General features: G+C 33.1%; 4 protein-coding genes and 1 long non-coding RNA gene across 7 annotated transcripts; 2 read left to right on the plus strand and 3 right to left on the minus strand.

Moving 5' to 3' along the window:
* The first annotated feature begins 11,518 nt into the window (after positions 1-11,518).
* Positions 11,519-13,510, plus strand: LOC120283021. Its single transcript, XR_005543043.1, has 3 exons — positions 11,519-11,589; positions 12,683-13,203; positions 13,279-13,510. It is a non-coding gene; the product is annotated as an uncharacterized LOC120283021 (long non-coding RNA).
* An 8,393-nt stretch (positions 13,511-21,903) lies between these two features.
* LOC120282204 (glutamine synthetase cytosolic isozyme 1) lies at positions 21,904-25,426 on the plus strand. The gene is made up of 13 exons (XM_039288960.1): positions 21,904-22,058; positions 22,802-22,841; positions 22,964-23,067; positions 23,151-23,199; positions 23,289-23,395; positions 23,470-23,557; positions 24,005-24,133; positions 24,217-24,291; positions 24,370-24,423; positions 24,522-24,559; positions 24,652-24,811; positions 24,893-24,953; positions 25,044-25,426. The coding sequence occupies exons 1-13, from the start codon at positions 21,985-21,987 to the stop codon at positions 25,136-25,138; spliced, it is 1,074 nt and encodes a 357-aa protein (XP_039144894.1). The 5' UTR covers positions 21,904-21,984; the 3' UTR covers positions 25,139-25,426.
* Positions 25,427-26,004: 578 nt separating this feature from the next.
* LOC120281914 (protein FLOURY 1-like) lies at positions 26,005-27,941 on the minus strand. 3 transcript variants are annotated; one of them, XR_005542836.1, is made up of 3 exons: positions 27,864-27,941; positions 26,669-27,794; positions 26,005-26,119 (listed from the first exon to the last, which is right to left on the minus strand). XR_005542836.1 is itself a non-coding variant. In XM_039288609.1 (3 exons), the coding sequence occupies exon 3, from the start codon at positions 27,395-27,397 to the stop codon at positions 26,777-26,779; it is 621 nt and encodes a 206-aa protein (XP_039144543.1). In that variant the 5' UTR covers positions 27,398-27,459; positions 27,548-27,794; positions 27,864-27,941; the 3' UTR covers positions 26,540-26,776. The 3 variants fall into 3 exon arrangements, 2 of the variants coding, with proteins under 2 accessions (XP_039144543.1, XP_039144542.1); XM_039288609.1 differs by lacking the exon at positions 26,005-26,119 and having other exon boundaries at positions 26,540-27,459; positions 27,548-27,794; XM_039288608.1 differs by lacking the exon at positions 26,005-26,119 and having other exon boundaries at positions 26,540-27,475; positions 27,548-27,794.
* A 2,122-nt stretch (positions 27,942-30,063) lies between these two features.
* LOC120282532 (probable mannitol dehydrogenase) lies at positions 30,064-32,425 on the minus strand. Its single transcript, XM_039289357.1, has 5 exons — positions 32,270-32,425; positions 31,858-31,971; positions 30,984-31,497; positions 30,574-30,727; positions 30,064-30,474 (listed from the first exon to the last, which is right to left on the minus strand). Exons 1-5 carry the CDS (start codon positions 32,347-32,349, stop codon positions 30,272-30,274), a joined length of 1,065 nt encoding a protein of 354 aa, XP_039145291.1. The 5' UTR covers positions 32,350-32,425; the 3' UTR covers positions 30,064-30,271.
* Positions 32,426-62,608: 30,183 nt separating this feature from the next.
* Positions 62,609-64,427, minus strand: LOC120281858 (pectinesterase-like). The gene is made up of 2 exons (XM_039288552.1): positions 63,567-64,427; positions 62,609-63,487 (listed from the first exon to the last, which is right to left on the minus strand). Exons 1-2 carry the CDS (start codon positions 64,423-64,425, stop codon positions 62,796-62,798), a joined length of 1,551 nt encoding a protein of 516 aa, XP_039144486.1. The 5' UTR covers positions 64,426-64,427; the 3' UTR covers positions 62,609-62,795.
* Positions 64,428-72,089: the final 7,662 nt, after the last annotated feature.

Raw genomic sequence — 72,089 nt, forward strand, 5'->3', positions numbered from 1 at the left:
GAATTGATAGTCCGAATTGATATTCATTTCAGTTCTACATCATTATTTTTCTCTCTCTTTTATAAAAAAAAATTAATTTATGTTTTATCATTTAAACTTTAGTATAAATAATAATCTGGAAACCTCTTTCTAGACCCTAAATTGTAAAGTGTAAACCTACGGGAATTTGCGGTTTACTTTTAAGTGTTTAAGGCTTAGGATTTAGGGTTTATATTTTTTGAATTTTAGGTATAAGATTTTATAATATTTGGGTTTAAGATTTTTGAGTATTAAGATTTAGAGTTTAGTATAAATCCCTAAACTTAAAAAATTATAAAACATTAAAAGTTTAGATTATAAAAGCAAATTAAATCCTATTTCTCAAAAAAATAAAAAAATAAAAAATAAAAAGTGATGTGGATGCTGACATGGATGCCAACTTAGTATCTAAGTCCAATTTATTCGTCCTAAATAACATTACTCACACATATATATAGTTTAAGTCATATGTAGACATTCTTATAACTTCGTACTAATTTATACAAATGATCAAAGTAAGAGAAAGCATGACAGCAAAGAGAGCGCATAAGAATAGGTTGGGTGAGGCCAGGGGTGATTATAATATATATATATATATAGTTTAAAAGAAGAACCATTGGACGTTTAACCGTTGGATGTTAATCCAAACTATGCCGGGACGTCCATTGACACATTGTTAGCTAAAATCCCTAGAAGACGCAAGCTCGTGTGTGTGTGTATATATATATATATTCATATGGATTTTATAAGTTATCCCTTATCCGTTTCGCCACATGAAATAAAGAGTTATTAAACTAGGAGGGTGAGCTAACTCTTAAAATCTGTTTTTAGTTCGAATTACAGACTAAAACTTATCAGCATAAAGTAAAAATTATTAGTAATCCCTAATCAGCCATATGACTGTGAATTCATCTCTCGGTCTTGCACAAACAGTTTGTTACACTATAGGAGTTGATTATACTTGAAGTTTGTTACTTTAACCATAAGGAGGATGTCAAAGGTAGGGCTAGTGATTGTAATAAAATAATAATAATAATGTAACAATATTAGAAAAATGTGACTAAATCATTTTTTTTATAGAGAATTAAATATTTTGGTATAACACTTTATCGCACCCAAAATGAAGTGGGGTAAATCTTAGCTAAACTTTGATATAGAAGAAATGCATTAAGAATTATATTAAAAAAAAATTTGAGAAAAAAAAATAGATAATAAAAAAAATGCATTTCTTCAATCAATGTCACTTGTGTGGATATTAAGAGACCTAGCACAAAAAAGAAAAAATAATAATATTAATAATATTAATAATAAAACCATTAATTAATAGGGTGATAAATATCTAGTTGCCTTTGGGTTGTAGCTTTTGTACATATGAAGGCAAACAAAGTCTTACAAAAGAACAGGCGAGTGTGTAATAAAAAAAAAGATAAGTTGTCTAACTACCAAGTAAAATATGGACTTTTTTTTTTTAATTTATCAATATCCCTTTGAAATTATTTAATCACGTGCATCAGATATATATATATATATATAATTTGTCAACCCCTGAAAAAGCAATGAAAATACTCATCACCACCTCTTTTAATTTTAATTATTTTACTTGCAGTCCTTAGAATAATTTTTGCGGTCTTTAGAATAATTTTTGATGTTTTAACATGAAAAATAATTATTTATTCACTTATTTCATGGCTTATTTTAAAAAAATGTTTTTGTTTTTTTATAATGCTCATATTTAATCAAATATATTATAAAAAAAATTTCGTATAGACAAAGGATAAAAAAGTTATTTTTAACAAATTAAAAAAAATAACACATGAAATAAAATTAGAGAGGTGACAACTAATTTCTTAAAGAGTAAGAGGGTGGCAAATAATTTAGGCTGTGTTTAATTGGCAATATGGAAAATAGCTGGAAAAGAAAATTTTTCCACAGAATATTTTTCCATGGAAAAATTTTACATGGAAAATAAAAAAAAAGTCGTTTGATTGGCATTATTTTCTAGCTAGAAAATCAAAAAAATTTCATAGAAAATTTAGATTTTGTTGTTTGATTGATTTTATTTTTCACGGAAAATGAAACATTTTTCATGGAAAAAACTTCATTTGTTGTTTGATTACATCAATTTTCCTTGGAAAAAGTCACATTTTCCATGGAAATTTTTTAAAAAATTATTAAAATTATAAACAGCGCTACGTGGAATTGAATCTTACCATCAAAATGCCGCCGGATCTGTTCACTGATCTAGATAAATTTATTTAAAGTATTATCAAGTTATATAATTTATCTTTTTTTTAAAAAATTTAAAAGAAAAGAAAAAACTTTTCTTTAAAATTTTTAAAAGAAAAGTTATTTTAAGTAGAATTGAATTTTACCATCAAAACATCGCGGGATCTGTTCACTAATCTGGATAAATTTATTTAAAATATTATCAAATTATATAATTTATCTATTTTTTAAAAAAATTTGAAAGAAAAGAAAAAACTTTTCTTTTAAATTTTTTTTAAAAAAGTTATTTTAAATATTTCAATCCCACGTTATTTTTCACATAGCCCCTTACGTTTTCCCTAGAAAACTTTTCCCAGGGTGGAGGCAGGAAAAATTTTCTACTGATTTGAGGGAAAATAGGGTCACGTGACAAAGTTTGTGGAAAAATTTTTCACGGAAAATTTTGGCAAACAAACAGTCTATTTAGCTGGAACATGACTCGTAAAAAATTTTTCCAAGGAAAAAAAGGGCAATCAAAACATAGCCTTAGTATTTTTCATCGGTAAAAAATCTCCCTTTCATACATGAAAAAATAACATAACCTCTAATAAATAAAATGACAACTGTATTATTCTTCTATATATATATATATATATTAAATATAACTCCACAATGCTTTTAAAACCTACCCTAAAGCATAAATATAATTATAAATAATGCCATCCTAAATTTAATCAAGATTCATGCTCTTCGTTGAGACGTTAACTAAGAATTTTTTAAATTAATTGAGTTTTACTCTTAGAAAATTAACTATAGAGTAATATATATCAAGATTGTTGAAGGAGAAGTCTAGGGATAGGATAAAAAAAGATTTACACATGGTTTATATTGATTTTGAAAAATATACAATAAAATACATAGGGAAGTCCTTGAGTACGTTTATAAAAGAAGAAGATTATTACTAGGTACATGTATCTAATAGAGGGCATGTATGATATATAGCTTTCTCAAAGCATTAGAACGGTAAAGAAACAAACTGGAGTTCTCCATTATTATAAATCTACATTAAAATCCAGCATTAAATTTGCACCCGTTTGCTTTAGTCATAGAATAACTAATTAAGCATATTCAAGATCAAATCTTTTTAGTACATGTTTTTCGCCAATGAAGTAGTCTTAGTTGATGGTAGGAATGGGGGCGGGCGGGGCGGGGAATGGGATCCCCGTCCCCATCCCCTGCTCCACTGGGCGGAGATTCCCGGTTAAAAATTCCCCTGAGGAAAAAATCCTCCCCAGCTCACTCCCTGCGGGGATCCCTGCCCCATGGGAATCCTCACCAGCTAAAACATTAATATAAAAAAATTTTCTATAAATAACTATAATATTTCTAATGCGATTTATGTTACATGCTTAAAAGATGTTATATACTAATTGAAAAATAAAAAAATATAATGTATGATGAAAAAAATCTGCAGACAAATGGATATTTGAATAAAAAAATATAATGCTTATATGTAGCAATACCTGGATATTTGAATAAAAAAGATCTAGACAAATTACAATTACCTAATTATCCAATTCATTTAAATTAAATAAATAATTAGTTTTTTTATGAATATTAGAAATTTGAAAAATTAGAAGTTTGAATTTTAATTTTGTAGATATATTATATAATAATTTTATTAAAATAATTTAAGATTTTATTAAATAAATATGTTTTAATGAAATATATAAATTTAAATAGTTAATAAGTTGTATGAAATAATTGTGAGTTACATAATAATAACTAAAAATATTAACAAATAAATATTTATTGATTATATATATATATAATATTATGTTAATGTTGAAATAATCTTTAATAAATATATTAAAAATATATAATATATTCTTTTGGGGAATCCCCGCTGGGAGCGGGGCTGGGATCCCCGTGGGGCGGGGAGACCATTCTCCGCCCCCGCCCCACCCCGCTAGGCAGGGAGGAATTTTTCCCCGCTCCCCGCCCCGCGGGGGATGTTTCGCGGAATCCCCGCCCCGTCGGGGCGGGGTTCCGCGGGAAACGGGGATTCCCCGCCCCACCCCCATTCCTAGTTGATGGAGATGTGGACTAACACTTTAGAAACTAAGAGTTTCAAATTAAATAGAGTAAAAATGGAATTTCTGAAATGTAACTTCAATGCTAAGGTCAGGAGAAACAAGGGAGGGGATATGATCTATAATATTAAAACTGCTAAAAGTAGAGATTTTATTAAGTAGACTCTATAATCCAAATAACATGAAGCTTATAGAATATGTCACAAATATGATTAAGATAAGTTAGGCAAAATGGAATTAGGCTTTTGGAGTTTTAGTGATTGTAAAATAGTTCTTAGATTGAAAAGTTAGTTTATAGAATTGTTATTAAACCAGCTTTGATATATTAGCCAAATTATTAGGCTGTTAAGAAACAACATAATCAAATTTAGACCTTTTTTGCAGATTAAAAAAAGTAATGGCATTGTTGGGCGGTTAAGCTAGCTTCAAAAAGTATGTACTTGATTTTGCAGATAATTGTTTGAAACACGCTCAAAGCAAAGTTTAGGGTTTTTTTGGTGTTGAAATTTATTTTGAATACTTCGTTACTATGAAATCTCTCGGACTTTTAACATATCCTTATTTTTTGTATGTCATTTTCAAAATGTATTTTAAAATCTTCAAGGTATTGGTTTATCTTTGTGTGTCTCAGGGTTTGATGGATATACATATCATTTACTTCATGCTTGGCCCGAGGGTTGGGATGTGATGGGACTAACATCTTGTTATTGTTATTATTGAATAACATCTCAAATTTAACCTAACATCAATAAAAAAGGGGGAAATCATATTATATAAACAAAAATCATATACTGCATTAAACTTGAGCCCAGTTGGAAAGAACTTAATGGGCTGGTCCCAAATAGAATTATAGGATTATAATTTTCAAATGTTTTAAATTAATTTGAACTTACTAATAATGAAGGTTGCAGCTCAAATTGGCTAAAATTTAACTAAATTATGATTTATTTTTTTTCAAATTTAAAGGTTTTAATTATTATTATTATTAGACCGAATCGGGATGTTAATATATACTTTGTTGATTTGGAAAATGTAAGAAAATAAATAAATAAAGTCTTTTTCGGATTTTAAATTTAAAATCATTTGACTTTTTAATGTGATTTTTTCTGTTTTATTTTATTTATTATTTTTTTATTTCAAATACTTATGAAACTCTATGTAAATATAGATTATCAAAATTTTATGGTAAAATATCTTATCTCTTATTTGTTAGTTTTATGCAAATATAATGCATAAGGGTTAGAGTTGAGAGTAATAATATTGATGCTTTTTATTTATTATTCATTTATTTATTTATTTGATTATTTATAATTTCAACTTTAAGTAGCACTTAATTATTTTTTAGTCAAATTTTAGCAATAAAGCAGCTCACTAATTATAAAAATAATAAGTAATGAGTAATAGTTTACATATGAAAAATTTTAACGTCATTTATATATATGCCAAAATTTGTTAGCCCATGAAATGAAAAATATCACTAAGAGCATTTACACTTAAATTTGCAAACCATTGAAATCTGAATTAATATTGATGGTTTTATAATTCATATTTAGATTTTTAGGAATGTGAAAATCCATGATTGATCTTTGAACCATGTCAAATTTAAATATTTATATATTTTTTTGTCTTTAGACAAAGAATGCATAATTTTAATTTCGGAATTATACAGACATATATGCTAGTTTCTCACACACATTAAAAAAAAATGTTCACTTTTATTGATGAGAAAATATATTTATTTCAATTTTTTTATATTTCAATTAAATTATAAACTGAAATAATAAGAAATGAGAAATATTAAATATACTAAACAATGAAATAATAAATAATTTAGAAGCCAATGAGATTGAGTTGATTTATCTTAAAAATATTACATTTTGCAGAGGAATACAGAGAAAAACACATCCCTTAATATATAAAGGGTAAACTATATATTTAGTTACTAAACTATTCGTGTTTTCCTAATCTGGTCACTAAACCAAAAACAATTGGGTCACTAACATTAGCATTTTCTTCCAATCAAGTCATTCACCTCAACGACATTACCCTGATGCTGAGCTGGTGAGGCACCTCACTTGACACATGTCAAACTTTTTCTTGGGTTGCTGACGTGGCATTTCACTTCAGCAATGACCCAATTGAAATTTTTTTTTAGTTTAGTGACCAGATTAGGAAAATATAAATAGGTTAGTGACTAAATATGTAGTTTACCATTGTTCAAAAATTTACCAAAGAAATGGACACAGTTCTAAAAATTATAATATTGAATGAAGATGTTAATCTTCAACCTTTATCAGATGCTGATTTTTTCCTCTTAATTCATAGACCTTGTCCAACTAGGCCGAAAATGTCAAGCCAACAACCTATCAACACTGTTAGGTGTATGCCAACTGTAAGGACTTTTTAATTTAGGATTTTTTTTTTATGTTAAACTTAGAATTATTGGTCTTGTACAATATTCGAAACATTTATGGTATATTGTAGATTCTTGATTAGGCTATAAATCAAGGTGGTCTATCTTCTCAAAGTGAAAGGACACAACCGGATGTAAGGCAAGAGGTAATACCAACTAAACATGTGCATAGTATCAAGGATGCTTTTCAAATACAGTGCTGCATTGTTTGTAGGATGCTGCATTTTTTTTTTCTTTATGTGTTGTGTTGTGATTAATAATTATAATCTTGGTTTGCATCTTCTAAGCTAAATCTTGAATGAAAATGTTTATTAGAATCTTATTTTGCATGTTCTAACCTATAATCTTGAATGACAATGTTAATTATAATCAGCAATGGGTATAAGGCAAGAGTACTATAAGCTTTTTTTGTGCTTACTGATTTCTTTTGTGCAGGTTTCTTCTCAAGTGCTTATTAGCACACAACAATCTTGTATCAATACAACATTTTCTACAAATACACTAAGCCAACTACATAGACCACATGGAAGGCTAGTGGCATCAAGGTAAATGGGAGATTCAACAAAAAATGGAATGGCAGCCAAGCGGAAAAGACAAATATCAAGCCATGATGGAAATGCTTACAACATAAAGAGAAGATAACATCATAAAGGAGACATGTAAAGAAGGACTGTTATCGGAGAGGTTGTCCTAAATGTGTAAGAATCACCAAAGTTTTTTGTTCATTTGTTGTAGCTTAGAATGCCAAAATGGGTTGGCAATTTTTGTTGTGTTCAGCAATTGGAAACTAATGTATGTCGTTATGTTATGTTATGTTACTGGTGTTTTGGCAGAAAATACCGATGTTTTGGTATGTTACGAATAGATGTTACTTTTTGAACAATGTTTCATTAGTGAATGTGATTATGCACATGTTTTTCTCCAATAAATTTTAGAATTGTCTCCATTTCTCATATAAACGGTTTAAGAAATTATACTCAGTAGCAATAAGTAATGTTTACAATAAGTAATTTTTAGAATTTTGTCCATTTCTTTGGTAAATTTTTGAACAATGATAAACTACATATTTAGTCACTAAACTATTTGCGCTTTCTTAATCTGGTCCCTAAACTAAAAAAAATTTAATTGGGTTATTGCTGAAGTGGAATGCCACGTTAACAACCTAAGAAAAAGTCTGACATTTAGCAGAGGTGGCGTGCCAGCTCAGCATCAGGATAACGGCGTTGAGGTGAGTGATTTGATTGGAATGAAATGCTAACTTTGGTGACCCAATTGAATTTTTATTTATTTATTTTTTTGTTTAGTGACCCGATTAGGAAAACGCGAATAATTTAGTGACTATATAGTTTACCCTAAATGAAGTCCCCCGGTAGAGCATAGTTTGGTGTGTGTATTGCAAGCCCAAAAAAATTTCATGAAAATAGAAGAGAACCCCTTTATGCATTGCTAAAGATGTTTATTCTCGAAGGTTAGTGAGCGGGAGAATAAATCTCCAAAACTTCATATCTATGATAATTCTTTTGACTTTTTAACGAGTGCCTCCATGTGGTGTGTATGGTGATTGGTGACCCTAAAGCCACTTAATATTTATGTCCCTTTAGGACCAAGAGGGTGAAAACAAAGCAACATTAGAGAACCATTCCATATTCACTCCCATTTGCACTCAACAACCAAAGAAAACCATATCTAAAGAACATATAAAACAATTGGCTTGTTTTCAAGTGACTAGGATTTCAATTTTCGTACTTTTTGAAAGTTTGGCCACTAAAGAGATGAAGATGATGATAACGTGGGAAAGATACCACTCCTCTTGTTTATTATTATAAGAGTTTGGAATCGTGCATTTTGTCTATATTCCACTTTCATGTGCATTATTAATTTTTTGAGTTTATGTTCCTTTTTTAAAGTGAGAAAGTTATTAAAATTGTATCTATATTTATCCCACACTTCAGATATTTATGGTAGTTATTCAAAAATTGCTTTTTTTCCCCCTTTTTATCTATCGGGCTGCCAGCAAGGTGGGAAGAGATACTATATTTATTTATTTATTTATTTTGATAAAGAGATACTATATTTATGATAGTTACTTAAAAGAAATTTTTTTTTTCTTTTTATCAATTGACACACAAGGTGGGATAAGATATATGGTAGTTATTTAAAAAAAAATTTATCTGCTGACCATCAAAATAGAATGAGATATAGATAGGGGATAGACCTTTCCCAATTATGACGAAGCAATCTATTTAAGCGACCCAAATCTCTACCATTTAGACCAACCACTATATTAATAAAGATTACTTGATTATATATATATATAATCGATTAAAGTTAGCATATATTTTAAAAAAAAATTATAAGAATAAGATCCAAATATTTTAGTAACTAGTTTTCAATCCTACTCAATATAGAATTTAAGCCTATGATATTAATTATAATAAGATTTATGAACATAAAATCTTGTTGATTTGTAATTAAAATTCTTGTAAATATATATATATATATATTTATAAATAGATTTACTAAATAGGTTTTCAAATGACGTGATGCTTACCATCCACGTCATCATCACATCATTTTTTTATATATATAAACTTTAAATTTAAATTTTAAATTCCCTAAATTTTTAAAATTATAAAAAATTGTAAAACTATATTTAAATTTCTAAAACCTTAAACCTAAATGATATAGAATCTTATACCCAAAATTTTAAAAAATTAAACCTTAAAAATAATAAATATTAAACTCTAAAATCCGAATCCCTAAACCTTAAATCTTAAATCATACGTCCTAAACCTTAAACAAGAGATTTGAGATTTACAATTTCTTGTGATTTACTGTTTAGGGTATAGAGAGAGTTTTCGGTTTACAGTAAATTCAGTAAAAATATTATTACTCATGATCAAAAGACAGGAAAAAAATATTTCATTGAAAAATGGATTTTTGGCTTGCTCTAAAAATGGAAAAATCTATAACTATAAAACATTCATAATTCCTAATTATATTAAGAAAAAGAATTTAATGTCTATTTACATCAAATTTATATGAAAACAAAATTATATAAGACAAATTATTCTTGAAACATAATAATAAAATAGTTTTATTCTAATCCATCGTTTAAACATATAAAGTTCCTTTCGATTTTGTGAGTGAACTCCAAAAATTTCTTCAATTCTTGAATTGTAATAATTAATCCGTTCATGGATAACATGTGAGCAAGAAAAATAGAAATTTTAAGAATAAAAAAAAAATTGATGACTCTTCAAGTAAGGTATAAACTTTACTTTATGATTTGGCGCCACTTTGCACCGTTCTTAGTTCACTCATTAATAATAATAACAATAATATCATCCAAAACCATTCTAACCAACTCAACATTATATATAAATCAACTTTTGATACTTAAACTCAATTCTAGCTTTATTTTCATATTCAATATGTTCATGAGACACACATATACCTAGTCTCTAATGTGATAATATTCTTTTTTCATGGTAATATTTGCCTTGTCATTTTTAAAAATATATTTAATTAATATCACATGCTAGTTAATATGCTATATCTTCGTTATTATGTAATTATTTAACTAAAATTCTTTACAATAGCATGTATGGCATAAATGCTAATATAATATGCCACATTGGTATTTCTCATGCAAAAAAATATTGATAATGTCAACAAAAAAAAATAAACAAATAAATTCTCATGAATGTAATAATTTTTTCCCCCAATATAAGTAATTAATATTGTTTGAAACTTGTGGGAACGTGTGGGAAAAAATTAACACCAAGATAAATGTATCAAATATAAAAACTAAAAATGCAATTTACTCTTCAAACATAGTGTGTTTGGTTTGAAGTAGTCTACCGAAGTGGTGGAAGTATTGAAGTGCCACTTCGATTAAAGTGAAAGTTTCATTTGAAGTGTTTAGTTCTGTGTATTTGGTTCAAAAAAGAAGTGTTAAATCATTAATCATTTTTTTGTTTAGTTAGTGTAAATAAAAATTTAGAAAATAATAGAAATGAGGTTCTAATCAATGCTTAATAATGGGTGAGATTACCTCTTTGTAATAATTGGGTTGATCTAATAATTATTTTAAAAAACATTTTTTAAAAAATAATTTTTATAAACAATTAAAAAGAAAAAAGGATAAATAAATTTAAATGATTAAAAAAGAATCGATAAAAGATAAAAAAAAAATAAATGATAAAAAGATTAAAAAAATAAAAGATAAAAAAATAATAAATAAAAGAAATAATAAAACATAAATAAATAAATAAATAAATAAATAAATGTTATTTTAATCAACCAGATGAAACCACGTGGTCGAAGTAAGACATCGAAGTGGACTTTGGTCAAAATTTTCCCAAAGTCAAAAATCGAAGTAAAAATTTTTGGAAATGATCACTTCCGTACTTCTATTTCAGTGAATCAAACAAATGAAAGTATTACATCAACTCCCACTTCCGCCACTTCAGCCAACCAATCGCGCCTTAATTAATACAAATGACTTAAACCTGCAAGCATGCACTCGGGTATGTTTGGTTGTCAAGAGTGGAGTGGGAGTGAGGGAGGATTGGGTTTTAACCCTTGTTTGGGTATGCATTAGTGGGAGTGGGAGAGTAGTGTGGAGGGAGTGGGAAGGGAGTGTGTGAGGTATTGTCAATCACCACAAATTGGGCGGACTGGCCCAATCCGGGATGATGAAAAGACCAAAATAGCCTTGATCGCAATATTTTATTATTTTATGTTTTTAGTCTAGAATTGCTCCATTTAGGGCAAAGTATCATCTCTCGAATTGTCTGCTGGCGAAGGAAGAGCATCTGGAGACAATCCTCTTTCAAGAATTGCAAATAAGTCCAGGTTCATTGTTTAAATTCCTTTAAAATTTCCTCATTCTTTGTGTTTTTTCAGATTTTCTTTGTCTTATGGTTGAGTTTTTACTTTTGTTTAAATCCTGAGTCATGTTTCCTTCTCTCTTGCTTATTCTTGGGAGCCTCAAGAGTGTGCTCTTTATTTTATTTTATTTTATTTTAATTTTAATTTCTTTTTTCTCGATTTGTGTATATAGATCAAGAACACAAACAATGAGTTTTGAAATCCTGGTCTATATTTTACTGTTGACCTTTGTTTCTCATTCAATTCTTGCAATTTCAAGAGCTTAATCAATTAATATTAGTAAAAAAAAAAAAGGTATGAATTAAAAGTGGTTAATTGTTAATATATATTCTTAGAAATTACATTTGTTGTATCTTTACAAAATACTTTTATTTGTTAATATAACCTTATAAATGAAAAAATGACTTACAAAATTTATAAAAATATAAATTCAATTTGTAGTAGTTTATTTCTTTATTATTATTTTTTGGATGGGAATTTATAAACAAATTTCCATTTTTATTTAATGAAAAAGTTTTTTAAGATATATTGATTCATAGCTTAAATCCATTACTCTTAAGAAGAATTATATAATGATTTCATGGCAGAAGGATGGTTCTGCACACCATTACTCCTATGAACATACATGTTAAAAAACTTGTGGCATTGCAAATTATATTTCACTTCTTGGTAATGTTATGGTTTGAATTCATATCTACAATTAATTTGTCTTTTGTTTTTTAGCTCACTTAATATTTAATTTTTCTTGTTATTATCTATATGTATAAATACATTTCATTTTGATAATAAGCATCATCCATACATGTCTTTTCCAGTCATATAGTTGGTATATACTGTGATTGAGGATCCCACTACTTGAATGATTCATTTCGAGTATTATTGTTAGATCTATATTTGAATTAACTTTCTTAACACTTGTTCCATTGCTTGTCATGTTATTTTATATACATAACCAAATAACTTACTTGTCATGTTATTTTATATTTGCAATTAACACTTGTTCCATTGCTTGAAAATATATTTATTAACTTACACATACGCATTATTGTCAACTTAGATTTTGATAATATGACGAGGCTTAAACAACTTCGGGTATATTGTGCAATGATCGTATGTTACTTCTACATATTATGTGTTGGCCTCACCACGTGTGCAATGAAGCAAAATAATAATAGACGAAGAATGATTGAACATGAGATTTCATCAACATCTACTAGACGACGCAAACAACATGAGCATATTCACCGTTTAATTTTTGAAAGTGATATTAAGTGCATTGACATGTTACGCATGGATCGACATTGTTTCCATAATTTGTGTCAATTGTTAACTACAACCGGTGGACTACGAGGTACATTAAATGTTGGTGTCCACGAGATGATCGCAATATTTTTGAACATTTTAGCACATCATGTCAAGAATAGAGTGATTAAATTTCAATTCCTCCGATCGGGCGAGACTGTAAGCCGGCATTTCCATGTTGTGTTAAAGTCGGTTATTCTTTGTCACTTTGTTCTTTTGAAGAAACCAGAACCTGTAATGGAAAACTCAAATGACTTTAGGTGGAAGTGGTTTAAGGTAATGACCTAGGTTCTTATACTATGTTAGCCCCAGATATTATGTAACTAATTATTTATTTTTTATTTAATGTAGAATTGTCTTGGCGCATTAGATGGGACACATATACGTGTGAATGAAAATTTTCATTATTGTAGGTTTTGCCTAAAGATGATGACCAAATGAAAATTTTCTTCGGGTTACCAGACAATAAAAAGCTTCGGTTTTGTCGTGTATTGTCGTCGAGAATGTCATTTAGAGCACCAAATATGTAACCTCATGAGTTTGTTTTAATTTAATTGGGTGATGTTGTTTGTTTTAAAACTTAGTGTGGCAAGTTGAGTTTTTATAGATTGTATTACAAAACCAATGTATTTGTTTTAAAGTTTGTTTTTATGGATTATATTGAAGACCAATGTGTTTGTTTTAAAGTTTGTTTTTATGGATTGTATGCAAGACAGAGACTTTGTTGATGTTGGAGCAATATAACTAGCTTGTTGTTGTTGTTGATCATTGAATGCGACAATGAGAATATAATGTTCTTGTTTGGTCCTTTGTAAATAAAGCTTATATGTTGCCTTATTTATTTTTTATAATTAATTAGTTACATATTTTTCAATGTTCTTGAAAAAATGTAATTGCAAATAAGTAATTATATTTAACAACATTTATCATTAGCTAATTAATGATATTAATTAGCTAAATCCAAAAGTTAGAATGAACCTGTAGTATAATAAAATTAAATAATTATTAATAATATTCAATTACTTACCTTTTTTCCAATGTTTTTGAAAAATATAAATACACCATTATAGCTAGTTATCACCATTATAGCTAATCAATGATATTAATATTTAAATTCAAAAATAGAATGAAATTGTAGTATTATAAAATTAAATACTTATTATTATTAATAATTAATTAGTTACATTTTTGCCAATGTTTTTAAAAATACAAATACAAATAACTCATTCTATTTAACACCATTAATTAATAGCTAATTAATGATATTAATTTTTAAATTCAAAAATTAGAATGAAATTGTAGTATTATAAAATTAAATATTTATTTTTGGTAATTAATTAGTTACAATTTCTCAATGTTATTAAAAATTATAATTAAATATAAATCATTATATTTAACAACATTAATAAATAACTAATTAATGATATTAATATTTAAATCAAAAAATCATAAGGGCTATAATTGTCATTTTATCATACTTATTTTTTTTACTTTTCTCATTCCCAATAAATTACACTTTCCAATCCTTACCAACCAAACACATTCTTCATTCTCACTCCATAAGCATCATTCCCCATAAAGCATGGAATGATGCTTATGGAATGGTGCCACAAAACCAAACCTATTGCTCTTTTATATATATATATATATATTTGGCAGCTAGTGGCTCAAAATTTCTTGCCAACTTGCTTCAGGTTCCTTATATCTATGCATGGCAACCAATTTAGAGAGGGATTGGCATCATAAACTTGATGTTAATTGATGGTGTAGTATTTATGTGGTCCACTTTCACATGCATGGAATACAACAAGAGTTTTTTACAAACCATGCACACTTGATCGTCATTTTATATATGTTTATATATTTGTGTTAATTCACTTGTTTTGAACGAAAAAGTTATTGATAAATATGCCTGGTTCTCTGCTATTATTATTTTAGACTTTTAGTTGTTCAAGGAACCATGTGAGTTTAGTTAATTATATATATATATATTTGGTATGGTTGCTACTAGAGCCTAACTTTTTTTTTGTCGTGAGGTGCACTTGATAAACACGAAAAAATTAAATTAAAAATAGATTATATGTGTTTTTTTAATGATAATTTTGTTTCTACTGATTGATCTAATTAATGAGTATAAGCACCATAAAAATTCTGGATCTTCTTGTTTGAAGATTGCCTAGAAACAAAGAAAGTGATAGAAACTTACCTGCATTAGAATCCATTGATTAAAACGATGTGGTCCTTCTCACTTGATTGGGTCTTGTGGTTCATCACACGAAGAGAGGTGAGATGGGAACCCTAATTCAAAAACTCATAATTCTGAATCTCAAATCATTTTCAAGGACCACACCCTATTTATAAGAAAGCTTTATGGGGTTAATTATAAGTCTGCCCATCATAGACTTAACGATTTTACCCCCAAAAAATTCTACACATCATATGATTAATATGTAAATCCATCAATTTAAAATTAAATAATTAAAACTCTATTTAAACTTAAATTAGATCACAACAATTGGGTCCATTCAAAACTTAAATATAATAAGATATACACAATTATAAATATTAGTTGTGTACTTCTACACATGGGCGGAACCAAGGGGGGGCTAGCAGAGGCTGAAGCCCCCCTCGGGGACGGAGAGAATACTTTTAAGCAATATAAGATTTGATGGTTTCGATTTTTCTATACTTATATACAAATTTTAGTAATTTAAATTTTTTTTGAATTGATCATGAGGCCTAACATATATACATATATATTATAATGTACTATATATGCTAGAGTGAACAACAAAAGTTTTTTAATAAACAATAGTTTGGTTGTTTGTAGTGAGAGTGATCACTTTTACCATATTTAAAAAAATACAAACTTGAGATTTATTTTTATTAGTTGAATTATTGAAAATCTCATATATTTGCTATCGATAATAACAAAATTTTAAATTATACTTTATATTTTTTTAATATGTGCATTCAAATTTTTGTTATATTAGCACATTATTCTTTATTTAAAATAATTATTTTGTTAGATTATTTTTTTACTTTTTACTTTTTTATTTTTTGTTTTCGCTTTAGGCTTCAGCCCCTCCTACCATCAAGTCATGGTTCCGTCCCTACTTCTACACAACTTATGTTTTATATCCTTACATAATGTGTGGTTCACGACCCAACATTTACATCTTATTTTGCCATAAGCTAACTATATAAACTCTAAACAAAACTAGCGATCTAATTTTCTAAGGTTATGAAATTTTTAAAAAATGTAAACATATTTATCATTCCTTATTATTGCTACTATACTAAAAACAATTAATTTGATATATGAGATATAGGAAATCAGAGGTGGTAAACGTAAATAAAAAGAAGCGAAGAATTCATAGATACATACAATAAAATATGATCTTATTGTTTATTTTAAGAGGCTATATTTAATTTTCTCATTTGGAGTAATTTATTCCTTCTAATTAAAATCAACACAAAGACCAAGGCAAGGACAAGGCATTGTTTAAATTAAGAAGCTATATTTAATAGTCCCATTTGGAGTGATTAACTCATTCTAATCAATAAAGACAAAGACCAAGGCAAGGACAAGGCATTCTTTAAATTATGAGGATATATTTAATATTCCTATTTGGAGTGATTAACTCATTCTAATTAATCAAGACGTACCAAGGCAAGTGCAAGGCATTGTTTAATTTATTCATATCATGATAAAAAGTTATGTGATTACTACTAAGTGAGCACATTGCCTCAAATTGACAAGAACATGATTAAGTTATGCTTTTCAACTAATAACCTCTAAATTTCACGATTATAGATGTATATTCTTCTTGATATAAACTAGGTTTTTTTTATGTAGCTTTTGGTTGATGTGAGTTTATAATACTTTATCAAAATGTACTTACTATATGAGTATAATTTCATGTCACAATAAAATAATGTAATTTTTAGTCAATTTGAGTTTCTAATACTTTATTAAAATGTATTTATATGTGTATAATCTTCATAATATCATGATAAAGTAATGTGATTATTTAGTGAGCACATTGCATCACAGCTAATGAGAAAATGATTAAATTATGCTTATAATTGAAATACTCAAAACCATCGTAATTATCAATACAAATTAATTATTCTTGATATAAACTATTTTTTAATGAACGTATTCGTTGACGTGTGTTTCTAATATAATATTTTTTTTGTTTAATTAAATCCTTGTCTTCGGACACTAACATGCGTTTTCATATTTGGCTAGAATCTAGATACACTTGAATAATTTAAGTATTATAAATAAGTATGATTTATGTAATAAATAAAATATTAAGAAAATTTCGAAATCTTGGCTCAAATAAAATGAATTTTTTTTATTTGATGATGAAATATATATATATATAAGTTTATTTATGTTTCATAATCCATTTGTTTCTTTCCCTCCTAATTAAATGGGTTTTGGCGGGAGAAATGGGGGATCTTAACTAGGGTCATTAGAAGAAATATTTGACTTAAGAGAAACAAGACCATTTTTAATTCTAAATCTTTCTTTATGCATTTGATTATTGTCAAAATTGATCATATGATTCTATTTTAGTTATTTGTAATTTCAGATTAAAAGATATCAAAGTTTGAAAATTTTATTGTAATTGTTCGTCGTAGTCTTGAGTTCATGGGATTTCACTCTGAGACAGTCGGTACGTGCGATACTAGAGGTGAGGCTTTAGTGCAGGACACAGGCTCGCTAGCACTACACCATAAGCTTTTTCATCCATGATGTCCTCCAGGGTGCTATGCGGTTGTTTTTTTTCTTTTACTAATAATGTCTATGTCTCGTTTTTGTGTTTTGTGTTTATCCATATCTAATGGATCTATTTTATTATTTAGTCTTTTGTTATACTTATCTTTATGTTCTTGATCTCGTTGTTTCCATGCAAATAGTTTATCCATCTTTTTAAAAAGAAAAAATAATAAAAAAATTATTTATGTACAGTTCATTGGACTATTAAGTTTTTTTTACACAAATAAAAAGTTTGTAAAAATAATTATGAATCAAAGTAAATCAGTTAGTAAATTAGTTAGTAAATTTATTTGAAAGATTTATTTTGGTGCAAAGAAAAGAAATAAAAGAAAATCCAAGAAAATAAAGTTGTTGGGTGAGATGGAGGAGTAAGATTCATGAGTTCCGTTGGAATTATTAATTTATATAAAGATTCCTTGCATCTTCAAACAAGATTGAATAGCCTAATCAAATAAATAAATAAATTTAGTGAAAGAAAGGCCACCACGTCATCAATGTGGGACCCAGTGGCGATGTTTTCCTTGTTTAGATGGGCCCCACACTTAAGAGGATGAGACTCCAATGAAAAACCACGTGTCGGTGAAAACGAGGGCTACTTTGTCCTTGGCTACCGGCTTCATCGGTATATCCGTACCAATGTTTTTAAAACCGGACCGGATAGCGAACCGGTCTCATATTTGGGTCACGGGTCAGTCGGTTCGACCGGAATGACCCGTTCTGGTCGGACCGGATGACGTCATAAATAAATAATTATTTTAAATATTATATATATATAATATATATATATATTATATAATAACAAACTTTATTATATTTTTAATCATAATTATCTTAAATATTTATTTTAATATCATTATGATTTTATCAAAATGGTTGAAGATTCAAATAATTAATCTAGATAAAGCAACAAATACAACTCCCTAAACCTTTTATTTCTTAATGTATTAATAATGATTGATGATAACTACATAAATTAAATCACTAATTAAATTACTAATTATGTGAGGATGCATGAACAAAAAAAAAATCAAAATAAAACTAGAACTAAGTATGATTAATTTAATTCTCATATTTGATCATCATTACCATTAAAATAAAAGTACAAAATAAAATAAGTCCTAAATGATCTATACCTCTTAAACAATTTACAAGTTTTTTTTTTTATTTTCTCATACCTCTAAACTCCAAAGTTCCAAAAAAATCCAAACAATATTTTTGGACAAATCAAGACTCAAAGAGCATCATGAAATCAAGAAAAAAAGCCAATTCATGCCCTAAGTTCTTTTTACAAAAAAACAAAAACACATAAATAAAAAATAAAAAAAATAAAAAAAAATAAAAATTTGAAAACCGGGTTCCATCCGGTTTTGGTCCGACCGGCCGGTTCACCGGGTTTGGCCGGGTTTGACCGGTTCAAAATTTGGTCAACATTAATTCTAAAACCGGACCGGGCTATGGGCCGGTTCCCGGTTTTTCCGGTCCGACCGGCCGGTCCGGTCCGGTTTTCAAAACATTGATCCGTACTAAAAATTGGGAGGTATCTCTCGGCGAAAACCGGTATATCCGCCGATTCTAATGAAATATATATATTTATTTATTTACGGATTCTTTAAGGGAAAATAAATTATAACTCTTTGAATATTTTAAAATATCCAAGATGGACCATATGACATTTGAATTTATCAGACAGTCCTCTTGTTTTTGACAGTTTACTTTTCAATTCTGACAGTTTATTTTTCAATTAATGCAGCTCACTCTGTTAGTTTATTCTATTTTACGATATATATTTTCCGCTTAAAATATATAGTTTCCGTTTAACATTGCGTATTTTTGTTTAATCACGTAAGTTTTCACTTAATATATAGCACATTTGTGTTTAAAATTATGGGTTTCCGCTTAAAATTATTAGTTTCTGTTTAGCATTTGGTGTTTTCGCTTTAAAATTGAGAGCCAACCCAATTAACATCAGTTACCTTTATGTCAACATCAATCATTTTTATGGTAGAAGAATCTAAAAAATAACCTGTCAAAAAAAAAGGACATTTGAGAATACTTAAAGTCATGGAGTTTTTTGTGAATACCTTAAGTTCAGAGAGTGTATTTGTTCATTATTAAATTCTCTAATTGGTATTTATTTAATATTTTAATATTGAGAAAAATAATGCTTACAAGAATTAGTCAAACTGTCAAAGTCAAAAGGGTAGGTAACAAGTGTGACACATGATGGGTTTGGTTCATTATAATTTGCGCCAAATTAAAGCAAAATTTAATAAATGTATCACATGCGGTATTGTTTAGCTTTGGAAGAATTTTATGGAATCTTGTACTCAAAATTGAAAATATCATACTGGTTTGGTACGATTGGGAAAGTTTGGTAAGTTTACAATTTAAAATATTTAATAATAATAATAATACTAATAATTATTTGGGAAATGTACCTCAATATTTATTTAACATGAATAATTATATATCATTATTTAATGATTATAATGTAAAAAAAAGTAAGTGGACGAGAAAAACGGTAAATAGTTTTAAAAATACAGGGGAAAAAATCCCTTATTATCCATATTTTTTTTAAAAATAAATAAATAAAAAAACCAAAACTGTTCCTTAAATATAATTTTCAATAGTATTATGAGTTTAGATTTAAATATATATTTTTAAATATTTAATTTAATTTTAATTTATAAGATGCTTTTTTAAAATTTTCAGACACATGGACATGGACATGGACTAACTTCACCGAACTGATCATTACCTATTTATATTATATATATATATATTATAATACATACATATATATATATATATATTATTGTAATAATATTATAAAAACTATCTATAGCAAGACAGTATTAAAACCCCGAGATATCGCGATATTTTGAGCATTTCCCGACCTATTTCCCGTTCACCCGGTCAACGTTGGGTGGCAGAGGGTAAGTGGTTTATAGAAAACTGAACCCGGTTTATTTGACCATTAGAAAGACTTACCTACCATTACCTACCATTAATAATAATAATAATAATAATAATAATAATAATAATAATTGGAAAACCAAAAACTTCAATGTTTCAAATTTAAAAAAGAAGTTATTTGTGTAATATTGGAATAAATTGAGTGTGTGGTTTAATTGGTTGAATTTGTGCGGTGAAGTTGATGTTTTTTATTTGATTAATTTCAGTTAAATATATCCTGGGATCATATTACCATAAAAGCAAGATATTCTCGGTGCTTTGTAGAGAAATACTTTCCCCCTGAAATATTTTATTGCAAAGTTTTTTTTTTCTGTATTTGCTTTCCCTGTAAATAATAATATAGTGTTTGGTATGAACTTTGAATATTATAATTGAAATACATGCAAAATGAATTCCTTTTATTTGGTATGAATAAATTTTTCATGCAAAGTTATGATTATTCTCAATTTTATTTTTTAATAATAATAAAATAAAATAAAACATACTTTAAATACATGTTTAATTTTCACATTAATTAATGGTTTATATATAAATAAATAAAAAAAGTTGCTTATATACCCGGTAAAAGTAGGTATTTAACTTATGCTCTTCTTCTATTATGAGAAATTTGATTACCCGAATTGATAATTCACGAATTATACTTCCGCTTCCTATATAAATTTTTAAAAAGAAATACAAAAAATTATAGAACTTACCAATAGAGATTGTCTTGTTCTAGGGTTTTGAAAAAGAAGTAGTGGAGGAGTTTTTCGCTATAGCTAGGGTTCTAAGACATGACAAAAGAGAAGAATTTTTATTGTATAAATGGGTAACATTGGAATTTTAAATGTGTCATATTTCCCATAATGTAATCCGTTTCACACCCCTCTCCCTATGAATCTTTTTCTTTGGTGAAAGGGAAAGTAATTGTAAGTTGACCATTATTTTACATAGTTTTTTTTCAACCAAACACATGAAAATATTTCATAACCTTAATTTTCCGGGATACTTTCTTAGTACCAAACGGCCATAAGAATCATAAATATATATATATATATATTTATATATATACATTTATTATTATATTAATTAAATCCAAATAATATCTAATTTGGTTATATTCTTGAACTGTTTCAAGCCTGTTTTGCTAATTTTATAAACAAATAAATAACTTTTTTAAGAAATAAAAAAAAAACAAATTATTATTCAGTATTTTCGGAGTGTCTATATAAACCGCTTACCAACTCTTCCTTTCTTCTGTCTTGTGCCTTGTTTTTCTTTGATCTCTGTTTCTCTTTCTCGTGGCGGCCATGGCGCTCCTCAATGATCTCGTCAACCTCAACCTCAGCGACACCACGGAGAAGATCATCGCTGAGTACATCTGGTTCGTTGCGTCTTCTAAAGATCCTATTTTTTCTTGTTGTTTTATCAATTCATTTGTTGAGGGATCTATGGCTTGTGCGTCTTTTTTTGTGGTTCCTATGTTGTTGGAATCCTTGTTTTGATGTGATTTTTAGGGATTTTTGTTGTTGTTGTTGTTGTTGTTTTTTTTTTCCTTATTATTTGGATTTTTGTGATTCGAGAGTGTATGATGATCTCTGTTGGTCTTTCGGTTTTGATTTCTCTCTCTTTTTTTTTTTAAAAATTTTTTTTGTTTTTCTAGATTAAAAAAAAGACTTTTTTTTTTAATCACTGAAAGTGCGTGTTGTTTTAGATCTCTTTAAGAGGAGGGACGTACAATGATGCAAAGTGGAGGAATGGGTGGAAAGCACTTTTCTCTGGAATTTGAACTTTATTTTTTTCTTTCTGTTTTCCTTTAAATTTGATGAGTCTCTGAATGCCTTTTCATGCTGGATCCAGTAGTATTGCTAAAAAAAGAAAAAAATAATTGAAAATAGGAAAGCAAGGAAACCTCTCTATGTTTGTTTTGAAAAAGTCTTTATTTGCTTATTATGTCAAGTTAACACGTTAAACTTTATTGAGGAAATAATTAATGAAAATAAATAAATAAATTTGAGATCCATCTTTGTGCTGTATGATTCTGCTAAGCAATTTGTTTTTGTGTTAATCAATCCTTTTGTTTCTTGTGAGTTCTGTATATGAACTTGTTATGTGTGGTCAAAACAGGATTGGAGGATCTGGTATGGACATTAGGAGCAAAGCAAGGGTGAGTTTTTGACTTCATATCAAGCTTGGACTTTTCCTGTTGTGTGTTCCTTCTTCTTATTCTAACTTTTTGATTTGGTTTCTATGTTTTTCTTTTTTTATTTTTATTTTTGGATTGGATAGACACTCCCAGGCCCTGTCACTGATCCTAGCAAGCTTCCAAAGTGGAACTATGATGGTTCCAGCACAGGCCAAGCACCAGGAGAAGACAGTGAAGTAATTCTTTAGTAAGTGACCTTTCTCTTGTTTTTTTAATTAAAGTATAAACATGTTTTTATTTGAACTGATTGTTATGATGTCTTGTGTTCAGTCCTCAGGCCATTTTCAAGGATCCTTTCAGGAGGGGAAACAACATCCTTGTGAGCATTCAATTCAATTTTTATTTGTTTTTTTAATTGAAACTCCTTTTCTTGATTATATATAATTCATTGTTCATTTTAATGTTCAGGTCATGTGTGATTGCTACACTCCTGCAGGAGAGCCAATTCCTACTAACAAAAGATATAATGCTGCCAAGATATTTAGCCACCCTGATGTTGCTGCTGAAGTACCTTGGTATATATGTGGTTTAAAACTTCTCAGTCTATATGTTGTTAATACTTAATTTTGTTCTGTTTGTTTCTTTATAGGTATGGGATTGAACAAGAGTACACTCTTCTGCAGAAGGATGTCAAGTGGCCTCTTGGATGGCCTGTCGGAGGCTACCCTGGCCCTCAGGTATGAATTCTAATCAATCTTATGGCGGTTATTTCATTTTACTACTGTTTTACATTTATTAGATTCTTTGGCTAAGGACTTTTTTTTTCTCTTGCTTCTTGTGAAATATATACTTTGTTAGATTTACCAAAGCTGCAGTTCTTACCATCCTATCTGTTAATTTTCCTTTTGGGCTAGACAGCCTTTGGGTTAAGTAATTTTTAAGGAGCTTCAATAAAGAAACCAAAGACCCACCACCACCATTCATGATTTATGTATTTCTACTTTGTATATATATACCTTGATAGATTCATGCATTATTTTGCAAGTGACTCATCTCTATGAATGTAAAACCTCGTCCTTTTACAGCATTCTCATGAATGTGTGTTTCAACAAGTTGAATTCCCTGCTTTGTGTTTTTAATTTTCTATATCTTCATTACCTTTTGCTGATTTGGTTTTGGATTAGGGTCCATACTACTGCTCTACCGGTGCTGACAAATCCTTTGGTCGTGATATTGTTGATGCTCACTACAAGGCCTGTCTTTATGCTGGAATCAACATCTCAGGCATAAACGGTGAAGTTATGCCCGGTCAGGTAAGATTGAATTATATCTTTGATGTTGTTTTCTTTCTGCAAAGCTCCGAGCATTATGTTCAAACATTGTCATTTGTGTACAGTGGGAATTTCAAGTTGGCCCAGCTGTTGGTATCTCTGCTGGTGATGAAGTTTGGGTTGCTCGCTACATTCTTGAGGTAAACACAAATTCCAACACTGACCAAATCTTTGTGTCGATCAATTACTTATTTATTGATGTTTCTGTCTCTGTACAGCGAATTACTGAGATAGCTGGAGTGGTTCTCTCATTTGACCCCAAACCCATCCAGGTTTCATTGTGTTATTGCAATCTCTTATTGTTTTTCCTGTAAAATTGCCTATTTGTCCTGTCTTTTGTTAATTCAAGTTTGTTTCTGCATGCAACCAGGGTGACTGGAATGGTGCCGGTGCTCACACAAATTACAGGTAACTTAAATTGCTTCATTTGATATTTGCTGGTACAATCACAGAAGGAAAAGAGAACTCTTGGCTTCAATTATTTGGCTTTTATAATGCAGCACTAAATCCATGAGGGAGGATGGAGGCTTTGAGGTCATCAAAAAGGCCATTGAAAAGCTCGGATTAAGGCACAAGGAACACATTGCTGCCTACGGTGAAGGCAATGAGCGCCGCCTCACAGGACGCCACGAGACTGCTGATATCAACACCTTCAAATGGGTACTACTTCGTCTTGCAAACTCTTAACAAACCTAATCCTGGCTGCTTGAGCTTATTATCTCTTGTTCTTTGTTTCCACAGGGAGTTGCGAACCGCGGAGCATCCATTAGAGTTGGCCGTGAAACCGAGCAGAATGGCAAAGGCAAGTAATTCGTCTACATCTGTCACTATAGATAAATATCGTCGTCAATTAGAACATGATACTGAAACTTGAAACTCTTCATCTGTTCAGGTTACTTTGAGGACCGAAGGCCGGCTTCAAACATGGATCCATATGTGGTCACCTCCTTGATTGCAGAGACAACCATTCTCTTCAAGCCTACATAAGTGTCATATTTTCATGTTCTCTCCATCAGACTACTATTCTCTTAATAGTTTGCTTTTGTCTGTGTTGGTGTTGGTGTTGGAGATCTAGCAGGAGGTGAATTTTGCTAGAATTTATTAAGGACAGGGATATTGGTCGGTCATGATTTGATTGGTTTGAAAAAGCCTTTCTGGTTTCATTCTGTGTTTCCATGTAGCTTCATCAAAATAAGTATAGCATGGAACTGTGAACATCTATTGTTTTGAGTTTCATGAGATTGGCTATGAGATGATTGTCTCCTTGCTTTTCAATGTTTCCTCTATTCCTGTTTGCACTGCAATAACTTCACCATGGCAATACGAATGAAAATTCAGCTTTTTGTCTTTTCATTACGTAACGAAATTACCATGGTAATATGAGTGGGAATGTTATATATGTGGTAATATTACGGTAATTTAATATAATCATGTTTGGTTGGGAACTTTTATTACTTTGGTTTTCATGATAATCAATTTGTTAAAATATAAAAAGTTATAAAATTATCTAAGATAGACATCAAATGTGTTATGAGTTAACTTAATCTGGGGAAGTTATTTTTAATGTTCCCTTTCAAGTTCCAAATAATACATTGAACAGCATTGGATGGATGCTTTCAAGTTAAACGTACCACAAGCATGGAAAATTAAAGAAAACTAAAGCTTCTTGATTCCAAGAGAATGAGCTTTGCATCAAGATACTTTGAAGAGACAAAATGTTTATTAAATTTTCGCATGAATCATGATTTAGGTATATATATATATATATATACATGTTTATCTGTGTTGACATAAAGTTGCAAAACAAATTTACAAGACTTAGATTAAACTCTCAAAGTACAGATTCAATCTGCATAATTGTATATCTGCTGCAAACGTTAACAATGAGAAGAGTGATACAGTTGAAGCCATTTTAAGGATCTCAGATTCCATGGTTGATAAGATAGCTCTTTCTATTAGTTTTTGGGTCTATAAATAAAAGAAAAGAAAGAACATAAGTGAACTATCTCAAGCAATTCAAGTATCAATGTTCTGTATGATGTTCTGATATACTACAACAATAAAAAAGGCATCACCTGCTTGTGCATTCATTTTAACTATAAGAAATCCTCAGAAATATCACTTTCCATGATGGATAACAAATAACAATTTCATTGTCCTCAAACATTAAGTATTCGAGGATATAGTAAGCATATGTTCTAAGAAAATTTTCATAAAAAGGTCAGTCTTAAACTTTGTAGTAGCAATATGTAATTTAACTCGTAACTGAGCAAATTAAATATGTCTTGGTTCTTAAAATTAATAACCTACAAGAACAACTGTATTTAAGTTCAATCATGATCAAGGACCACAAGAATACCACATGAGCACAAATCGACAAATCAAATCTCACAAATCCAAGTAAAAATTTATTGTATAGCACCTATCAATGTTGCGCGAAAAAACTGCAGAACTATACAGTTGTTAATATACGACGATTCAGAATAGGAAATTCAACAACAACAACAGAATACTTACAAAGAGTTCGACCACATCGAACACAGACCGGTCCAGCGGTTCATTTATTCCATATAAAATCAAAAGAATCGCTGAAACCATTCCATCTTGAGAAATCTTTCTATGCATTTAGCTGTCCAAATGATTTGAATTGATATCCTCATTCATCCCTCTCATCTTCAAGTCTCCGTAAAGTGATTCGATAACATGCAGATATGATAACTGATTCAGCTCGGCTTTTATTCGTTCCTGATTAGCTTCCATCTCGGCCCACCATTTCTCACCCTGAAGTTTTGAAATCTTTGCCAATGCTTCATCAGCAGCCCATGAAGCTGCAGTCCTTTCTCTCTCAAGTTCTAATTCCAATGCATTACGAAGTTCTTTCTCCCTGGCAATCTCTTCCTTCAATTTCATCACAATGTCTTCCTCTGTTCCATCAAGAGCTTCTTCACTCTCACTTTTGTCCTCCTTTTTACAAGGATCACAAGATTGATTCATTGATTGACAGGATGAACAATGAACACAATGTGAGCAAACACCCTTGAGTTCTTCGCTTCGGTGAGGGCACCGCCGCCCTCTAAGGACCAAAAAGCCGACCAACACCATCAAAAACACAATGCAAACATCCTTCCAACATGAAGAAGCTAAAACCTCAACTCCCCAATACCTCAAAGAACCACAAAACAGAGCAAGAATTCCAACCTTCAAGGCCTTCTTGAAGGGAGAAAAGAAACAAATTTGGTACTGCATGCCTCTCTTAGCAAAGCAAAACAACCAATTCAATCAAGAAACTCAGTCTTTCATCTCTATCACTGCCAAAAGACCCACCTTTTCCATCAAAAACAGCTTCTTTTAGAACCAATTCAAAGGGGCAATTGAAAATGAGAGAAACAAGATTACCTTGAGATGAACAACGGCAATCGAGAGAAACAATCGATTAAATCAAAAAGTTCTCAATCCTTCAACACTATTACCGCTAAAAAAGCAAACTTTTACGGCTTCTCTCAGAACCAATGCTTAGAGGCAATGAAGACAAGGGCAAAAGGAGATTACCATGTGAAAGTAGGCAGCTTAGCAAATCAAAAACAACCAATTCCATCAATCAAGTAACTCACTCTTCCAACCGCATTACCGCTAAAAAAGCCATCTTTCCCATCAAAAACAGCTTCATGTTAGAACAAAAGCTCAAAGCCATAGAAGATAAAAAGGAGCTTACCTTGTGATCACCATTGGCATTGTAAATCCCAGGAGCAGAGAGAGAGAGAGAGAGAGAGAGAGAGAGAGAGTTGGGGGGTTTTGGGAGGAAGTGGGAGAGGTGTTGGGTTTTGAAGCGGTTGTGTAGAGCTAGGGGTGGCAAAAATTTGGGTCCGGACAAAACCGGGTCTGGACAACTACTAATATAAATAGAAAAAACTTAGTCCGGGATCCCGTCCGGTTTTTAAATTCGGACAAACTTAGTATGTCCAAAACCCGGTTTATTTTAAAACCGGGTTGTCCGGATGTCCAAATTTGTCCGAATTCTATAAGTTATTTTTAAGTTCACTCAAATATTAAATTATACAAAAAAATAATTTAATTCACATTAAATGCAAAAAAACATTAATAATCCAAAACTCAACTCAAATTATAGAAAAAAATCTAAGTCTTAATAGAAAAAAACAATATATGTTTAAAGTTTTTTTGAAGAATGAACTTTAAAAACAAATGGGCCTAGGGTTGTGGGATTTTTAAAGTTTTAGGGGTTAAAAGGGCCCGTTGTCCGAATTTCATGTCCGGACCCTGCCCGGATTTAAATCCGGACAACCAAGTCCCATGTCCGGACCCGACCCGATTTGCAAAACCCTTATGTCCAAACCCTTTTTATTCCGGGCCGGACAAAACCGGGCCGGCGGGTCCGGACAGATTATTGCCACCCCTATGTAGAGCTAAGGGGATGTTTAGATGCCAAGAGTGGATTGGGGGAGGAGTGGATTGGGAGTGACATGAGGGGTAATGGAGGAGGAGTGAGAATGAAGGATGTGTTTGGTTGGTAGGATTTGGAGAGTGTAATTTATTGGGAATGGAAAAAGTAATGAAAGTAGATATGGTAAAATGACACTTATGTCCCTCATCCATATAAATGATATTGTATATATAATAATGAGTTATTTTTTTAGTTATATATTTTTTTTAATTATCAAAAAAATAAATATTTAATTTTTATTATAATATAATTTCATTCTAATTTTTTTGGGATGAGATTTTTAATATCATTAATTAGCTATTAATTAATGGTGTTAAATATAATGAGTTGTTTTTAATTATAATTTTTAAAACATTGAAAAAATGTAACTAATTAATTATAAGAAATAATTATTTAATTTTATAATACTATAATTTTATTATAAGTATTATATTCAAATATTAATATTATTAATTAGCAAGTAATTAATGGTATTAACTATAATGAGTTATTTTTAATTATATTTGTGTAACACATAAAAAAAATTAACTAATTAATTATCAAAATAAATATGTGTAATAACATTGAAAATAATAATAATATGAAAATTTTTCCTTGCCATCTCTTTATTTTCTCTTGCCATATGTGGCAATGGAATAATCATGTTTCCAAGCAAAAAAAAGACACAAAGAAGGGCATATATGTCATTTCCCTGTCCAATCTTGGCCAATCCGCCCAATTCTTGGGGAGTGAGACTCACTCACATGGGTGAGTCTCACTCCTTCCACAATCCACCCTCAATCCCACTGATGTATGCCCAAACAAGGGCTTACAACCACTCCCCCCTCACTCCCACTCCAATTTTGGCATCCAAACACCCCCTAAGTGTAGTAGGTGGCTTGATGCTTGACACGTGTTACATTCAACGGTGATGTGTACAGCTCATCCTACTACTACCCAAGTTTGTACTCCAAGTATGCAATCTGTTTATAAATTATGATGATATAAAAAAGATGTGGGAGTTTGATAGGGGTTAGGATTAAGCTTCTAATAAGATCAAGATCTTTTAATTTTATTATTATTATTATTTGTTTAGATAATTGAAAAAAAATTATTTTGAATAGAGATTATGATTGTGATATTTGAATTAAATTTAAATAAATTTGATAAGTTTACCCCTCCCAACATGTGTTATTTATATAAGTATAAAAATTTAAATTTGAGCCAACTACCTCTTAATCTTTTAACATTGAGTTCTTTGTGTAAAGTGCTCATGTTTTACCTAGGAGGGGCACTCTGTGCACATTCTTAATACATAATTTCTTCATATTATATAAAAAAAATAAAAAAAAATTGAATTTGAAACAAATCGCTTAAGCCATCCAAAACTTTACTATTTGAACAAACCTCTCCCAGTAAATATATATCTTTATTATCATTGATAATATGTTTTCTAAAAAGTTTGATACAATCCTTAAAACAGTCCAAGCTTAAGTGCTCTTATTTATATCATATATCAAACAAATCCATAGTGCACACGAACAATCCACACAAGAGAAGAGCGAAAAAAAACTTTAAACAGTTAGTAGTTATAATGTGACTTCATCACACGAACTTTTTTATAAGATCACAAGCAAACCAAGCAAGCAAATATAAGCACAAGGTGATCGTAATTCAGCTTCCTAAGCAGCATCAATGGTGTTTGCCATATCGATGACGAATCGATATCTAACATCACCCTTTTTAAGCCTTTCCATGGCCGTATTAACGTAATCCATACCGACAACTTCAACATCGGCAGTCACATTGTGTTTTCCGGCAAAGTCTAACATCTCTTGTGTATCTTTCATTCCACCAACATTGCTTCCTGAGATGCTCCTTCCACCTATGAAAATCAAACAATTAGAACTCAAATGATGACAATTTAATGAATCAGAGATACGATGATCATAATGGAATTTTTGGATTAATAGTTAACAGTCACCTTGAATTAAAGAAATAACAGGTATCTCCATTGGTTTTAAGACAACACCAACCATTATGAGCTTTCCATGAGCTTTTAGCAGGGAAATTAGAGGCACAATTGGGTGTGATGCAGCAACAGTATCAATGATACCATCCATTGTTCCCATTGCAGACTATAACAGAAACAAATTCATTAAAAAGAATATATCAGAACAAACACCATATTCCTTATCGATATAAATATTATGCCGGTTCTTTGAATGGAATAAATACACTTTACGAAAAGATTGTTGTTCCAATTAACAGAAACAAATTCATCAAAAAGAATATATCAGAATGAACACTATCTTGTATATCTACATATATATTATGCCGGTATTCTCTTTGAATGGAATACTCTTTATGAAAAGATTGTTGTTCCAATTTTACCTTCATCTGGTCAGGATCACGGCTGACCAAGAATGCATCAGCTCCCAATTGTTCAATTGCCTCCTTTTCCTTGCTCGGAGATGTACTTATGACAGTAACTTTCATTCCATGTGCCTTGCCAAACTTCACTGCAACATGTCCAAGGCCACCAAGACCAACAACCCCCAAATGCTTCCCCGGCACATTGAGTCCATGGTATTTCATTGGAGTGTACACAGTGACCCCTGCACATAGTAATGGCACAATCTTCTCTAATGGCAAGTTGTTGGGAAGACGGACCACATATCGCTCATTAGCTACTAAGAGATTGGAAAATCCTCCATATGTTGGTTTACCATCACTACCAATGCCATTGGAGGTAGGAACAAATTTAGGACAGTAATTCTCAAAGTCTTGTTTGCAATTATCACAAGCAGTGCAGGAGCTGATAACATATCCAACTCCAACCTTGTCTCCAATTTTGAACCTATGCACATTACTCCCAACCTCAGTAACAACACCTACAATTTCATGTCTGCAGTAAACAAATGCACAAATCATTGATCATATATCAAGATGCATATTTCAAGCAGGAATTTTCCTACTTGAAACAAATTTATCATGTTTGAGACTTTAAAAAGACAAAATTTTATATAGTGTACAAGGATAACAAGAGTAATTGCAACAGAAAAATTTCAGCAGAAAGAAAAGAAAGAACAATCTCAAAATAATAAACAAAATTTGGTTTGGAAAATAAAAATAAAAAATACAATTCACATTACAATATATCGTGAGATAAGAGATAAGACAGATGCATAAGAGTCAAGATCTCAAGTAAAGAAACAATTCATATTTACATTATCAAACCAAAAAAGAATCAGTTAAATTTACATACCCAGGCACAACAGGGTACATCGCATTCCCGAACTCATTCTTGATGATTCCAAGATCTGTATGACAAATCCCACAGTACAATACTTTTAAGGTGACATCTTCATCTCCATTAGATCTGCAGAACAAATTGAAGCTCTGATCTCAATCTGTAATTTATATCACTCAGAAACACACAAATCTCTTAAAAATTAACATTTTCTCTACAATTTGATGTAAAAAGATAAGATTGTAACCATCAATCAGTGCTCCAAGAGTATAAACAAAAAAACACAACATTCAGAAATTAAGAAAAAAAGGATCAAATAGAACACACTTCTCAACTCTTAACAAACTTCAACAAGAAGTCCAAAGACTCCAAACCATTGTAGATGAACACTAATTGAACTCGAAATCACAAAAAAGAGATTCAATACCTTCTGGTGAAGTTGAAAGGAGAAAGTACACCAGAGGAGTCTCTTGCTGCCCATCCAAAAGCTGGTTTCTGCTCTTCCATCACCTCTCCTTTCTCTCGTTCGCTCTCTCTCTCTCTCTCTCTCTCTCTCAGGCTCAGTCACTCGCTAATACCCACTTGTAGACCGGACCGCGGTTCGGTTCAAACCGTAGATCCAAGCCGGAACCGTTACTATTGGAACCAAACCAGAATTGTAAAAATAGTTTCGATTCCAAACCGGAACCTTGAACCGGAACTTTAAAGTTCCGTTAAGGTTCTTATGAGTTGAAAACCGGAACATGAATCGAACCGGAACCGAACCGCTGGTCCCGGTTCTATTTTATTAATAAAATAGAAAATATATATAATATAATTTTTTTATATATTTTAATTAATTGGAATTAAATTATTTAGAACCGAACCAGAACCAGAATCGTATTGGAACTGAACTGAAAACCGAAACCTTATGACTATGGTTCGGTTCCAGTTCTATAGTTTATAAAACCGGAACTGGTGGTTTTAAACCGAAACCGAACCGAACCGTGGTCAGGTCTACCCACTTGTGTCATTGTCTCTCTCTCTCTCTCTCTCTCTCTCTCAGTCACTCGCTAATACCCACTTGTGTCATTGTCACTCGCTAATATGCACTAGTGTCATTGTCACTATAATGAGAATATCTTTGTTAACCACAAGGACATAATTTGGGATTTTATATGAACTAATTCAGTTATAAATGGTGAGTTTTGGGATTAGACGAACACACTCTGTATTTTTTTTTTTAATAACTCATTTGTGCCTCTTATTTTTATTTTGCTAAATGATAAAACAAGGCATTAATTTTTGGACTTGTGAAAAGTGCCTCTTTTTTTATAAATAATTTTTTTTAAATTGCTAAATCCAAATTACAAGAAACATGGGGTTTTCGGATTAATTTTTTACTGAAAGCCTTTATACTGTCATAAATAAATTATTATTATTGTGAAAAACATATTCTCTCCACAAACTTGTGATTGCCAAAATCTAATTTTCTGTTTGAAGTTTATATTCTTTGTCTCCTTTATATTTTTTATATGGTTTTTTTTTGTTGTTATTTCTACATTCATCCGGTGGATACATGTTATTTTTTTATAAATTTTTTTATTTATCATTGTATTTACTTATTAATTTATATGATTTATCTTTTTTAAAAAAAATTATTTTTTTAAAATACACTAAATACCCTCCCAACTCTTAAATAAATATTTTGTGATGAAAAAGCTACCATTGCAAAACTTTATTTTTTTATTTTTTTATTTTTATTTTTATTTTTATTTTTATTATTTTTTTGAAAAAGGTGGATAAATCAATATATTAGATAAGACCAAAAGTAAAAGAGTTCCAAAGTACAGACAAAATAGAAACAAACTCAACGCACCACAAGCGGTGATACAAGGGCTACAAAAGACCTAAAACAGTAGGAATAGACCACCCGAGGAAAGGAGCTTCCTCAACACATGACTACCAATCAAACAACTAACTCGTGACTGGTCCTGGTGCCTCCTCGGCAGTATGGTCCTCCCTAGGATCCTCCCTGTGCAGCTGACCCCTTTGACCAAGGAGCTCAAGGCTACGAAAGTAGCATACGATCAATATTCATGATAAGGCAATGGGCAGAAGCAAATTTATCATTAAAGATTTGATCATTCCTGGCAAGCCAAATGTTCCAAACTAACGCCTTAATCACTAAATCAGCATAGATCTTAGAGGCCTGTCTCACTGTCCCTCTCCAGTAGCCCCAAATATATCTTATAGAGCTAGGAGGCTCCAGAAGATTAAGAAGATTGATAAAGTACATCCACACTTCCTGAACGAATGGGTAGTGAATGAACAAATGGTCGACTGATTCAATCTCAGAATGACACATCACACAAGTCACCGTCGGAAGTTTGTTGCAACGTCTGAGCTCCATATTTTCCAAAGTCAGGATTTTGTGTTTTCCAGAACAGCCAATTGAAGATGTTTATCTTCTTTGGACAACTGTTTTTCAAAAAGAAGCCAGAAACACTACAACGCAGCCCCCCATCGTTAAAGAAATTATATAATGATTTAACCGAGAATAATCCATTTCCAGATAAAGCCCATCTTCTTATGTCTTTCGTATCCAGACATCGCCTCTGAATCCAGTCTTGCGCTTGAAGAATGTCACTGTCTTCAGACAAAGGAGTCTCCCCTAACTTGTAAACCAGCTCCTGGAAGATAACATCCTGCTGCCGGCTAACATGGAAAATCCCAGTCCACAAGTACATCGGCAATTTACCATATAGCCAACGGTCTTTCCAAAACAGCGTATGTATGCCTGCCGAAACAACGTGGGAAAAACATCTCAACGGCGGAAAACAACTTGACGCCCCTTTCCAAAAATAAGAAATCCTCCCTTTTGTTTTGGGAAAAGATTCCATCTCTACCCACCATAGTTAAAAAGAATCACATCACTCCCCCACCCCCACCCCAACCCAACCCCAAGTTAGGGTCAGTCATAAACTTTCACCACCATTTCCCCAGTAGTGCCTGGTTAAAATTAAACAGATCTAGATTCCCCCAGCCACCTTGATCTTGCGCTCGACAAATGCTCTTCCAGCTAACGAGTCTACGACCCGGGCTGTCCATATCAGGTCCCGACCATAGAAGTCCCTTCTAATATGATCAATGTCTTTAATGACTCATTTAGGCAGTTTATACATCGATATCCAGAAGGTAGGTATTGCCGATAGGACTGAGTTCACTAACGTGAGACGACCGCCCAACGAGAGGTGTCTCGTCTTCAACGAAGAAAAACCTTCTCTTGACTTTAGTAATAATCACCTCCCAGTCCTGTTTTCTCAGTCTTCTACCAAAAATTGGGAGACCTAAATATGTTACCGGGAGAAGCCTAGACACACAGTTCAAAGTTGCAGTCGCGGAGACCTCCGGTAAGATGACCCTATTAATCGAATACAAACATGTCATGTAAAAATTGGCACGCAGATCACTCATTCCTTCAAAGATAAATAAGATCAACTTCACAATTCTGAGATCCTACAACCCCCCTGAGGTCAGCACCAAAAGATCGTCCTCATAATGTAGATTACATCTACTCTGGAAAGACCCCAAAGGCATACCCACCCACCAGAATCCTGGAACGTAGGGCATGACTAAACATAAAGCATAACACATCCGAAACCAAAACAAATAGTAGTGGGGATAGTGGATCTCCTTGGCTCAACCTACTTTTATAAAGGATATAGCCATTAGGAGACCCGTTCACCAGAACATTAGCCTTAGATGAAAACAGAATATTTCCAATCCAAGCCAACCATCTGTCCCCTAAACCCCTAGCTTTCATGAGATCCAGAAGAAAATCCCAATCCACCAAATCGAAAGCTTTCTCAAAGTCCACTTTCAAGATATGGCCGGGCAATCTTTATTTGTGCATGCTAAAGATAAGCTCCTCCACAATAGCCACATTGTCCAGAATACATCGACCTTTCAGAAAAAGCTGATTGGGCCTTATCCACTAAAGCATCCATGACCTTACTTAAACGTGTTGCCAAAAGCTTGGAAATGATTTTTAAGGGCGAATTGATTAGGCTGATAGGCCTATAATGTCCAGCAAATTTAGGGGAATCAACCTTGGGGATGAGAGCAATGCTGGCCCAGTTAATCCTTTCCAAGTTAGCGCTGCCACTGTAGAAGTCATCACATAGTTTAAATATGCCCGCTTTAATTGTTTCCCAAAAATGTTTAAAAAAATGCATTGGAAATCCGTTAGGCCTACAATTTTTTGTTGTAAAAACACTTAATATTCTCACAAATATATCTTTTTGGTGAGGAAATATTATTTTTGAAGAACTTGATTTTTGCAGTTAATTTTTTACTAGACTTTGAATACTTTGTTAACTCTTTTTTTTCAACAAAATGACCCTCACAAATATGATCTAAAAAATATTATTATTTCAATTTGTGATGAAAATAATTTTTATTACAAATATTTAATGTTTTGTTAAAAAATATTCATTTGTATGGTTTTAGATGTGCTCTAAAAAAAACGTTTTTAGCGATGGATTTAGTATGTTTTATAAAATAATATATATTTATGATAACCAGATTAGTTATGCAAATACTATGTAAGTAAAATGATTAGACTTGTCCCCCAAATTCGAATATGATCACTCTGTCATGAGACTAGAGTCAGCCTCTCACATCTCCAGACCTCTTAAGTTCCAATTTGAGCTTGCGTGGTACTCAGCTAATGGTTTTCTCAAGCTACTTCGAGAGTGATGGCACAAAGTTTCTCACCAAGGTTGTGGGCATACATGATGTATGCAAGGTAGGGTAGTTGGGGGTTTAATTGAATGGAAGGTTATTGATCAACCCTTACTTGGATCCAAGATTGTATGCAAGGTAGGGTAGTTGGGGGTTAAATGGAGGGTTGAAAAACCTCTATTTAACTCCCTTTTTCAACCCTCCAAATTGGGGGTTTTGGAGGGTTGAACTTTTTCTATGATGAAAATACCCCTCTTGAAATTAAGTAATTACATGCATGCCTCATATAACAAATTAGATTTGATGTTTGTGAAAAATAAAATAAATAGTAATTTTTAAATAAAAATATTTAATTAATAAAAATAATATTGTTGTATAAAATTAACATAAAATACAATTTATAGCTTCAAGGGCATTTTAGTAATTTTCATATAATACCTTACCTTCTATTACCCTCAATCCAAACACTTCAAGGTTTGATAACCTCCATTTATCTTACCTTCAATCCAAACAAGGTATATCTTAAAGCCTCCTTTTACATTACTTTACCTTGTTTTACCCTACTTTACCTTACTTTACAAAACCTTTCTTCACCTCATCCAAGCAAACTTAAGGAGAGATTACAACCCTAGGCTAGGCATAGTTTTGGATCCATTAAGTTATGTAAATCGGCAATTTTATATACTTTAGAATCCTTGGAGGTTGTCAAGGAATCTAGGCTTTTGACCACGTATGAGTAGATGCAGGACAATGTACTTAGAACGGACCTAGGATCCGTGTTATAACATGAAGAAAATAACTAGAAGAAGCCTATATGTTTGATCTAAATTAAGGAAGAAGGTGAGAATAAGAGAATCTTTCATGCAGTAGCCAATCAACGTCGAAATTGAAATTTCATCCCCAACATTATGTTGGGGATAAATATCATCGAAGAGCATGACAGAATTGGAGAAATGTTCCGCTCCTAATTTTGCTCTCAATTTGGATTTAGGTGGCAGTTTCGCTTCAAATTTAATTGGACCAAATTGCTATAACACAAGGCTATAATTGAATTTTATATGCAAGAAGCCCCTTTTGACTTAGGAGAAAAATAAAAATAACTACTTTTAAGCGAGGTCCAGATAAGGCCCTTGGACCTGATGGCTTCTTGTTTCTATTTTTTTGGAAACACTATGACTTTGTTAGTGATGATGTCATCAAGCTTTTAGATGACTTCTTTTGGGGTTAAACAATTTTGGAGAGAATTAAATAGGTTAACATTGCCCATATTCCAAAGACAAGTACCCTTGAATGCGCCATGGATTTTTGCCCTATCAATTTAAAAATTTGTTCCTCAAGATAATCTCTAAAATCCTAGCTTTGTGACTCAGCAGGTTCCTGAGCTTCCTTGTGGACATTAGAAAATCAACCTTTACAAAAGGAGGAGCATTGGTGACAATATTGTCACAGCGAATGAGCTAATCTTAGCCTTCTATAAAGGAAGGTCCCCCAAAAAAATCATCAAATTAGACTTCTCTAAAGACTTGAATAGTGGATTGGGAGTTCATGACCTACTTATTGTATACGTTCAGCTTAGGATTTTACTGGGTGGGTCAGGTTATGACCACTATAAGCCTCCTAAGTAAGAATCTTAATTAATAGGTTTCGAGAAGTTATGTTAGGGAGATCATTTCTTTCCACTCCTTTTTGTGCTTGTCATGGATGTATTAGGTTCAATTGATAGGGACACAAGTGTACGTACTGATCATGTAATAAAGTGTGAGTAAGTGTAGAGTGTCGATCCACAGGATAGAAAGTGAGTACTAGTAATGACTCTAGATTTGAAAAATAGCCTAAATAATGAAGTGATTTATGTGTGAACAAGAGCAAATAAAAACAAGAAAGTAAGAAAAATAACATGAGAGAAATCAAGGAAGAAAGCGATGTCCAGGCATAGCATTCCTTTAAGGTTATGAAGCACAAGACAATGGTTGTCTAAACATGCAATCTTATTTAACCTGAAAGGTTTCTAGAAATATACAAAACCCCAATTTCTCAAGCGAAGTGTAACTGAATAGGTGCGGAGCTGATACAGACATCCACACAATCACATTAACACTCTATAAAATCTTATTGTTGACTAATAATAATCTCCCCCTGAAGAGAGACTATCCCTAATCTGAATACAGAATAGAAATGCGATTTCTCCTAAAATCAGCTCCATATTATTGCAAAGAGCTTAGAAATTATCATCAATTTATTCGGAAGAATTGTGGGAAATAAAGTCTCATTGATACCCTAACCAGAGGTGTACCCACTATCCTCTCAAATTGTAGCAAGTCTATGCTATGTGGGAATTTCTTCTCGTCATGTAGCAATACAAGGGATGATAGCTAGGGATTTCGCCTCGTTAGCAACTAAGCATTCATTCACACAATTAGACTCAAATAGATATGATTGCAAATAAGAAATCAATTAAGGCATTAAAGATCCAACAACCAAAGTTAAAAGAAATAAACCCTAGAGTTTAACTATGCCCAAACATCTACAAATTAGCGCTCCATTAATGGAAGGCTAGCATTCAAAATAGAAAGAATAGAGGAAAACATGAGATCCATGAAAGCCCCCTTTTTAGTCCATAGGATGAAGAGTCATCGAAGAAGTTCCACACACGCCATCAAGATAAACTCGACCGCTACGATCTTCAATTCCCTTGAATGTATGACCAAATCCCTCTCCAAATCACCCTTAAAGTGCTGGAGATTTGGTCTTTTTCTTCCTCAACCTCGTCTCCAAGAGTCGCCCCAAAAAATAAAAATAAAAAGATAGAATAGAGAATGCTCTAGAAATCCTCATAAGTTTTATTTATACCTGATTGCTTACGGGTGTAAGGACTAGGTCGTAAGGGAGCTGGAGAAAATTGTCATGAGCCTTATGGGATGATTTACGGTTGTAAGACCTGTCTGTAAGGTCTTCTGTTTGTGTTGCAGTTCAGCTTACGGCTGTAAGCACTGGACCGTAAGCTTCACTGTTCTGCTTCTTGCAACCGCCCTTACGGGTATATGTTGTGGTCGTAAGCTCCTCTAGATGATCCTTAAGGGTGTAAGCCTTGCCTGTAAGGTCCTCCGACTTGACTCTGAATCCCCCTTTACGGGTATAAGCATGCCTGTAAAGTCTTCTGGAATTGACTTACGGCAATAAAGACGATCGTAAGCTGCCCATAAACTACCCAGTTTGCCTTGTTCTTGTTCTAATGTTGCCGAGATAGCTCCAACTTCATTGTTTTAAGTCTCAAAATGCTTTCTTTGGCTCTCCCTCATCTTTAAGTACTGCCCTAATCCTTTTAATACAAAACACACAATATTTAACATCGAATTCCATATTATGGTTTAATACATGCCAATTTAGTGTACAAATTGATATAAAATATATAAACATTATACACTTATCATCAATGTTTGCTCATACTCTCTCGTATGACATCATATATTTAGTACTTCTTGGTGAGTACAACAAAATCTATTATCTATAGTATATTTAAAATATCATTGATAGAAATGCAAGTATATGTGCCGATCACATAATAGTAGTGTGCGTAAAGCAAAGTGTTGGTCTATAGGGAAAAGAGTGAATACTAGTAATAGCCTTAATTCCGAAAAGATGACCTAATTAAGAAAGTGATAAGTGTGTAAATCAGAGAAAAAAAAAGCAAGAAATACTATAAAAAGCAGGGGAGAAATCAGGGGAAGAAACGATGTTTGGGCATAGCATCCCTCTAGAGTTATGAAGTACATGACAAAAGTTGTCTATGTATGAAATCCTACTTTAACTGAGAGGCTTCCAGAATTATACTAAACCCCCATTTCGAGGGCGAGAGTAACTGAATCGGTGTAGAGCTGATAAAGACATTCACACAATCACATTAACACTATATAAAACCTCACCGTGAGCTAATGATGATCTCTTGAGCAGATAATCTCCCTTGGGAAGATAGATTACCCCTAATCTAAATACAGAATAAAAATGTTATTTCTCCTAAAATCTATTCCACATGATTGCAAAAAGCATGAAGTTACTCACTAACTTACTTGGGAGAATTGAGGAAGACGGTCTACAAAGTACCATATATCTAAGCTTACTCACAATTCCCTCTAATCACAGTATATCTATACTAAGTAGAAATTTTTTCTCGTCACAAAGCACAATAAGTATGATAATTAGGATTTTCGCCATAATAGAAATCAATCATTCAAACATGCAATTAGATTCAAATATAATGGATTGCAATAAAGAAAATAATTAAATCACATGAATCTAATAACCAATGCCAAAATATAAACCTTAGAGTTCAACTATGCCCAAGCATATAACAAATTATCCCTCCATTAATGGAGGGCAATTATCTAAGATATAATTCACAATGAGAATGAATAAAAGCATAGGAACCCCCTTCTCAATCATGCCGGAGATAGATCGCCAGAAAACTCCAAAAAACTCTCCACAAATACCACCAAGATAGGCTTGAAAACTATAATCAACTTCCCATTGAATGTGGATCCGAATCTCCTCCTTAAATAGCCTATAGAGCCCTGGAGATCCGTCTCCTTTCTTCCCTAATCTCGCCTAAAAAAGAGCTTTGAAAATAAGATAAAAGATGCCATAAAATCCTCATAAGGTCTATTTATACCTAGATGCTTACGGGCATAAGGACATAAGGAGCCGGAGAAGATAGGTCGTGAACCTTACGGAAACACTTATGGCCGTAAGTCCTATCCGTATACCTTGATGGCTCTGAATCTAGCTGCGGCCACGGTGAAGGTTTAGGGAGGTTTCTAGACCATGTTGCGTTTCTTTTGTAGTGTCATATTAAATTTGTGGTTTTGGCGGTAAGTATTGTATTTTATGGATTTTGAGACTCGTATTATATAGTTTGTTATATGTATATATATATGTGTGTGTGTGTGTGTGTGTGTGTGTGTGAAACTGTTCTAATCTATTTGCATTATTATAAAATCTTGGTTTGATGTTTAACTTGTTTTATAGTATAAACCCTGTGTTTGGTATTTCGTGGATTTGTTGTTGTAAAACACTAGTTGGGTCAAAAGCCTTTCTTGATACTATCTTTTGTTATATTATATTGATGATTACTGGTATGTGTATTTATGTTCTAAACTATTTGTATTATTAGTATAGCATTATTTTGGTGAGTTATATCGTGTATTTTGCTGTATTCTTGTAGTATTGTACTAACCCACTCACTGAGTGAATTAGGTTACTCACTCCTTTTCCTCTTCCCAGGCTATTGCAGGCAATAGTGCGGTAGTGAAGCAGTGTGCTGGGCATCCATTGTCTATTTTCAATCAGTACCAAGTTCATGTATGCTATCCTTGAGCATTGTATGTTGTATTAGGGCATGGATCCATTAGTGTGTTTAAAAATCTTGATGCATGGCTTATATGTTTGTGTAATCTCTTGGAAACTTCGTGGTATTTATGATCATTACATTTCCTAACTCTGCTATTAGGTGATGTTGTTGATGTTTACCTTGCTTAGCTTTGACCTTCCTATTTTGCATACTCTACTTAGGGTTGTTGATTCCAGGTATTTTGTCATCCCTCATCAGTTGTCAGGGCGGTTATCAGGTCCCGGGTCCTGCGGGTCAAGGCATGACAATTTTATTGATATAAGAGTTATTGGTTTAGACTAATAATTGTCCTCTATCCTTGTCTCTGATTGTCTTATGTTGTAGCTAGTGGATATAATTAGAGTTGAGCATGTAGCACTGTTGCACATAGGATTTGATTCTAAAGTTTGTTTTGGTGTCTTTTTCAGTGAAAATGCCAGTACAGTGCCCAAGTATATGCAGTGGAGCTATTTCTCCTACTGTTGAGCCTATTTCTGCACAGTTGAGAGATGGACAGCGTGGAAGGCCATCACCATCGTCCTCTCCTTCGCCACCTACGTAGGGAGCCACTTCGAGGCCTGATCTTACAATAGCATCATCAGTGCATGTTCTAGGTGCACCTGAGTTATGCCCCAATGCCTGAGTTAGCTCCGTCCCTAAAGGTAATGCAAACTTTCAAAGCCTATTGGGACAGTCAGAAAGATAGCCGACTTATCATGAGTATAGAGATTTCTTGAATTACTGGACTGTCCAGTTGCCTACTTTAGTACCGCCTTTAATGCAGTCAATTCCCCAAGCTCTTGCACAGGATAGTAGGTCCAGTCAGAGTTTGATTTTGTCCAAGCTCTTGAAGGAAGCTCGACAGTTAGGCTGTGGTACTTTTGATGGCATGAGTGATGCTATGTTTGCTAAAAAGTAGCGAAAGAAGGTGATAGCTACTTTTGACGACATGGTTCTCGATGATGAGCTAAGGCTCAAGGTTGCCATAAGATTTCTTGAGGGTAGAGCTAATGTTTGGCGGAAGAGTCTAAAGAGTTGTTCCTATACTACGTTGACTTGGTCATTATTCCAGCAGGAGTTCGACGAGGAGTACTACACTCGCTTCCACAGAGATCAGAAGAGACATTATTTCATGCAGCTAATCTAGGGTGGCAGATCTGTGACAGAATATGAGATAAAGTTAAAGGACTTAGCAAACTTCGTACCTGACTTTTTGGGTTTTGAGGAGGTATTGTGTTCAAAGTTTGAGGTAGGGTTGAATCTCAACTTCGAGGAGAGGATGGCAGTTACAGGGAATCAGAGCTTCAAGGTGGTAATGCAATTGGCTCTTTGGGCTGAAAAATTGGTTCAAGGAGGCAAACGAGTCCAGGAGAACTTGGCTAAGAGAAGAGGTACATACATGGGTCAGTACTCCAAGAAGATCATAAGTAAGAGTTCATTTGCAGGTGCATCTTCCACTAGTTTCTTTAGGTCTTCTCTGAGCCAATCAAGTGGACAGCAAAGTTTAGAACCTTTCGACAGTGTGACAAATACTAGATTAGCGGGGACTAAGCGATAGTGCTTGAATTGCCATAGGTTTAATGGAGGGGGTGTCCAGAGCTGCAAAGATGTTATTATTGTGGTCAGAGAGGTCACATCAGGTCAGCATGTCCAGGGTTGAGCCATGTTGATCCTACCCCAACGCCTGTTCCAGGCCGTTCTGATTAGTTTAGGGGTACCTAGCTTGCAGCTCAGACACATGCCACCACTACCAAATCCGTAGCTGCCGGTAACATCCCATAATCAGGAGGACCATCCTCGCAGACCATATCTTAAACTAGGATTTTCACCCTGACCAATGAAGAGCCTAATTGTGAACCAGACATGATTATAGGTACAATGTCTATCTTTCAGCTTGGTGCATGTGTATTGATAGATTCAGGGTCAGAGAGTTCTTTTGTTAAGTAAGAAGGAAATTTCGAGGGTGAAATTTTCTTCAGGGGTAGAATGTTATAACCAATTTTTACTGTAGTTTTTTCAACTCAACACTATAGCAGCCTGTTACCGTAGCAGCCTGAATTCTTCATTAATTTCTTCTTCTTTCCTTCTTCCTCTTTCTTTATTTCTTTCAGCCGAACACCTCAACCTTGGAATTTTTTTTTTGATGACCCAATTTCGGTAAACTTCAATTAGAAATCTCTTCCTTCCTTGTTGGTAAGTATTCTAGGAGCTTTGATCCAAGCTTTCACTCTGTATTTTGTTAGTAGTTTCATTGTTTTTGAATTGTTTGAAAATCCTAGGTTTTGAATGATATGTGAGGATTTTAGGCTTAAATTGAAGCCCTTGTTCTTGTTATTCATTTTTGTGAATGTTTGTAAAGAATTTTCTTGGTTAGATGTTATAAATCGGGAGAAAACTTTTTGTGTTATGGTCAGTTTTATTGTAGAAAAACTGTAGCACCGATAAGCTTTAGTTGTTTCTTTGGTTTCTTTGGATTAGATTGAAACTCAAACCCTTAGGAATTCATTGGTAACCTTTAGACCTAACTTTGAGCCAACCCTAGGATCGATTTAGGGTTGTTTGTTAGAGAGACTTAGGGTTTCATTGTTTGATTTATTTTGCTAATTCTTGTTGGTGTTTTGTTGTGCTTTGGCAAGGAGGTGCAGCTTTGGTTCGAGGTAAGGAACTAGCAGAGGATTAGTGCTTGGGAAATGAAATCATCTAAGTTGTGAGTGGGATTGCTTATGCATAATTCTTTTGGGAGAATACGTATAATTATATTTTATCGTTTAAGCTAAGTTTTATTATCTTTTATACTTAAATCGAGGTTTTGATTGACTTAAAATGAGTTTATTTATTGATGTTTCGTACTTGAAAAATGTTGCTGTTCAAGGGAAATAATTTTAGTATGATATTTTCTTTGTCAGTTATGAATTGTTTAGATTTGCAAAACTTTGGTTATGATTCGCATTCATCATTTCCGTGGGGAAGTGACAGAAATTTTATTATTGATTATTGTCCTGGTTATGAACTTCTCATTGTGAGATGCATGTTTGTATTACTTGGTTGATGATATCCTACTTAAGTAGGTGGTTTCTACAACCATCCTATTGAGGTAGTGTGGAAGACCGGCAGACTTATTTGGTCCAGTTTAGGTGGAGTGTACAACCCTGACTGGATATTCATCGGGAAGCTGGGGTCACCACACAGTGGATCGATGGGTCAACATCAAGGACATGAGTACCTTGACGGCTTTGAATGTTGTACCTTGTCCTATTTTTTTTAACCCTAATCTTTTTTTAATATTTTTTGCATACTTGGGAGTTAGAAGGGCAATTTGGTCTTTTTTTATGTCCGTTCTTTTTTCATATCCCCAACCATGCCTTGTTATTTCAAAGCCATGCCTTGTCAATTCAAATGCATGCCTTGTCTTTTAAAGCCATGCTTTTCCTTTCATTACTTCTTTGCTTTTTTCTCGAAGAAGAAGGAGAAATGAAAAATCCTTCCCTTGATAGCTTGAAGCTCCATCTTTCCTTCCTCCTTCTTTCTTGAAGCTAGCAAGGTAAACACTATATTCTTTCTTGTTTTCTCCTTGTTTTCTTCATCCTTGCTAGGGGAATCTAGTGCTTGTGGTAAATGAGCATGTTTGAGCTTTGATTCTTGCATTATCTTGTTGTTAGAGAATAGAAGGTTATTGGATTATTTTATGCTTGGAATTTTTCGGGGTTACTCTAGCACCAGTGAGCTCTCCTCATTTTCATGGTTTCTTTGGCTTAGAGGGAAGCTTAAACCTTTAGAACTTCTTCAGTAACCTAAAGTGTTAGTTTGAGCAAACTCCAGAGTGTATTAGGGTCATTTGGTAGAGAATCTAAGGGTTTCTTTGTGTGGACTTTTTGTGCTAATATTTGTTGGTGTTTTGTTGTGTTTTGCCAAGAAGGTGAAGCTTTGGATCGAGGTAAAGAGTTAGCTGAGGATTAGCTTATGAGGAGGAGAAATCATCAATTTTGTGATTGGGATTATTAAGCATGACTTTTTTGGAATATCACCAATATTTATATGTTTATATATTCTATCTTGCTTAAATGAGATTTTGTTGGTTATTATGATTGATTTTGAGATGTTTATTACTTGATGCCTTTCTTATGCACGTTTGAATTCAAATGAAAAATTTCCAGGTTGTCACTTAAGTTCTTATTGTGTAGCGATTCATGTTAAACTCTTTTGAGTTGTGTGTGCATCATTCCCTTGTGTAATGGATGGTGATTCTTGACTTATTTGAGTAGATGTTGGTTATTGTTGGCTATTGTACTTCATGTGGAGTAGTGCTTATTATTGAGTTTGCATGGTGATACTTTACTACAGTAGGCGGTCTCCACGACACGCCTTTTGAGGTGGCATGGTAGGCTGGTTGATTACTACGAGGGCCAGTTCAAGTGGGAGTTTAGAGGCCTGACTGGATATTCATCAGGTAGTTGTTGCCATCATACGGTGAACCGATAGATCAACGTCAAGGGCATGAGTACCTTGATGGCTCTGGACTTAGCTATGGCCACGATGAATGTTTCAAGAGGTTTCTAGACCATTTCATACTGGGTGCATGTTGTGGATTGAGTATGTTTTTGAGTTGTTGTTTTCTTTCTTTAGAGTTTGAGATTTATAGTATTGTGTTTCTTTGTAGTTTTATCTCGAATCGGTGATGAGCGGATGAAGCCCAGCTATCACTTTTAGGAGGGCAGTCTCCCATAAATTTGATTTGACACTAGTATTATGATTACTTATTGTGAAACTCATGCTATTTACTTTGTTATACTTATAATGGGAACTATTTTGATTTATATGTTTAATGGTGGAAGATTTGCTTTATATTTAGCTTGTTTTCATAATGTGGAACCCTATTTTCAGTATTTTGTGGTTTTGAAGTTGTAAAACTCTAGTTGAGGTAAAATACTTTCTTACTCTATCTTTTTGTTATATTGTATTAAAGTTTACGATTATGTGTATTCATGTTCTAAGCTACATTATCTTATTAGTAAAGGGTCATTTTGAGAAATTTATGTTATTTTTTTGGTATATTTCTGTTAGAGTTGTGTTAACCTCCCCTCACTGAGTAACTTTAGTTGCTTACCCCTCTTTCTTCTTCCCAGTCTTTTGCAGGTAGTAGGTGCGGCTGTGTGGCAACGTGCTGAGTATTTGCTACCGTTTATCTTTTATTTTTCCCATTCAGTTCATGTATGTTGTTTTGCCATGGACATGTTGTTTGACTTATGGGTCCACTAGGGTGTAGAAAACCTTGTTGCATGGTTTTGCATCTAAACAACTCTTAAACTCTTGGTGTATCAACTTTTGTTGCTGTTGTTAGTGTTGCTTCCCTATGCATTTGTTAAACCTCTCTATTTCTATTTGTTGTGGTTGGTGTGGTTATTGGTTCTTCCGCTGTATATCATTGTATCCCTATATCTTGTATCTGTGTTAAATATTGTTGTTTACAGGTTATTGTTTAGCCTTGCGGCATCCAGAGGGTTGAGTGGCGGGGTGTCCATCCTTGGGATCGTCGTGGCGGTTGTCACGTCCCATGGGCCCATGGGTCAGGGTGTTACATTGAACCTAACTGCGACGACGATGAAGGTTTAGAGAGGTTTCTAGACTATGTTGCATTTCTTTAGTAGTGTCATATTAAATTTATGGTTTTGGCGGTTTGTATTGTATTTTATAGATTTTGAGACTCATATTATATAGTTTGTTATATATATATATATATGTGGACTTGTTTTGATCTATTTGCATTATTATAAAATCTTGGTTTGATGTTTAACTTGTTTTATAGTTTAAACCTTGTGTTTAGTATTTCGTGGATTTGTTGATGTAAAACCCTAGTTGGGGTAAAAGACTTTCTTGATACTATCTTTTGTTATATTATATCGATGATTATTTTTATATGTATTTATATTTTAAACTATTTGTATTATTAGTATAGCATTATTTTGGTGAGTTATATCGTGTGTCTTGGTGTATTTTTGTAGTATTGTGCTAACTCACTCACTGAGTGACTTAGGTTACTCATCCCTCTGTACTCTTCCCAGGCTTTTGCAAGCAGTAGTGTGGTAGTGAAGTGGTGTGTTGGGCATCCACTGTTTGTTTTCATTCAGTACCAAGTTCATGTATGCTATTCTTGAGCATTGTATGTTGTATTAGGGCATGGATCCATTAGTGTGTTTAAAAATCTTGATTTTCTTAACTCTGCTATCAGGTCATGTTGTTGATGTTTCCCTTGTATACCTTTGAACTTTCTGTTTTACATACTCTATCCAGGGTTGTTGATTCCAGGTATTTTATCAGCCTTGTGGTGACTCGAGAGTTGAGTGGTGGGGTATCTCTTCTCGGGTTATCACGGCGGTTGTCATGTCCCGGGGTCAGTGGGTTGGGGTGTGACAGCTAGACCGTAAGCTTGACTGTGCTGCTCTTGCGACCACCCTTACAGGCGTAAGTTATGGTCGTGAACTCCTTTGGATGGTCCTTACGGGCGTAAGCCTTACCCGTATGGTCCTCTGGTTTGGCTTCAAACTCCCTTTTATAGGCATAAGCATACCCATAAGGTTCTCTAGAAGATGCTTATAGCCGTAAGTTAGGTCATAAGCTTCCTGTTTGCCTTGTCCTTAATGAATTGATGCTGAGAGAGCTATAGCTTCTTTGTTTAAGGTCTGGAATGCTTCTTTTGATTCTCTCTTTTCTTTAAGTGTTGCCTAAAGCCCGAGAATACAAGGTACACTAACACCAAATTCCACAATATGATCCTAACACAAGTCAAATGAGTGTACCAAATGATATAGAATAGTAGAATATTATACACTCATCAGGTGTCATACTTCCTTAGCATTTAGAGACATTGATTAAGTCCAAGCAATGCTTGAACTTCTCTGTAGTGACTGTCTTTGTCAATATATTAGTTGCATTCTTTAAAGTGTGAATCTTTTCTAATAATATCTAATAAGATGCCACAAATTCCCTGATTTTGTAAAATCTCACCTCAATGTGTTTGGTTCTAGCATGATAGACTTGATTTTTTGCCAAGTAGATTGCACTTTGACTGTCACAATGTAGTTTAACTCCACCTTGCTAAATACCCAATTCTCTAACTAGCCTTGTAAGCCATAAAGCTTTTTTAGCAGCCTTTGCCTCAATTGTGGACAATGAAACAATAGACCGAACAGTAGACTTCCAACAAATAGACCCTCCTATAAGAGTAAAGATATATCTTGTAGTAGACCTCATGTTATCCAAATAACCTACATAGCCTGAATCAACATATCCCTCAACTAAAGTGTGGCACTTTGGCTTTTTGTGTCTGTAGTCTTAAACTTTTGTTCGAGCCTTTTTTTTTTTGACTTGGTAGTTGAGACCAAGTCCATTTGAGTGAGTTCAACCAGTACTTTCGTCTGTGTTATGCGTGCGCATGTGTACTCGCCTTCGTGGATTGGACCGAAGGTGGAGTCACGTGCTCGCGCCTGTTGGGCCACCGCCGGGCCGACTGCGCTTGTGGGGCACACCAAACACGCACTTATAGGCTGCTTGGGCACCTGGGCGCACTCCTGAGGGGCACCTGCATGCGCTCGCAGGTGCACGCCCCTGCTGGCGATGTGCGCCAGTATGGCACCTACAAGGTGCGCCCAGTTAGGTTCTTAAGGTCTTTGGCCTTCTTTTGTTGGGGTTTTATCTCTTCCTCTCTTTGGTTTTCTCTTCCTTCACCTTCCTCATCTTCTTCATTGAGTATTCTTTGGAGCAAGATGAGAGGATGGTTAGCACTTGTTCTTGCTAGTTTGGAGTTCCTAGATCCTTCACCTTTGCTCCTTGAATCCTTGAGGTAACCTTTTCTTTTCCTTGTCTTCATTGTGGTTTGATGAATGGATGACTAGGGGTTTGATTATGAGTTGATCTTTGTTCTTCTACCTGCTTGTTGCTTTTAGAACTTGAGATTATGATTTTCATTGTTGTTCTTCACAAATCAAGTGTAGTGTTACTATAGCACTTGTTAAACTTAGTTATCTCTTGAAATTCTTTGGTTTAGATTGAAGCTCAAACACTTAGGAAGCCATTAGAAATCTTGGAAGCCAATTTTGAGCTAACACTAGGCTTGTTAGGGTTGCATTGCTTGGTAACCTAGGGTTTCATTCTTGTGTTCCTTTGTTTAATTATTGTTTATTGCTTGTGTATGTGTGTGTTGGTTGGATAGGTGGTGAGAGCTCATCGTGAGGCAAGGAGCCGATGGAGGAGTAACTCCACCTGGGATAAATCGCCTATTTTGTGAGTGGGTTAAGTTGATGCACATTTCTAGTAGAATATAATTCAAATGTTTTCATTACTTGATTTGAGATTGACTCATGGTTTTATCATATATAAATTGATATGTTGATCGATTCAGAAGTCATTTCCTTGCTACTAATTTATATTGGAAAACTCATGATGTACGATTGAAAATGTTATGACTATATTGGTTTATTGGAATTGAATTGATTTATGAAACTTCCATGCATTATGTGATTGTCTTGAGCATGGACATAGTAGTATGTTTACCAAAGTGGCTTTGTTGTATTAAATTTATGTTTTATTTGATTTCAAAGGTTTTCTATGGCGTCGGTTTACATGAGAAACTACTAAGTTTATTTGATTTCAAAGGTTTTCTATGGCGTCGGTTTCCATAGATTATGATGGTGATCGGGCGAAGCCCTGGCCTACTGTAGTAGGCAGTTACGGCTAACCTGTTGAGGTGGCATGAAGACCCAAGTTACAGTCCAGTTTAGGTGGTGCATAGATCACTGATTGGATGCACATCGAGAATCCGGAGTCACCACATGGGTTCTCAGTAGACCAACATCAAGGTTATAAAGACTTTGATGGCTCTCAACCTAGACATGATGGTGGCTAAATTGGAGATTGTTTTTAGGACATCACTTATTTCTTCAAGATGAAATCTTCGTATTTGAGATAATTATGTTTTTATGCAAATGAGTTCTTGAGAGGAAATCTTTTGTATATCTTTTGGATCATCATTTTGATGATGAGTTTGATATATGAGGGTTATTAAAACTCATTTTATGCAAATCCATGGATTTTAAATTGTTAAAACTCTCACTTAAGAGAAAGTGAGTCTTTTATGAGGTTTATGATTTTATTCTCCTATTTTATGTTTATACATATTTATGTGGAATGTCAAAGAATTTATGTTAATGCAAGAATCTGTTTATGGATATTTTTTGGTTTATTTGTGCATTGTTATGGAAGTGTGCTAACCCATTCATTGAGTGACTTAGGTTATTTACCCTCTCTCTCTCTCTCTCTTCCAGACTTTAGCTTCTAGTGCCGTTGTAGAGAGACGAAGTGCTAAGCATTTTCTTGTCTATCTTCTTATTTTTCTATATTATGTATTTATGTTCCTTCTTGAGCATCTTGAGATCTACTTTGTTATCTTGGCTACCTTATTTGCATGGCCGAGAGAGTGAATTCATATAAAGATATGGATCCACTAGTGTATGTGTTACTCTATTTTGCATGTTTTGTATGTTTTTATTTCTTCTTGAAAACCTTATGGTATTTATGATCAGTACCTTTCTTGAACTCCATTATCAGGTTTCGTCATTGTTGTTTCCCCTATGTTAGTGCTATATTCTATAACCCATATATTTTACGTAGGTGATTTTGTTATTCAATGTTGTTTATTCCAGCGATTTTGTTAACCTTGCGTGACTCAAGGGTAGAGTGATGTGATATCCCTCCTCGTGTTGTCACGGTTGTTGTCACGTGCCGGGCCAATAGGTTGGGGTGTGACATGAAGGATCACCCTCTTCACTGCTAAACATAAGGCCATAATCAATGGTGCTTCTTAGATACTTGAAAATCCACTTAACTGCTTCCCATTGTTGTTTACCATGGTTTTACATGACCTTGCTGATCTGACTAACATCATGTGCCAAATTTGGTCTTGTACAAACCATAACATACATCAAGCAACCAACTACACAAGCATAAAGAACTAAAGACATACCTTCAACTCCAACTTTTTATTTTGGATATTGATCTTGAGAAAGTCTAAAGTGGGCAGCCAATGGAATGTTAACTGGTTTGGCTCTGCTCATACCAAATATGTCTAATACCCTATCAACAAAATTCCATTGAGATAATGACAATTTCCTTGAGCTTCTATCCTTATATATCTCCATACCTAGTGTCACGCCCCGACCCGCGGGCCCACGAGACGCGACAATCGCCGCAGCAATCCCGAGGAGGGATACCCCGCCACTCAACCCTCGGGGATGCCGCAAGGCTAATCAACACACCGGAATTCAACAATATACATATCGCAGATATAGAGCAGAGAAAAAACAATGTTACACAACGACGAGTAACAACAACAACAACAACAACAACAACAACAACAACAACAATAGGATACGAGAAAAATATAGAGGTTCACAAAAATACACGGAAACAACCCTAACAACGTGAGGGAAATGGTAATACACGAAGTTTAAGAGTATTTAAATACTAAACCATGCAACAAGTTTTCTACACACTAGTGGATCCATAGGGTCTTATAACATGTTCCATGACAACAACAACATACATGAACTGAAGGAAATACAACAGATGATAGAATAGTAGTAAATGCCGAGACTGCGCCACACGGTCACACCTACTACACCCGCAGCGATCGGGAGGAAGAAAGAGGGATGAGTAACTCAAGTTACTCGGTGAGGGAGGTTAGCACAACCTTAGCGAGAAAAAAATACACCAACAGACAAAAAAATAATAATAATGAATCATCAAAAATAAATGCTTTTACCAAAGTGATACAAGTTTAGAAACATTATTACATATAATAGAAGCCTTCAAGAGAATTAAAAAAACATAATAATACCAAGAAAAACTCTTTTTACCCCAACTAGGGTTTTACAACACAAAAAAATCATAAAAGCATGGTTTTAAATACAAGTAAAAACAACAAAAAATATCATGGGTTTGAAATAAATAAACACAATACCCAACACTCACCCAACATAATATGGTCTAGAAAAACTCTCTAAACCTTCGCCGTGGCCATGGCTAGAGTTCGAGCCGCCAAGGTACTCATGCCCTTGACGTTGACCCATCAGTTCACCGGTTGGTGACTCCGGCTACCCGATGAATATCCAGTCAGGGCTCTACACTCCCACCTGAGCTGGCCCTCGTAGTAATCAGCCCGGTCGACACGCCACCTCAAAAAGGGCTGGCCGTGAAGACCGCCCTACTGCGATGAGGATATCACCAAAAACAATCACCACAATAAAAATACAACTCCACTCGGAGTACAATATCCATCCATGATCATAAATCAAGAATACCTCGGCCATTTGCACGAGGACAAGATAAACACATAAGCAAAGCCCAAACTTTTTAACACAAAAATAATTTGCAAGTCCCAACACAAGCAACAACATGGAAATCCTTTTTCCTTTCAACAATCCAAAAATTTGCTTCAAGCCTAGGATTTCACCAAATCAAAGATTTCCATAACAAAACTCAAGTTTCAAACAAAAATAAAGATTTCACAAACTCATGGATACATATATCAATCACAATTTCCACGATAACAAAACAAAAAAGCCAAAAGAGACATCCAAGATTTGCCTCAACAATAATTATCATTCACCAAATTACCAAACAAGTATAAATCAATAAAAACTTACTTAAAACATGAAATGCATATATATATATATATATATAGCTATTGGCATTCTTCTAATAAAGCTATGCTAAATAATTCCACTCACAGGATCGGCAATTTATCTTCCTCGCAAGCTACTCCTCGGCTAAGCCTTTGCCTCGAGCCAAGACTTCTTCTCCTTGCCAAAGCATAACAAAATACAACAAAATTTAGCAAAAACAAACAAACAAGAAAAACCCTAAGTTTTCTAACAAACCACCCTAATTCGATCCTAAGATTAGCTCAAAACTAGGTTTAAAGGTTACCAATGAATTCCTAGGGGTTTTAGCTTCAATCTAATCTAAAGAAATCAAAGAAACAACTAAAGATTGCCGGTGCTACAGTAAATTCGACCTTGCTACAGTAAAACCGAGCCCTATACTATGGTTTTCTCCCAATTTACAACTCTAAATCACAAATTTTCTTCTACAACATTCTCACACAAGATCAACAATTCAATGGCTTCAATTTAAACCTATAAACATGCAAATCCATGGAGAAATTCTAGGTTTTGAAAAAAAACTAAAACAAGGAAAATACAAGAATAAATACGGTATAAAACCATAAATCTATGCTTACCAAGCTCAATGGTGAAGGAGGAAGAGATAGGATGCTTGGTTCGCCGGAAAACTTCGCCGGAAAAAAAATAAGAAAATGGGAAGGTTCGGCCAAGACAAGGAAAGAAGAAGAGAAGAAGAAAAGAAGAAGAAGAAATGTTTTAAGGGAAAATTTTCGGGCTGCTACAGTAACGGGATGCTACAGTACCAGGCCTCTATCAAACCAGGCTTCTACAGGAACAAGTCGCTACAGAACCGGTTTGCTACAGGATCAGGCTGCTACAGTAACGGGCTGAAAATCTATAGAAATGGGCTATAGTAATCTACAGTAAACACTGGGTATAACACCTAGAATCTTCTTTGTAGCTTCCAAATCTTTCGTATTAAACTCCTTACCCAGTAAGGTTTTCAACTCAATCACATCATGCATATTCTTCACATAAATTAATATACCATCCATACACAGTAGTAGAAAAATAAGAGAACTATCATCAAAGCTTCGAACACAAACATAATAATCATACACAACTTATAGCCAATCTAGATCATGTATGAATTGAATCATTTGTACCTCTGTTGTGCAAATTACTTCAAACCATAGATCCATCTTTTTAGGTAGTAAATCAATTGCTCCTGCCCAGGTTGAACAAAACCTTTATAATTGCTCCATGTAAATTTGTTCCTCCAAATCACCATGAAGGAAAGCTGTCTTCACATCCATATGATCTAAGTGAAAATCCCATTTGGCTACCAAACCCAACACCACTTTGACAGAAGTATGTCTGACCATGGGAGAAAAGATTTCATCATAATCTATACCCTTCTGCTATTACTATCCGTTTTCTACAAGTCTAGCCTTAAACTTTTCCACTTCTTTTTCTGATAATATTAGCTTTCTTTTGTAGACCCACTTGCACCCTATAGCTTGCTTCCCTTTAGGAAGTTCAACCAGCTCCCAGGTTTTGTTTATATGGAGAGACTATCTCTTCAACAATAACACCAAACCACTTATCTTTGTTTTGATCACTCATAGACTCTTGGAAAGAAGTAGGATCTGCATCACTAATTGTAAGTGCAAATGCAACTAAATCTTCAAAACCATACCTGATTGGTGGCTTAATTGTGCGTTTGGGTCTTCCCAGTTCACCATCGGAAATTGATCCTTCTACTTTTGAACTTGAACTCTCAATCTTTTCAGCTTCTTTTTCAGATTGTTGTAGTTCCATCTCTATTGTATTTTCTTTGTTTTTTAGCATATGATTTCTACAACTTTCCTGTGACATAGACTGCTCATCAATTGGTTGTGGGCTATAATGCAGTAATGATCTCATCTACCTTGATTGTATCCTTTCCCCATGTGAGTGTTGTCACCAGATACTCGTATGAAGGTGGTAAAGAGCATAACAATATCATCGCCCTATCCTCATCTTCAATCATAACCTCGATTCTCTATAGATCGGTAATGGTTTGATTGAAGAAGTTGATATGTGTCACCAGATCTCCACTTTCTTGCATCTTCAACCCGTATAGCTTCTGCTTCAGATATATTTTATTCATAAGAGACTTTGACATATATCGACCTTCCAATTTCTTTCAAACCTCTACTAGAGATGAGAGATCCATGACATGATAGAACCTGTCATCTGCCAAATATAGCCCAACAATTGCTACCGCTATGGCTTGTAATTCCACCCAATTGGCATCGCCATGCCTTGAGGCTTAGTCTCCCACAAAGCTTTCAACATCCCTTACTGCGGCAGTAGATCTTTCACCCTTTGTTGCCATAAGCCAAAGTTCCCAGTTCTATCGAACTTTCCCACATCAAACTTCACAAAAGGGTTCATCATCTTTAAAAAAAACTCTTTGATACAAATTGTTGAAGAAATTAAACATGGATCAAAAAGGAAAAACAAGGCAATCACACAAACACAAGAGATTGAATGAGATTCGGCAGAGTATGCCTACGTCCTCAGAAGCGGAGCGGCTATAATTTTTCTTATTAGAAAAATTAGGGTTACATATTATATGAATATATATAAACCCTACCTGATATAATTTTACTAAAATACCCCTGCACTGTATTACGGGGGCATTATTCCTGCACTGTTATTTATTCTCATTTGATTATTGTTTGAGAATAATTTGACAATGAATGACTTTAATATGATGGAGCTGAAATGATCAAAGTAAATTTGCGTGAATGAGAATTTTATCATATTTTTAAAATAGACACACACACACAGAGAGAGAGAGAGAGAGAGAGAGAGAGAGAGAGAGAGAGAGAGAGAATTTTATCATAAAACATACAAAGAAGAAGATATACTTGTTTGTTTGCAATGGTGACAATTTACGTATTATGCCTGTTATGGTAGAAGCTCATGTTTTCTTAATTTATATTTTTTGGATTTGAATATATGATATTCTAAGTAATTATTTTAGTGAATTTATAAGTTGAGATGGTTCAAACATACATTGTGGTACCAATGGCCTCATGACCTGTTGGTACGGGGTCCCTTGCATAAGGTTCTAGTTTCGGGGAGACCCAGGATCAAAACCTATGCAAGGTAAGGGCATGATGTTGTTGAGTTTTGATGAGTGTACATTGTTCATATATTTCATATCTATTTGTACACTCATTTGGCATGCATTAGAGCTATTATGTAGAATTTGATGCTAAATATCGTGTGTTTTGCATTAACAAGCTTAGGACAGTGCTTAAAGGTGAGGGATATCCAAAAGAAGCAATTTAAACCAAAAAGATGAAGTTGGGGCTCTCTCAACATCATTAGAATAAGGACAAGGCAAACTAGGTGGCTTACAGGCAGCTTACGGTCCGCTTTACGGCCGCAAGTATAGTCTAGAAGAACTTGTGGGCATGCTTATTCCCGTAAGGAGGATTCTGAGTCAATGCAAAGGACTTTACGGGCAAGGCTTGTGCCTGTAAGGACCATCCAGAGGAGCTTACGACTATAGTGTATGCTCGTAAGGGCATTCGCATAAAGCAGATAACGAAGCTTACGGTCCAGCGCTTACTCATAAGCTGGACCGTAACATATTTAGAAGACATTATGGATGAGGCTTACGGCCATAAGCATTCCCGTAAGGCTCACGATTATCTTTTCCAACTTCCTTACGGCCTAGCCCTTACGCTCGTAAGTTGCCCGTAAGCAGTCGTGTATAAATAGAACTTAAGAGGATTTTTTGGCCATTATCTATTCTATCTCTCTATTCTTTGGGGACGATTCTTGGAGGTGAGATTGAGGAAGAAAAAGGGCTAAATCTCTAGCACCTTAGGCAAGATTTGGAGAGGGATTTGGCCCTACATTCAAAGGGATTAGAGATCATAGCCGTCAAGCTAATCTTGGCAGCGGGCATGGAGTCTATCTCGGTGACTCTCCATCCTAAAGATTGACAAGAGGGTTTTCGTGAATCTTATGTTTACCTTTATGTTTTGTATCTTGAATGCTTGCCCTCAATTAATAGAGAGCTAATTTGTAGGTGTTTGGGCATAGTTGAACTCTAGGGTTTATATTTTGTGACTTTGGTTGTTGGATCTCTTATACTTTAATTGATTTCTCTTTTGCAATCATATCTATTTGAGTCTAATTGTGTGAATGGATTCTTGATACCTAACGAGGCGAAAGCCTAGCTCTCATATCTTGTATTGCTACGTGATGAGAAGAAATTTTCACCTAGTATAGGCTTACCACAATTCGAGAGAATAGTGGGTGCCCTCTGGTTAGGGTATATAGAAGACTTTGTCTCCCACAGTCCTTCTGAGTGGGTTGATGACGATCTCCATTCTCTTTGCAATCATGTGGAGTAGATTTTAAGAGTAATCACATTTCTACTCCGTATTCAAATTAGTGACAATCTCTCTTTAAGAGGAGATAATCTACTTAAGAGATTGTCATTAGCCTACAATAAGGTTTCATAGAGTGTTAATGCGATTGTGTCGATGTCAGTATCAGCTCTACACCAATTTAATCACGCTTCGCTTGAGAAATTAGGGTTTTGTATATTTCTGGAAACTTTTCAGTTTAAATAGGATTTCATGCTTAGACAACCATTCTCCTGTACTTCATAACCCTAGAGAGATGCTATGTCCGAACATCATTCTCTTCCTCGAATTCTCTCATGTGATTTTCCTGTATTTTCTAGTTTTTTTTTTGTTTTTGTGTTCACACACTTCACGTACTTCATTAGGCTAATTTTTGGGTTTAGAGTTACTACTAGTATTCACCTCCTTCTCTGTGGACCGACACTTTGCACTTCAAGCACACTTCATTAAGCGATCGACATATACACTTGCTTGTGTCCCTATTAAACTTGTAGATGCGCTCCACATTAGTACACATTATGACTATTAACCTTAAATGAGAGTGCTTATGGCTAGTGTCAAAAAAAAATAAAAAATAAAATAAAATAAAATACATACATTGTGTTGTATGTTATAGTTTCAACTTTCTAAGAAGTAGAGATAGTTCTGACATTTTTTTTTTCCATAAAAATTTACTTATTTCGCAATATTCGTATTATGGTATAAATATATCCTTTGTTTTTCATAGTTTATGTCTATCTGTTGAATTTGAATATATGATATCTTAAATAATTATGTTAGTGATTTTGTAGGTGAAGACGTGGCTCCAATGTAAATTGCAGCATAGGTTAATAAATATGGTTTCTACTTTCAATTTTCAACTATCACACCGACTATTTATATTCATATAAAAAAGGCGCTTGTCGTCTATTATTCAAAAAAAAAAAAAAAAAAAAAAAAAAACTATCACACCGTGCTTTCCATTTTAAAAATCCAAATTACCAGTGATTTTCTTTAATATTTTAAATGAACGAGTCCGACTGATAGTCTTGTTATTTCTAGTTATTTCTAATGTAAATTTTCGCTAATAAAATTGATGATGAAGATGGTTTTAATTATATAAAGATGAAAATGATGGCATTCGCTTCAATGCCAATGATGATGATTATTTTATTTTATTTATTTATTACCGAGATGTGGATAAATCACCGGAGTTAATCCTAATGTACATGTACACTTCATTTTTTATGAGCTAAAATTTAAATTTGCCTCTCCTCAATAGTTAGAGATGTTCATGGGCCAGATCAAATGGGGCCAAAACTTAATAATAGTGATCATGTTTGCCAAACCCAACATAGTTATTTGGACCTATATTTTTGGTAAAACCCATCTATATTTTTAAACACATGATGAAGGTCCGCACAAATCTGTTCATATTTAAAAAATAGAGTTTATATTTTAAAATAAAAATAATTTAATAATAAATTAAATCTAAATGAGATTGGATAGAAAAATTAAATTATGTCAGTATTTTACACCTTTAAATTAATGCATACAAATAAATTGATTAACTTGATTATAAATAATTATAAATAACAAATTTATTTATTTTATTTGTACATAATTCAGGTTGGGCCGGGCTAGACTTAGGCCTAAAATATCATGCCTAAAGCCTAATTTTTTTTTTTAAATGATCTCTTTTTTTATATAAGGCATGAATAACGTACCTAATATTTATCCAAACCCCTCTAATTTTTAGGTGGGTTTTAAGGGTAATTCGATCTTAATTTGAATAGGTCTATCGGTAGGGCATGAATACCCTATTTATAGAACTTTATGTCAATAGACCAAGACATCATTGGTACTAATGATGATTAGTCATTTGAAAAAAAAATTAGTTTGAGATGATGAGTTTGCTATGTGAACCAGTGAATGATATCATTGTTGCTGAAATTAGTTGAAGACTAGATTACATATCTATGCTGATTTTGTGCATGGATATATATATGTGAATGCGGTATTAAAATTTTTTGTTTATTTGTAAATTAGCAAGTGTGTTATACACAATTTTTGTGGGAATAAATAAAATTTAAAATTTAATTTTTTTAGTAAATTAATTATTTGGGCGGGGAACATTAAGGCAAATAATGCAACGCAAATATATAGCTAGAACTATGTAATGTTTTTCTTTCAACCAAAGTTACTCATAAAATAATAAAATAAGATAATTTCTTTTGGGACAAAAAATCGTGCAAATAATAGTGTGATATTTGTCATTTCTACAAGAGGTGTATATTATTTGTGAGAGTAAATGTATGTTGCAACTAGTATTAAACATTTGTTTGGGAGAGTTTTTGAGTTTTTAGTTAATGTAAATAATATATTTGTGAGGGCTAGTAAAAAAATTTTACGATGGAGATTTTTGTGTCCTCTTGTGGTAAAAAGTTTTGCTAGGGATTAATTATTTATTGAAAAAAAACCAATTTGTTAGTGGGGTTTTTAAATTAAAATATTTGTTTTGAGTTACTAATCTTGCAATAAATACCAAAATTTTAGGTCGAGTGATTATTTTGGTAAAGCCGGATACAGCTATCCCAAATCTATGTACTTGTATATTTGATCAAAAGTAAATATAAAAATTAATACCCAAAACTAGGATAAAAACTTAATAGTTTAAAAAAAATTATTCATCGATCTTCATGAAGTATAGCACCCATTGATAATAATTTATACAATTAACAGGGTTATCTTGTATTTGTGCTTGAATTTTATTATTTATTTTTAAGAAAACACAATATTTCAATTTAAGTGATCCTAAGTAAAATAAATATTTTAAAATTGAAATTATAATATATTTTTATAAATGATAGGAGTTTGCTAACATTAACATTTTTTTAATGACATCTTTGGTTATTTCGTGTATAAGAAATGCTTTTAAGATAACTCATTTTAATAACAAACTACTTTAACTTTTAATAAATGCTAGCTCAATAATAAAAAAGCACTGATGAAAAATTAAGGGGAAAACTAGTTTCTCACGGATCAATCTACATCCTCAAGACCAATTGCTAAGAGTGGAAAAGAAGCGCCTCAATACAGGAAAATTCGCACAATATTTAGACTAATAATAATAATAATAATATATAATAAAAGAACCAATATATATATGAAACTTAAAAGGACATTTTGCACGTTTAATTTCTATTGGCTCTTCAATGCACGTTTCCACTTGGTAAAAGTTTGGTGATGTTTGAATCTTATTGCATGGTCTTAATTCCCACAAAGAAAAAAAAAACAGTCCTCTTTCTCTCTCTCGTTGTATATATGTTTAAACATTAATTATCTTCATTTCCTTCATGCATGGTTTTATTAATAATGCAATCAAACAAGGTCCTTTGTTAAGTTGTTGGAATGTGGTCAAATCATTTACAATAATTGTACTCGTGGTCTTTATCATTCAAGGATCAAAAGATATAGCATGAAGAATAGTTGGAAATTATTATCCATATGAGACGTGTGAGGTCATCCTTGCATGGTGAACGTCCACTTCATCTGATTTCCATGCAACGTGGGGGTCTTAATACCGTATGTTGTTAGAGGAAACTGTGGGTAAAGTTTTTTTTAACATATAATCTATTAGGTTGTGTTTGACTTAATATGTTAGAAACTAATAATTAATAAGTTAATGTAAATGAAGACAAGGTAGCCTAAGTAGAGAGTATTTATATAGAATTAATTCTTAGATGTTTGAATAAATAGAGAATTAAGTTTTCGAATAAAACTTTGCTACTAAATTTTTTTTTTTAAATTAATAAATTACTATTTATATTATTCACTGTGTGAGGAGAGATTTGACGTTTCAACCTCCCGCATAGAACTTCCATGTTTATTGTTGAGTTATACCAGCATTAGCTTTCTATGTAAAATGTAATTTACAGATAAATTATAAATGATTTTTTGTTTTTGATATTTATAAATTCTATATTATAAATTGAGGTGTGGGAATGACTCCATCAATCCAAAAGCTGAAAAAGAAAAGATTGGCCTATTGCAGAAATGAATCAATATTTTGGTTGGTAGTTTTTGAGAATTTTGATTTGTGGACAAATAAAATTAATAGTATAATATTTTAATAATATTTAATTAGATTATATAGTAATTTGGTTTTATTATAATTGAAATAATATATTGAGTTCCATATATTTTCATAAAAATAAATAAATCAACGTGTTTGTTATTATATATATATATATATTAAGATAAGTCCCGATTTTATCCATAATTTTAAAAATTTTCAGAGTGCATACATGCAAAGACAGCTGGGTCAATATATAATTTCCCTTAATTTTTTTAAAAATTTTGTACACCTTATAAATAATTGGAATTCTGCAATAATCTTTCTCACCTCTGGAATTTGCCTTCTATGCCTTCTAGTCTCTATTTCCTTTTTGCTGTATCTTTTGTTTTTGGCATCTAATTCTGATTTGTCATGGTATATTTTTTAGTAAGTCCGTAGTTTATTGACTTTATTCAATATATATATATCATCTACTTCACAATTCTTGATAGACACAATTCCTTCACTTTCATTTTCCAAAAAGAATACCAATATTACAATTTAATCCTTCATAAAACAAATACAACAATCAAAACAAGAAAACACTCAAAAATAAAAAAATAAAATAAAATAACTTAGAAATAAAGAAAGAAGCACCAAAAAAAACACATGCACACCAAATATCAATTTATCTTATTTCAAAGCCCTGAAGTGAAAGGAACTCCGGTGGCCGGAATCCATGAGTTACCGGCCAAGAAATTCCCAACGGTGAACTTTCCGGCCTCAGAAGCACTAGTTATAACATGATAACCTGCCCATTTAACTCTTCCAGAAGTTGATGCCCCACTTCCAGTGTTCATATACTCACCATAATACAAAGTACTCAGAGCAAAGTCTCCATCCCATGCCAACCACCCTGCCGGATCAATCAAACCACCAAGTGACGTCTTCATGAATACAGTCCTTGAGTACTTCTGCCATGGCCGGCCAAGATACGTCTTGATGGAACCCTGCACTGATTGTAACTCCGATGTCGCGGACACCACTGAATTATGTACAATTATGCCAGTGTTTTCATTTGGGTCTGTTCTGCCTTGTGCTGTGACTGTGTTCTTCTGCTGGCTCATTGGTTTTCTCACGTATATATTGCAGTTTTGTAAGACGGCAGCAGCATCGCCAAAGATGAAGTCTACGGTGCCGTAGATGTCACAGTTTTGGTAGAATTGCCGTTGGGAGTACACATATAGTGTGTCTTGATAGCCCTTGAAACTACACCGGTAGAACACCGAAAGATCGGCCCCTGAACGGAGAGCCACCGATTGGTGTTTTTGTGGCCCGGCCGTGTTCTCAAACGTTATGTCTTGTGCGATGAATTTATCACCTGTGACAGCTGCATGCATGCAGTAATATAATATATTAGCTTGGCTCAATTTAACCCAAAAACTTAAAACCAATAAGAATGAACTTACCGAAAGTTGCAGAACGGAAGGTGGTGGAACCATCTTGAACATTTTTACTTCCGGTGACTATGGTCTTATCGATGCCATCGCCGATGATCATGATGTTCTTCATCGATGTCTTAATTTCTACATTCTCCTTGTAGACACCGGCTTTAACATGTATGATGAACCTTGATGAAGTATCCTTTCTTAACTTCGAAGAGGCTGCAATGGCCTCGGATATCGTCTTATAATTACCAGAGCCGTCTTTTGCCACAATAAGATTGGCCTTGACCTTAGATGATTGGAGGAGTTTCCGGTCTGAGATGGAGAGCCATGTCGGGAAGTCACTGGAGAGTAACCGGCGGTGACGGCCGAAGTTAGTCGGAGAAATGGCCTTGTTGATGGCTAGAGAGTTGCTAATGAATTTGGAAATGTTGTTGGATGTGAAGGGGAAAGATGGCAATTGAGAAGGATCAACATTGAAGTCCATGAAGCCATTCATGCATGTTTGTTGGTTGGCAATGGCTGCACTTAACCATGTTTGAGAGTCATCAAATGAGACAGAATTTGGAGACATGCACTTGTTTAGGTGGCTAATGGTGTCCTCACATAGATCAAGGCAGTCATTCCATGCAGACTTAGTTCTCTCATCAAACAAGCTAAGGTCTATTGATGATGCAAGCTTATGTGTATGCACTGCATGGTCTAGGGTTGCTTGTAAGGCAGAGTTAAGGAACCCTAATGAGTCCTTAATGGTGTTGGACATCGAACTGGTGCAAACATGAGGGAAAGGTGTTTGAGTGCATGAGAAGATTCGGTCACTAGTGCAAACACTAATGGCCATGAAAAGAGAGAAAGCTATCAAATGAGACTTGAACTTAGCCATGTTAATAATGTATGAAGTTTTGATAAATAGGTTGGAGAGACATCGGTTGGTATTTATAGGCCGTGGAACATGAAGGAATTGGCATGCTTTTTGAAAGCCATGTTTGAACACGGTGGGAAATCTATGTGTTTTCTGCACGTTTTGAAAGATGCATGCATTGGCTTCCGTGAGCTAGCACTCCTTGTTTTTGAATTGAGAGAATAACACCATTTGAGAGAGAGAGATGCACCCACTTGGCATTTTAGCTTTTTTTTTTTAATATGAGAATATAATGAGTTTATTTCTTAGAAGATTGGGGAACTAGAACACCATATAAAGTACATGCATGTTCTCTTCTCTCCTCTGAAAGATGAAGCATGAGATATGCCCTTCTTCTTCTGTTTTTTTACTAGTGGAAGACAAGCAACCTCTATTTAACAGATTATCAAAAAGATAAATACGGAGGTACATCAGTTATGTTAGTTTACAAATTCCTTAAAAAAATTTCTATCCTATAAATTTAGAAGGATGAAATCACTGTGTCTTTCACTAGAACTTATACCCAGGCCCGTGAATAATACATAAACAATGTTAGATTTAAATGCATAGTGCATAAACAATATAGAAATAGTACTGTCGGGGAAAGATTCAAATGCTTGCTCTCTCTCTTGCACCTAATGTTATATCATTGGGCTACTCAGTGGTTGACGAGACATGTTTCTTTTGGAAAATTAAATCTATTCTTGAAACAATATTGTTTGATTTAATTTCTTGGTTGGCCAACTAACAATAAGATACAATATGAAGAATATAGTTTCGAGAAGCAAAGTCTAGTCTTTGTAGTGTCCTCTTGCATATGGTATACAATAAAGTAGGGTTGTTGGCTGCCTGGACAACTACACAACTAATGGTGTCCCTAAAATTTTAGGTTTTTAAATTTTAAATTTTTTTCTCATTACTGGTTTCTTAATTTGTACGCGCCACCGAGCAACTTCCTTATTCATTTGGTACTTCTTAAGTTTATGACAAATTAATTTTTATCTAGTGTAGTTATGAAGTACTACCACATATATATATATATATATATATCTCTTGATATAAGAAACAATAAATAAATAAATAAATAATAGTATATATAACGAAAATTTGTTAGTTGATCAATTGATTTTTTTCATGGACCATTATTTGAGCATAATCAAAGAAATTAAATAAGAGATAAGAAGAGTGAAAAAAAAAATTCTTGAGCCGATATATATATTGCATAAACTTTTTGTATATGTATTCAAATAAAACTGTTACTCAACAATTATATATTTATGAGTTTGTCATGTTTTAATGAGCATCAAAGATAAATATCATATTATATATATATATATATATATTAGAATATTAATTTTAATTATTTAACCTTAAACTATATTAAGTTGAATTATTAATCTAGTTTGAGGTCTCAATATTTTCTTTAATTTAAATCAAAATCTTTATGTATGTATAATGAGTTGATAATATATATACATGAGTACTAGAACAGTGTCTCTTTATTAAAATATTGTTAAGTTACTTGTTTAATAGGTTTAATTGATAAAAATAGATAAACTTAATGCATTACAAGAATAAAAGAGTTCTATAATAAGAGAATTGTTAGACATAAGTATCAACTTGTTTGTGATATCAAACATCAGACCAACTGTTGTAAAATGAAATATCATATATTTGGCTTCTTCAATGTTATCTAATTTGTGAAATATGGACATATATGCACATATTATGTATGTATGTGTGTATGCATATTTATGTATTTATTTTATAATTAATATCATATATGCATATATAAACATATTGTTTAGTAATTTTTTTCTATTATGTTAAATTTAAATAAACAAAATAGACGGAGAAAATATATTTAAATGAAATTAACTAAGGTAAAATTTTAATTAGTTTCAAAAAATACATTTTTACTCTTTGGATTATACATACCAATATGTCCCTTAGACATTAATTAACTTAAATAAATATCAAGTAATAAAAATTTCTTTATAATTTTGTGTATCCCAAAGTTTACTAATATATTCATTGACATATATTTCATTGAGTATTGAAGACGTATGCCTTGGTGTATATGTTTGCTCGCCATTATATAGACTACTAATTTAGTTACTAAATCATTTTTTTTTTGTTAAATTTCATATCTATTATCTATTTTATATCGTATATTCTATTATATTAAACTTAAATTAGGGATTTAATTAGTCAATCCAGACAATGAACACCTTTGTGGTCTCTTATCGATGAGTTAATCTAAAGATGTACAAACTTCATATAAATTGAATATATATATATATATATATTCACAAACACCTTTTTTTTAGGAAATATTCACAAACCGTTAGACATGTATTTCAATTGATTGCTAAACCAACCAATTCATTCAACTCAAAGTTTTGAAATATTATTTTTTTTTTCTAGAAAAAAGAAAGGTTTGACCTTTTTGGGAGGGGGGAAATAATTAATATAATTTAATTTAATTTTTGTTGACCCTTTTATTAATTTAAGGAAAATCTAATAGATTTTAGAGATATGCTATGTACACCAACCAAGAAAAAATATGTGAGTAGGATAAGAAAGAAAGACCAATCACCATCAAGTTCGTAAGAAATTGAATATGCATTTGTCATGAACACGATTAAGGATAAGTCTTTATTTGACTAAAAGGATTATTTTAGCATCACTCAAAATATTGCAAAAATTCAATTTAGTTTCTTAACCTTTTGTTTTTCTTTTCGTAAGTATTAGACTTATTAATTACTTTTTGTATCTTCTCCACATATATATCAAACTCACATATATTTTCCTTTTCTTTTCTTTACCAGCACTCACTGAGTTCCTATGAATGATGCGTCTCACCGACTCTTATATATATATATATATATATATTTATGTAAATAATTAACTTGTAAGTGCATAATTAAACATATTTTTAATATGATTTTCTATGCTTAACATGATAAAAAATTAATTTTAGGTCACGGTAATATATAATGAGCTGGAGAGAGCTAAACGAAGTAATTTTGAAGCAAAACAAGGAAGAAAGAGCTCCTTTAATATTAAGAACAGGAGAATAGGCTAAAAAGAGCACCTTATAGTCCCTTATGGCCGTAAATCTTATTCTAAGAACTTTGCCGGCATGATTATGCCTGTAGAAGGGAGCACAACTGTTAGACAGAAGAACTTAAAGGTATGACTTACGCCCGCAAGCATGCATAAGGTTCAGTCATAGGAGTTTACGGGCCTGATATACACTAATAAAGGAGGTCACAAGCATAATCCAGAGAAGTTTATGATCCAGTATTTACGGCCAGAAGCTAGACCATAACACCAAGACATAAGACCTTACTTGTGTAACTTACACCCATAAGACACCCCTAAAGCACGTGACCCTTAATCTCCAGCTCCTTAAGGCTTCGTTCTTACACCACTCTTAAGGGATTAGGTATAAAAGATTTGATTTGAGGGTTTTGGAGGGGCTTTATGGCGACCGAGTGAAGAGAATAGAGAAGGGAGAGTTCTAGGTTTTTCTACGTCATTCTTGACAGGGGTTAATGCAAGCGTACTCGCCATTCAAGTAGTAAAGTGTGTATTGGGGCAAGGTATCTATCCATAGGGAAGATTGAGAGCACTAGTCCTAGTTCTAATCCTGAAAATTAACCTAATGAAAGAGTGTGATGTGTGTAAACAAAATATGAAGAAAAAGAATGAAAAATAAGAGAACGAGAAATAAATCAGTTGAGACTCAAGGGGAGATAGGATGCTCGGGCATGGAGTCCCTCTAGGGTTTTATAAGTCCAGGACAATGGTTGTATAAGTATAGAAATCCTATTTGAATAGAGAGAAATCCTAGAATATACTAAACCCCTTTTGCAAGGGTAAATATTAATCAATTGGGTCAGTATAGTGCTGATACAGACAACCCATAACCACATTGCATTATATGAAATCTCAATGTGAATTTAACAAGAATCATAAGTAGACAATTATTTTTACAAAGTAATTGTCCGTAATCCCATACAGAATAGAAATATAAATTTTTCAAAAATCGATTCCGTAAGATTGCAAAGAGCATGGAATTACTTGTTAAATTACTCTGGAGGATTGAGGGAGGAGAACTCTTGACTCCAAAGTGTCCTATTGATAGGTTTACTCACATTCCCCTCCAATTGTAGTTTGTCTATACTAAGTGGGTATTTCTACTTGCTACAAAGCACAACATATAAGAAAACTAGGGCTTTCGCCTTGATAGCATTCAAGATATTGAAAACACACAATTGGATTCAAATAAAAATGAATTGTAATTAAGAAGCAATTGAAGCATAAAGATCTATAACCAATATTAAAATAGAATAAACCTTCGAGTTCATTTATGCCCAAATATCTACGAAATTAGCTCTCCATTAGAGGAGAGCAAGCATTCAAACAATAAGACACAATAAGAATTGAAAAAAACATTAAAACCCCCTTCTCAATCACTCTAAGAGGTGATTGCTGTAGAATGGCCAAGGACTTTCTAAGAACGCTGATAAGCCAATCCTTGACGACTCCAATCCCTTCAATGTCCAATAGGTGGGCTGAATCTCCTTCTTGAATCACCTCCAAAGTTTTGGAAATTCGTCCCCTTCTTTCCCTAAGTCTCGTCTTTAAATACAACAAAAAATGCCCTAAAAACTCTTTTTAGAAATATCTATACCTCGCTACTTATAGGCTACTTACGGGCGTAAGAACATAGCCGTAAGGAGCTGGGGATGATGGGTTACGAGCCTTATGAGATCACTTATGGTCGTAAGTCCCATTTGTAAGGTCTTATGTCTTGTGTTACGATCCAGCTTATGGTTGTAAGTACTCGACTGTAAGCTTCTCTTTGCGACTACCCTTACGGGTGTATGTTGTGCTCATAAGCTCCTCTTAATAGTCCTTACGGCCTGACTTACGAGTGTAAGTCCTGCCCATAAATCCCTCTGACTACCCTTATACGCCTCTTTACGGGCATAAGCATGCTTGTAAGGTTCTCTAGAAGAGGCTTACCACCATAAACATGACTGTAAGATGCCCGTAAGTGAGTCTGCCTGGTCTGTTCTTCACTGAATGACGCTGAGAGAACTCCATCTTTATCATTTTGGGTCTAGAATGTTTTTTTTTTTGCTCTCTCTCATCCTTAAGCACTGCCCGAAGCCTGAGAATGCAAAATACACCATGTTTAACATTGAATTCTAAAATATTACTCTAATACACGCCTAATGAATGTACAAAATGATATTATATGTTGTAAAATTGTCTACTCATCAATTCCTACCACTTGGAGTGCTTCATCCACGATCTAGGGCATCATAGGAGTCATTGAGGCAAGTTCTCAGTGACGTTTATAGAAGATTTGTGGAAGATTCATCCGCAATCCGAGGCCATGAAGTTTAAAGGGAGTTTTAATGTTTTCATTCACTTTCTTCGTCTTGAATAGATTGTATAATTATTCTCTACTAATAGAGAACTAAACTTCATGTGTTTGGGCAAGGTAGAACCTAGGGTTTACTTTTTAATGACAATGGTTGTAGACTTCAAAGCTTGTATCAATTGATCTATTGCAATACTTTGGTTTTGAATTCAATAGTCTGTTCCTTCTTGTCTTGAACTCAATTATAGTGAAATCCATGAGTTTCATAATTGATGTACTTGTGTGACATATCGAGAGATCCACCTTGTATAGGTATACCACAATTAATTGAAGGAACCACGAGTCCACCTAGAAATATGGCACTTTGGGATTGAGATTTCTCTCCTCATATTTTTTGTAAGTGAGTTGATATTAGAATTCCTAATATTGGACTGCATTTGTAGAGAGCGAGTACAAGGAAAATATTTCACTCTTTCTTTGTATGGGATTAGGGTTAATGGCCAGGGATTGACTAATCACTAAATCCATGTCTTTTCAAATTAGAGTTCACCAAGTGCAATGCAGTCCTAAGGTAGCCTATATTAGCGCCATACGGGACTAGTTACTATTCACCTTAAGAAAGGAGACAATATAATTTAGGAAACCTCTTGGCTCAATGGTATTGCAACATTTAGTGTAACCTTGTTTAAAAGTAAATCAAACCCTAGGGGAAATCTATATCTGAACAATTCTCTTTCATACTTGACGCGCCATTACTTTATTTTGCTTTACATTTGAGTTTTCATTTTACATTTTATACATTTGACTTTAGTTTGGGCCAATTAACAAGTCCTGAATTAGTACTAATACTCCCTAGTTTCTCATGGACTAATACCCTGTTTTACGCATACTATATTACCTAATCGGCATATGCACTTGTATTTTATGGATGATATTAGTCTCTATCAGTTATACTATGTAGAATTAGCTACATAACCAACCTATGCTCAATCACATCTCAACTAAATTGATGTTAACCTATCGCATTAAATTTTTAATCTAAATCAAACAAACAATTTGCACTGTGAGAGGCGTAAGAAAAATAACAAAATGAATAAAAAAATGAAAAAAAGTAGGTATAATTATCTTCATGATCAAAAGATGAGGTTTGAAAGGAACAAGGTTAAATGAAATCATTATTGGAGTTCAAGATAGAAAAACAATCTTATTAATTTAGAGTCTGAAATGAAACTATAAAGTCAATGGCGTGCATGGTTAGGCAAGTAAAGAGGCTTCAATTCAAGGTCGACCTTTAAATAGCCAGGGATGTTAATTGATGCCGAACATGACTTTTTATTATCTTTGGCTTTCTCTTAACTAACTTATTAATTAGTTTTGTGATATGATAAGTCATGCCAAATGTGTTTGGTGGGCAAATTAACAGGCTTGCATATAAAATACACCTCAACTGTATGAACGAAAGCTTTGTTTGCATATATATATATATATATATGGGGGGAGAGAGATTGAGAGATTGAGAGAGAGAGAGAGAGAGAGAGAGAGAGAGAGAGAGAACAAAAAAACCTTTGAGAGGAAAAAGGAGTGAAGGAAAAAAAACACATGGAAAAAGGAGATCAGATAAAAAAAATTAATAAAGACATTTCATCATCACTTTGTAATCTATAAGCAAACACTTTGTAGAATACCATTATTTTTCTCTTTTACAGTATTCTATGAGGATCTCATCCAGTCATTTCAAGGATCATATAATATAGGGAAAATTATTTTATAGTCCTTGAAAGTTTCAAAATATCTCTGATAGTCCCTTTGATATTTGAATTTGACAGACAATCCATCTTTTTTATTGGCTTACGATTTGGTCCCTGGTTGTAACTCTGTCAGTTAACTTTATGCAAAATTTCAACTTTACCCTGCTTTTTAGGGGCAAAAGTGGAGCCATGTCATGTCTATTTTTTGAGAAATAATATGAATTTCAACTTTGAACCACATTTTAACTTAAATTTTGTACTTTCTATGTATTTTTAATCTAAGCTGCCTTTCTTCTTTTTCTTCCATCATCCTTTGTGTTGGTTTTTTTTGTCTCCATATGGCTAGGATAGAGTTGATTTTTCTTGCACACTGATTGTAAACATTGTCTTCACTTAGGAGACAATAATATGAGTTTTTGTCCCATCTTGTGGTGAAGTGTTTTATGGTCATGTAATTGTTGACCATGTTTTATTCATGTAGGTTATCAATGCATACC

This window comes from Dioscorea cayenensis, chromosome 18 (genome assembly GCF_009730915.1).
Source record: "Dioscorea cayenensis subsp. rotundata cultivar TDr96_F1 chromosome 18, TDr96_F1_v2_PseudoChromosome.rev07_lg8_w22 25.fasta, whole genome shotgun sequence".
In the NCBI taxonomy this organism is placed as follows: Eukaryota; Viridiplantae; Streptophyta; class Magnoliopsida; order Dioscoreales; family Dioscoreaceae; genus Dioscorea; species Dioscorea cayenensis.

Bases quoted from the DNA above. Each gene is read 5' to 3' on its own strand.
- LOC120282204 (XM_039288960.1), top strand. From the start codon at position 21,985: ATGGCGCTCCTCAATGATCTCGTCAACCTCAACCTCAGCGACACCACG. The intron at 22,059-22,801 runs GTTCGTTGCGTC...TGGTCAAAACAG, and splicing joins ATCATCGCTGAGTACATCTG to GATTGGAGGATCTGGTATGG. The intron at 24,292-24,369 runs GTAAACACAAAT...GTCTCTGTACAG, and splicing joins TTGCTCGCTACATTCTTGAG to CGAATTACTGAGATAGCTGG.
- LOC120281914 (XM_039288609.1), bottom strand. From the start codon at position 27,397: ATGCAGTACCAAATTTGTTTCTTTTCTCCCTTCAAGAAGGCCTTGAAG.
- LOC120282532 (XM_039289357.1), bottom strand. From the start codon at position 32,349: ATGGAAGAGCAGAAACCAGCTTTTGGATGGGCAGCAAGAGACTCCTCT. The intron at 31,972-32,269 runs GTATTGAATCTC...TTTGTTCTGCAG, and splicing joins CCTTTCAACTTCACCAGAAG to ATCTAATGGAGATGAAGATG. The intron at 31,498-31,857 runs GTATGTAAATTT...TGTTTACTGCAG, and splicing joins ATGTACCCTGTTGTGCCTGG to ACATGAAATTGTAGGTGTTG.
- LOC120281858 (XM_039288552.1), bottom strand. From the start codon at position 64,425: ATGGCTAAGTTCAAGTCTCATTTGATAGCTTTCTCTCTTTTCATGGCC. The intron at 63,488-63,566 runs GTAAGTTCATTC...GCATGCATGCAG, and splicing joins CTTCCGTTCTGCAACTTTCG to CTGTCACAGGTGATAAATTC.